General features: G+C 47.3%; 1 pseudogene; it reads left to right on the top strand.

Annotated features, from left to right (window-relative positions):
• The first annotated feature begins 34,015 nt into the window (after positions 1-34,015).
• LOC119470809 lies at positions 34,016-64,869 on the top strand (annotated as a pseudogene).
• The last annotated feature ends 7,220 nt before the right edge of the window (positions 64,870-72,089 follow it).

The raw sequence follows: 72,089 nt of genomic DNA, 5'->3' as shown, positions 1-72,089 counted from the left end.
GCATTTGCTACATTGAAGTGAATAGAGAAAACAGAGGGGTCACATCGTGCTCTCTGCTGGGGCAACATTACTTTGTCAGATGGTTTCTCACCAACGCAGAGGGCCTCTGAAAAACCAAGAGAATGGAAGAGATCTGTGTGGCAGAGGGGGCCTAGTGGCTCGAAACTGTGGCCACTAGATAGCTAAGCTGAGGGGCAGAGGGGCAGCCAAGTGGCCCACTATGGTGGGAAGCAAGTGACCTGTATCCGATGGTGTCCAGAGGCAGATGGAGGCTGTGGCAGAATCCCAAAGGTTTTCTGCCCTCCCCCAAGTCCAGAGAGGCAGCCACTTGGTCCTAATAGGTCAAGAAAAATTGCCCTTGGTTCTATCAACCATGGACATCAGGTGGCTGCCCATCCACGTGGGGAACAGGCAGCCCCACCCACAGACCTGCATCAGGACCGGGTCTCCTCTCCCTACTCCTGAGCATGGAAACTCTCCTCCCTCCACATGCCGAGACACCACTTAACCGATAGGTCCAGTGACGCCCTTAGAGTCTGTTTAAATCAGTACCACTCAGAGTGAGTCTGAGGACTGGGACACATCCACAAATTTTTGTTGCCGGCGTGGGATGATAAAGGTATAAAAATGGAGAGGTGGTGTTGAGAAGCTCTTATAGCAGAATAATTTCATGCTTATTGAAACCAATCATAGAAAATAGAAGATTACGTTTTGCATGCTTTTAGAACTTTCATTTCCTAGTAATTCATATCTCTTGGATTTGATGAAAGTATCTGCGACTGGTTAGAAATTAAAAACAAACAACAAAAAATTTCTTACCACAGATGGTTTGAGATGCACCATGTTATGGATGGGACTAGGACTTATAGGAAACCTTTTTCTCTTCTACCCAATGGATAGGGACTTAAGGAAGAGCAGATCCATTTTGGAAAAAACAAAGCAGCACCATTTCCTGTACATCTGAATTGTAGAAAAAATGAATATTTTCACATTCTCTATGCCCACTATCAGAGCCTCTTCAGCTAAAAAATTGATCAGAAACAAGGAAGAATTAAAAAGGATCATACACCATGACTAACTGACACCAACGCTATCTATTCACCAAGGATAAGCGAAGTTTATCCTCGGGAAATCCAAGGTGGTTCAACATGCAAAGATTCATTCACGTAAAATCGCACATTAACAGAATAAAAGATGAAAATCACATGATATGCACTATCTTATCCCAGATATTTACACCCCCAATCCACCCTCCTCTCCCGAAAGCTAGAACACTGCCAATTAATCTGGTATATAGGTCCTTTAGAAACACATAATTAACACTTATGGTTGGGTGCTGCTAATTCTTTGGGAAAACTCAAATATTGTTAAGGGACCAGGGAGATGCCACCACCCCTTGATTTTCCATCTAAAAACATACATGTTTATGTAAACAAATCTTTCCCTATTCATAGGAACTTTTCAAGTATTTGAGCCTAAAGATTTTCAGCTCACATTTTTATACCTGTTTAAATTGTTACATACATGTCAATTATTACATACATGTCACCCATTAACTAAAGTTGTACTTTAAAAATTTCCTATGGTATGTACATTTCTAAGTCAAACACTTGTGACTTTTGCTTAATTCCATGAACGTTCCTGTCTCCTTGATATTTGTATTTATTCTTTTTTTCTCTAGAGTGGAGGTATAATTGTGTTATATTTCAGAAATGAAATACAGATAAATGATTCAAAAAGTCACAGTTAAGGAGAATAATGTTTCTTTAATCATGAAGAACTGATTAGTAATTCTTGCCTATATTTTCCTAATAACATATGACAAATGTTTCTAAGGTAACAAGATGAGAAAAGATTAAAGATTGTGTGGTGCTTTGAATTTGGAGACAAATATTTTCATTTTTAAATGCAGTTACAAATTATAATGTATTAACATCTGTACTTTCCATTAAAATGCATGATTGCAGAATTGTTTAGATTTTATGTTCATTCTTGATGAAAAGCTTTGTTTGTTCTTGTTTTTAAGTTTGCACTCAAATCTTAAGAAATAAATTCACCCATGTTATCAAAAAAATCACACGATAATCTCAATAGGTGCAGAAAGAACAGCTGACAAATTTTCATACCTTTTATAATAAAAACTGTCAGCCAGGCACGGTGACTCACACCTGTAATCCCAGCACTTTGGGAGGCTGAGGCAGGCGGATCTCCTGAGGTCAGGAGTTCAAGACCAGCCTGGCCAACATAGTGAAACCACTATCTCTACTAAAAATACAAAAATTATGTGGGCGTAGTGGTAGGCACCTGTAATTCCAGCTACTCCGGAGGCTGAGGCAGGAGAATCTCTGGAACCTGGGAGGTGGAGGTTGCAATGAGCCTAGATCATTGCACTCCAGCCTGGGAGACAGAGTGAAACTCTGTCTCAAAAATCAAACAAACAAAAAACTCTATACTCACCACCTTCTATTCAACACAGTATAGGACGTTCTTTAAGAGAAGTTAGGCAAAGATTTTTAAAGTCATTTAAATTTTTATTAAATATACTCTCTTGGCACAAATCTTTAAAATATATAAACGTTGTCTTTATGTAAATAAAATGTCTTCATGGCATCAAAATATAACTCCGGACAAGAACAAATATCTAAATTGAAAAGGAAGAAGCCAAATGATCTGTTTGCAGATGACATGATCTCATATGTAGAAAACCCTCACAACTCCACCAAAAAAAAACTTGTTAGAACTAATAAATGAATTCAGTAAAGGTGCAGGATACAAAATCAACACCAAAAATGAGCTGTACGTTATACACTAGTAAACTACCTGAAAAGGAAATTTTAAAAGAATTTCGTTTATAATAGCACCAAAAAGAATAAAAAACGGGAATAGGCTGCTCTGCCTGTGGAGTAGTTATTCTTTATTCCTTTGCTGTCTTAATAAACTTGTTTTCACACACACACAAAGGAATAAACTTAAGTAAGGATGTGAAAGTCTTGTATACCGAAAACAACAAAGTATTGATGAAATAAATTGGAGAAGGCACAAATAAATAGAAAAGTATCCCACGTTCATGATTAGAAGACTTAATATTGTTTAAATATATTCATACTATCCAAAGTAACTTACAAATTCACTGCAATTTCTCTGAAAATCCCAATGGCATTTTTCAAAGAAACAGAAAAAAAATCCTAAAATTCATATGAATCCAGAAAGGACGCCAAATAACCAAAACAGTCTGGAGAAAGACAAAACTGGAGGCATCACATGTTCTAATTTAAAAATATATTGCCATCTACAGTAAATAAAACAGTATGGTGCTGGCATAAAGACAGACACGTAGGCCAATGGAACAGAATAAGGAATCCAGAAATAAGCCTAGAGACATACAATCAACTGATTTTTGACAAGAGTACCAGTAATACTGGTACACCAGAAAAAGGACAGTTTCTTCAACTAACGGTGCTGGGAGAAGTATATATCCTCATGCAAAAGAATGAAGGTGGTCCCTTCTCTTGAACCATACACACAAATCAGCTCAAAATAGATTAAAGATTAAACCTAAGACCTGAAACTTCTAGGGGAAAACATGAAGGAAAAACTTCATGACACTGGTCTTGGCAGTGACTTTTTGGATATGATACCCAAAGTATAAGCCACAAAAGCAAAAATAGACAAATGGGATTACATCAAACCAAACAGCTTCTGCAGAGCCAAGGAAAACAACCTACAGAGTAAGAAGAGAACATACAGAATGGGAGGAAATATTTGCAAATAATGTATCTGATAGGGAGTGACATCCCGAATATATAAGGGAACTCTTTCAACTTCAACTCAATAGCAAAAAAAATAAATAACCCAATTCAGAAAATGAGCCAAAGACCTGAGTAGATATTTCTGTAAAGAAGATTTACACGTGGCCAACAGGTATTTGAAAAGATGCTCAACATCACTAATCATCAGGGAAATGCAAATCAAAACCACAATGAGATATTACCTCACATCTGCTAGAATGGTGTTTTTTTAAGATAAGAGTTGGCAAGGATGGGGAGAAACTGGAATGCTTGTTCATTTTGGTGGAAATGTAAAATGGTTTAGCAGCTATGGAAAACAGCATGGAGGTTCCTCAAAAACGTTAAAATAGAACTACCATGCTTTCCAGCAATCCCATATAAGAGTATTATTTATCCAAAAGGATTGAAATCGGCATCTTAAAGGGCTATTATCACTGTCGTGTTATTGCAGGATAATTATTATTATTCACAACAATCAAGATGTGCCAACAACCTAAAATATCCACTGACAGATGAAAGGATAAAGATAATGTTTATACATACAACGGAATATTATTAAGCCCTAAAAAATAAGAAATTCTATAATATGAGACAACGTGGATAAACCTGGAGGCCCTTATGCTAAATGAAGTAAGCCAGTCACAGAAAGGCAAATACTGCTTGAGACCACTTACATAAGTGTGAAAATAGTGAAACTCACAGAAGCAGAGAGTAGACAGTGGTTGTCAGGAGCTAGGGGGAGGGAGACACGGGGAGTTGCTTTTCACCTGGCATGCAGTTATAGTTACGCAAGATGATTAAGTCCTAGAGATTTGCTGTACAATTTTGTGCCTATAATTAACACTGCTTTACTGCACACTCATACAATTTAAGAGGCTGGATCTCATGTTAAATATTCTTACCACCAAAAGATAGAAAGAGAGAGAAGAGAATCCACCAAAATCAGGGCGCACCCGCAATCAACAGGAAATGCAATTCCATCTGTTGAGACTTTTCGAGAAGACAGCTATGAACAAGGAGCGAATTCACCGGAGCTGGGGCCTCTTATTTCCGAGATGCTGTTCTAAGTGCTTTTACATTCGTCATCTGGGCTGATGTTGCCAGCCACCCACTGAGGATGCATCCTTTTCTTCATAGACGATGAAGCAATATAGTCGGGGGATTAGAAAGTTTGCCAAAAGTCATACATGGCAGGGGCAGTGCCAGACCTCCAACCCTAAACCTATTGGGCTCCAAAGCTGTGGTCTTCCTACCACACCCATAGTTTTGGGGCCTGAGATCCCATAAAAGGGCCTTGATGGAGGGGACTATAGGGACCAAGCACAGAAAGGTCCAGGGCCACCATGGGCAGCACTCCTACTCAATTCCATGTCCGTCGCTGTGTAGACGTCTGACTTAGGTCACCTCTGGCCCTGGGTGAATCTGCTACAATTAGAAGAGCTCCCCACCTCTAATGTAGCTTAACTAGAAAGTGCTGGAGGACACACTTATCAGTTGAGAACCCAAGAGAAGCAAATGACAAGTCCCTAAGTCCCTTTGCTCCGAGAACTGCACACTGGGTGATGAAAGGGTCCCCGAGGTGAGCGGCAGGGCAGCTCTCAGCGCCAGGCAGTAAAGTGCTGAAACCAGCCGCCGGCCACCACCAACAGTTCGGGCGCCCTGGCGAAGCACTGTGGCTGGGAGCTGACGTTTGCAGGAGTGATATCTTTGGGGATAACACTGATACGTGGGATGGAAAATGATCAAAGTGAGAATTCTTAAAATTCCTTATTCGAGAAAAGTGCCACCAAAATCAGATTCACTGTGCAAAAAGTGTCCCTGTGCTGTGCTGTGTACACACACACTCACACACACACACATTCACACACACACTCACACACACGCTCTCTCACACACACACACACACACACTCACACACACACACACACACACACACTGACCTATAGAAAATCGGGGGATGACTGGCTGTGTTCACATTTGCAGTCTCGGAGCTTCCGGTAAAGCTAAAAATGGAGGGTGGGACCTGGGCATCTTTGGGAAATGTCCCACCTACCATCTGACCAGCCTCCTCTCAGGAACCAGAAAACGTCTGGCGCCCCTGGGGTCATAACGAGCTGGCTTTCAAGGCAGCCTGGAAACATTCCTCACAAACTCACATGCATCCATCACCCCGGCAAAGCCCAGTGGGCTCCTGCGCTCTTTGGTTTTACAAAACATTGGAAACATTTGAACGTTGAGAAAACTTACGACCTTGGAACACGCTGCCTGTTTTCTTACAACTTAATGAGACTAAATCGTTGCTAAGCCCTGTCTGGAAGCACAACAGCGCACCCCGAGCAGGGCGCGGGGGCCAAACCACCTTCCCCACTGGACAATTCCCGCGCTGAGCGCGGGTCACTGGGACCCAAGACCTCCTCTTCTGGCTTGTGTTTCCCAGTGATTTCTGGCAAAGCCACAGCAGTTTTAGCCTGCTAGCTCTTGGCAATGCGTCTGAAACCCCTCCTCATGCATTCCGAATACCAGAAAAGCAGCGCTCTCCGAGTTAGGCATGGTTATAGGCGTCCCAGAACAGCCAGCCTCTTCACATCCTCCCAGTTGGAGTTATCGGTGTTCATCCACTCATTCATTTGACAAATCCCGGTGGATGGCTCACCGTGTGCCAGGCCCCTGCTTAGCCCAGGGGCATTCCGGGAATGTCAGGGAGGCCGGGGCTGGCTTTTGCTCTCAGGGGGCTCTGCAGTGTGTTGGGGATACACAGCGATTGAGGAGCAACTCTGTAAACATCGAAGAGTTTGGCGAATGGCATTTGTTGGGGGAGCTTTTAGAATTGGAGAGCTCATGGGGAGAGCGTCAGATTTTGCAGACCCTCCCAGGCCTCTCAGTGCTGCAGAGGCAGGGGCAGAAGGTACTCGGTCCTCACCAAGTGCCTCCTCCATGAGAATGCATCCCATGGCATCCTCTGCGCTCAGGGAACTTTATTGTTGAGGAGGTAGGACAGCTATAGGCCTGTACTGCTGCCAACATCTTATACTGAGTGTAATGGTTCAAAAATCAGAATGCCGACTGTGACCTCAGAATCCCAGCTGTGTGACTCTGGGCAAACTTCTTAACCTCTCTGTGCCTTGCTTTCCCCCCATGTAAAGTGGCAGTAATTATAGTAGCCATCTTGCACGAATGTTGTGAGAAATAAGTGAATGAAACACTCAGAGCAAGGCAGGCCTGACCCCACTAAGCCTTTCTGGTGTGGTGGCCGTCCTGTGCTGGCCATTATGCACCTGCCTCTGCTTTCCTCACAGGGCACCTGTGATCCTGTGTTGTGGTTGTACCTGGATGAGCCCTTCTTTTGACACCGGGTGTGTGTTCCTGGAGTGCCAGGGACCAGACCTGCAGCAGGAAGCAATCAAAGTTCCTTGACGGAATGCATGTGCAGGAGCTGCCTCCTTGTGGGAATTGCTGCAGGCAGCGCTGCTGAGCCCAGGGCTTGGGATGCTGTCCCGCAGAAGGGCCGTTTACACAAAGAGCAGAGAAACCAGAGGACAAGGCAGGCACGTCCTGTTTGTCAGTAAAGGTGGCTTCGTGGGGAACATACAGACAGAAAAATAGTCTTGGGCAGCTGCAAGGCAAGTAGGTGTCCCACTGTTACCCCCAGAACCGGGCTTATATACCATAGGGAAAGGGGGTACGTGCTCTGTAGAGCCACAGCCAGTGACATGAGTGATGACACCAACATTCCCAGGGCGGTGGCTAAACAGAGTCAATGTGGAGGCTAGCATCCAAGATGGAGTCACTTTTGTCTCCACAGATGGAGTGATGTGGGCCGTGGTGCCTCGTCCCCCATCTCACACACAGGTGTCTTCGCCCTAAAGGGGAGGGAGACTATCTCCTTGGCAGGTGCTCTGACTACAGCAGGTCTTGCCAGGGGCCAGCAATGAGACCGCCAGTGTCAGAAGTGTAGCTGTCCTCTGCTTGGCTGTGGTGGGGGAGGGCTGGCTGACCATGAAGTGAGGGGCATCCCATCCAACCACCTCCCTTCCTAAGGAGTTGCCAAGGTGGCCCAAGAGGGGCTACAGGGAAAGGAGTGGAGGAAATGGCGGGGCGGGTCCTCGGATGCTGGTATTGGCCCAGGAGGCGGCAGCAAAGGGACAGTCACCGGAAGGCGCATACTGCAAGAGCCTGTGAGCAAAAGCTGGCCCAGAGACCACCAGGGGCCTGATCCTCAGATGAGCATCACTGCCTTGCTGAGCGCTGGGCCCCACCTGTGTTGAAACCTACCACCTCCCCAAATCCTCCTCCCCCTTCCTCTCACCTTTTGCATCTCTTGCTTCAGGAAAACCAGAGGTCCATCAAAGGTAGAAGTAAGGCGACAGCAGCTGCCATCAGTGCCCTTGGTCAGCTCAGGGGGAGTCCTTCCACCAGACAGGGGCCTCAAGCTGCAGCTGCCTTCTTGTATCATGCCCTGGTCCCAGCTCAACAGCCTCAGAAGAGCCAGTGACGTCCAGCCAAGGCGTTCGCTCCCGTCTGTTGAGCACTGTCCTGTTGAGGCCTAGGGCCAAGGGATTTGCTGTGTGTCAGCTGGCCCCTAGGTAGCAGGAAAGCTGGGTTATCCCAGTTAGAGGTGAGGTTGAGGAGGGGCCTCTGCACCCCCAAGTCTCAGGTAGGTTAAACCACATGTCCAAGGAAGTAGCCAGAAAGTGCCAGAAACAGCCGGGCGCGGTGGCTCACACCTGTAACCCCAGCACTTTGGGAGGCCCAGCTGAGCGGATCACGAGGTCAGGAGTTCGAGATCAGCCTGGCCAACATGGTGAAACCCCGTCTCTACTGAAAAAACAAAAATTAGCTGGGTGCGGTGGCGCGTGCCTGTAATCCCGGCCACTCGGAAGGCTGAGGCAGGAGAATTGCTGGAACCTGGGAGGTGGAGGTTGCAATGAGCCAAGATCACGCCACTGTACTCCAGCCTGGGTGACAGAGCACGATTCTGTCTCAAAAACAAAATGCCAGAAACAGAAATCCCAAAGCAAGAGACATTCAAGCTCAGAGCAAGAAAAGGGGCAGTAATCAAAGCTTCCTCCCAGCAGCGAGGCCAAGGTTTCAAAGCAGAGACTTGTGCTGTTCTGAGAATGGCCTGACATTCCTAAACATTCATCCTAGAAAATAGAATTTTTTTCCAACTCAGAAAGGTTTTTTTGTTTTGTTTTTGTCTTGTTTTATCATAGGAATTCAAATTTCATTTACTTCACCGGTTGGTAAAAAACAGTTTGGCCATAAATCAGGTTTATTTTTCTGGCTCAGTTATGAGCCTTAATCCAACCCAACCATGGCCATCTCTAGAGGGTCACACTGAAAGCATTCCGGGGAAAATTTCCAGCAAATGTCATTAGTGACCCTTTTAGGATAATGAGTCCTGTAACAGATTAACTTAACTTGGCCATAAATATAACATAAACTCCAAGTGTCCCTAAGCGTGCCCACGCAACATAGCCATCAGCTGCCTTTCACGCGGGACATCTTATACTGAGCACAGGACTCAGAAAGCCCACTTGTCTGTTAAGATGGGCAGGAAAAGTGCATGCATCTCTGCAGTTGCTAGAACCATTCTCGTTTTATTTCCTTTTATTTTTTAAAGGCAGCACTGGATGTTTTGCCCTGAGAAAAGCAACTACTGGTCTCCATATCTTTTTTATTACTTGGGAGAATGTTTCTTCTGAACATGTTTCAGAGGTACCTTCTAGTTTTCCTGCCTTTGGCTCATGCCAGCAAACTGCTTATAAGAAAACCTCATGACTCAGTGCCAATTCTGAAGAACATAATCAGTTGCAAATGTTTCGGGGTGGATGACTGATGAATGTAGTAACTTTATCACTTCTCCAATTTTTTACTGTTAGCAAACTGTAGAAATCTCACATGAAACCACCTCCTTTCCTACTTCCTCCCACCCTCAACAGTCCTTTAAAAAATGATTAAAACAGCAGCCAAGAAGGATGGCTTGTCTGCGGCCGGGGCAGCAGGGCTGGCGGGTCACGCTGCGCTCTCCCCTCAGCCGACAGGACATGGCCGCCGTGAGTTGCTGTCTGCTTCATTGATCTCCGACAGCCAGTGAGCATTTTGCTCCATATGATTCTTCTTTTCACATGAAAATTCGTCCCTTTGCTGTGGTCCTACAGCACAGCTGACCTAGGGATGGTACCTGGAGCATCTGGGGTCTTCAGGAGGGGCTATTGTGACAGAGCTGGCTCAGGGTCACCCCTCCACCCACTACCCAAGGTGGTATCTCAAACCCAGATCATGAGACCAGCATCCCCAGATGTTAGACCCACCTCTTCTCTAAACAAGGGGCTGGCTTCACTCCAACAGTTATGTGTGGTACCCCTACCCTGTGCCAGCCACCCTGCCCAAAGCCACAGACAAAATGATGCTCAGACCTCAAGGAGTTTGTGGGCTGAAGAAGGAAGAGAGGAAAGTAAAGGAGGCGGTGGGAGGTAGTGCCAGGCGTCAACCAGGTCTGCTCGCCAGCGTGCGGGAGGCAGAGGCTCCAGGGATAAAGCCTGTCTGCGGGGAACAGCGCATCTGCTTGGAGATCTCACTGGGGTCCTCCTTCCTCCCAGTGCAGAGGCCAAGGGGAGGGGCCGAGCCATCGTGGTCTCTCTGGATTTGTTTGCTAAGGGCAGTTGTAACAAAGTACAAGAGAGATTTACTGTTTGGGGCCTGGGGACAGGAAGTCTGAAATTGCAGGGTAGGCAGGGCTGCTTCCTTCTGGAGGCTCCCTAGGGAGTCAGTTCTATGCCCCTCTCCCCACTCTGGGGGCTGCCGGCCAGCCATGCCATTCCTTGGGCTTGGCTGGCAGCTGTGTCACTGTAGTCTCTGCCTCCCTCTTCACCTGGCCTTCTCCTGGTGCCTGCTTCTAAGGATGCCAGTCATTTTGGAGTAAGACCCACCCTGCTCCAGGGTAACCTCGTCCTCACCATCTGCTGAAATCCTATTTCCAAATAAAGCCACACTCTGAGGGTCTGGGTGGGCACGAATTTGGGAGGGGCTCTCCTCAACCTGCTCCAGTCTCTGTCAGGACCGTGGCTGGTGGTCCCAGAGCCTCTTGCTGCTCACAGTGGCTTTGCAAGCATTAGGCGGTGAGCAGATAGTTTGGGGGTTATGAGCAGAGCTGAATGGAGGAGGGACCTCTTGACAGTCAGCAAGAACTGGAGAAGGCCAGAGAAGGACCCGGACTGAGAAGGGAACTGGGGAGGGACTAGGAGCAAGTGATCCAGGCCGGTGGTGGAGACCAGGTTAGAAACGGGGACTATGCCACGGGCCCAACTTTCCAGACAGCCCCTGAGAAACCCTGAGACAGTGGGGTTTGGCATCGTCCTCTGACCTCTCTTGGAAGGGTGGCTCTCAGCAAACCAACTTACTTTAGGGCCCTCCAATTCTCCCTCCACATATAGCTATTGAAACTCAGCCCTGAGCTCCATTCCCATACCAATCAAGGTAAAGAACTTATTCTGGGGTCCAGGGGAGAGGAGCTAAGCTGGTTTTGTGGTGACAGTGGCCAACCCCCCGAGACCCGCTGCATGTCTGGGCTGAAAGTTCAGCGAATTTAATTTAATTCAGTGAATTTCAAGCAACCTTCTTTTGAAAATGCATTAGGTGTTTTGAAATTTGAATATAGGTTGGGCCCACCTAGTACTCTGGGGCGTTTCGAAAGACAGTATCTTGAAAAGAATCTGAATACAGGATAGTCACCATTCTAAAAGGCAGCGGTCAATGACTCCCATTCATTCATTCTTTCAGCCATGCCATAAATACCAGTTTCACGCTAAGCATCAGGCAGTGTTCTAGCTGCTGGAGTCAGGGCGGGGGCAGTGCAGGTGGGGTGTCTGTCCTCATTACAGCTGCAATCACAGGAGAGAGACTTCTGCTGAGAATCAGTAACATAAATAGGCTTTTGAGCATCATCTGTGCTCAGGAGAAAAATCAGGCATGACGGGGTAGGAAAGTGTACAGGCCACCAGGCCAGAGGACGATTGCAAGTAGGAATGTGGCCAGAGGAGGGTCCCCAGGGAGTCTTGCATGGTGGCTGTTGCTGGCATTAGTCAGTGAGCAGATCGAGAGTTTGGAGAATTCAAGCAGTGCAGCGTTGAACGAAGTGGGGACCTCCTCTTCACTCCTCCTCCAGAGGAGGCTGAGTGAAGACCTGAAGGAGGAGAGGAAGTTCACTGACCCGAGTCCCCCCCTCGTCTCACTGTCTCTACCTGGGGCATGCGACTTCCTCCAGGGCCCTTGTGTGCTGATAAGTGGCCATGCTGGCCAACCCTGGGCTTTCTGCTCTCTGGCTGGGCCTGTGGCTGGTCAACCCCCAGAAGCAATTCCCGCCCCACCAGGCCTTCTTCTGGGGAATATTTTAGAGGCAGCTTGTTCTCCACAGAAAGCAAGTGAAGGAATGATGTCCCCCGGGCCTCTGTGGGGTGCCCTGAGAAAGCCGCACACCTGCCAGTGAGGACGGCAGCTTGCCTTGCCCAGGAGTCACACGCCCCTTCTCCTCATCAATTTCCTTTTCAACACCAAATACATCTTTCTCATCTTGCAGCATTTTCTTACACGTCCACCACTTTTGGCTTCAGCAGGGACTCTCAGTAGCCGATGAGTGTGTGTGTGTGTGTGTGTGTGTGTGTGTGTGTGTGTGCATGTGTGTGTAATGAACACATGAAGGAATATAAAAGTCTTGCTTAAAGCCAACAGCCCTGTTTTCGATCTCCATTTCCACTCATGCTGACAGAAATTGCAGCAAGATGGACAAGTTAAAAAAAAAAACAACCCACCAGCTATGAACCCTCTGTGCGATGTCCCATAGTGATGATAAGCTCACTCTGTAGAAGGTTGTTGAGCACCTTAATAATTGGGCCATTGTGCATGGTTTGAGTATTAAGAAAAAGTATCCCACAGTCCTTGCCCTCAGGGAGCTCCCAGCCTAGCTGGGCACCAAACATCTAGAAAGAGCATTATCGTAAATGACGCAGCAACTGGAATGTGCTCGGGGTGTGGTGGGCGCCTGGAGAAGGGGCAGCCACTGCAGGGGGGTCACTGCAGCCAGGGAGGGCCTTGCTGTGCAGAGAGAACACCTCCCCCTTCTCATGGGTCAGTGTGGAAGGGGCTTCCTCGTTCTCCAGATCACCCTGGAGGATCTCTTAGCTCTTCCACCCCTGGCCTCCCCACATCAACTGACCGATCCCTGGGGGTCATCGATGCCTTTGGCACCAGGGAAGTCTGCCTTACTGCATTGGGGACCTACTGCAGTGCAGTCTGGGTAACCATCCATGCGTGCCCTCTGATCTGCCACAGACTTGGTCTCCACCCTAGAGAAGCCACAGAAGCTTCAAGCTGCCCAGAACCCATTCTTTCACATCCTGAAAAGCCCTCTGCTCCCCTAAGCGAGGCTGCTTTTCCGGGATTCCCTCAGTGAGCTGCGTGTTGGCACCTGCCTCTGGGGCAGGGCTGTTTTTGTTCTTCATTAGGTCTCTTAGTCGATGGACACTTAATGAGTCCCAATAAACATGGGCCTGATGCACCTCCAGGACGGGCAAACCAATCAGACTTAGACGCTGCTGCCGCGAGCTCATGGCCCAGCCTGGGGGAGACGGGCCTTTATCACATGATTGCACAGAGGATGAAGATGCATCTCTCCGAGAGCTGGGAGGGAGAGGACCCAGGGTTGGGACGGCCTGTCACGGCGGGGGTTGACTTAACGGGGAGTGGAGAAAAGGGGGCTTCCTGGAGGAGGTAACCAAGCAAAGTGTAGAAGGAAGGGTGTGCCTGGTGGAAGGAACAGCATCTGCAGCAGCCCTGTGGTGGAGGGGCGTGTCGTGGATCCGAGGGACTGACAAACGGCCCTGGGAGCTGGAGAGGCAGAGGATGCGAGGAGAGCGAGGAGGACCGCGGGGTAGAGCAAGCCAGCCCTGCAGAGCCCGTGAGCTCACCCAGGGCAGCTGCATCTCCACTCCTCCCAAGGGCAGCCAGAAGCCACTGGGGTGTACGAGTGGAAGTGACACCACCAGGTAATATTTCAAAAGATGTATTGGCTGAGGCTTTCTTTTCAAAAGAAGCAAGGGGGTTGCCTCACTTCTGTCACCATCTACAGCTCAATGTAGTTGTGTCCTTTGGGGGATCAGAGGGTGAGTGACCCCCGGCGCACATGGCCACCAGCTGACCGAGGCAGGACTGGACCTTCATTCTGTGGCCAGCTCCGGCCAGGCTGCAGGCGGCTCCCAGCCCTCCCGTCTGCTGTGCAGCAGCCACATCCCTGCCTGGCCCTGGGAGACCCACTTCCTGGAGTTGAGAGCTCATTAGTGTCAGAGGCTTGGCACAGGGACCTCGCATTTAACTTCGTTCTCACACAATTGATCCATCATGCCGGGAGCAGTGGCTGACCCGCCACGTGTTTCTGATTCCCTTAATGGCCTGGGCGCTGCTGAGCCACACTAGGTGTCTGACAGGCTCACCGTGCTCTGGAAAGCCCCGTCGGAAGGTTCCTTTCAGTCTCTTTACACAACTGTTTAAAAGCTTTCTTTAAAATAAAAATGTTGTTTTCCGATCCTTTGAAACATTCATGTACTCCATGTTATTCAAATGTGTTTCAAGTAGGTAAGACTTGCATGCATTATAAAATATGAAAGACACAAATGGGGATAGAGGAAAAGGTAAGTCTCCATCCTTCCCTGCCACCCAGTTCTCCCCAGAGACAACCACTGTCAACCAGTTTCTTACTGATATTCCAGCATGTCTACCATAAATCCCCTATAAACCACCAAACCTATGATATTTAGAACATTTCTCAGCTTGAAAACACAAGTTGTGCTTGTGTTTGACTAGTATTTTTCAAGTTAAACTATTCCTCGGAAATTGACTAGAAAAGTCAATTCCATTTTTTTTTTTTTAAATCTCTGATCCACCCTCTGATCCTACAAAGGACACAACTACGTTGAGCTGTAAATGGTGACAGAAGTGAGGCAAACCCCTTGCTTCTTTTGAAAAGAAAGGCCCAGCGAACCCATCTTTTGAAATATCACCTGGTGGTGTCATTTCCATTGTACAACCCCAGTGGCTTCTGGCTGCCCTTGGGAGGAGTGGAGATGCTGCTGCCCTGGGTGAGCTCACCGGCTCTGCAGGGCTGGCTTGCTCCACCTCTCGGTGAAGCACAACCTAACGAGGAGGAGCGGTTCTCGCTCTCTGCACCATGTGAAAGGAGGACTTCCACATGACCACCGTCAGTCTCCTGACAGCGCCGGGCAAACGCGAGGGGAGTGCGTGTTACAGAGTCTTTAGGAGGACAGCTAGATTGTGCTTGAGGCTCCCCCTACCCCACTGACTAGCAAAGTCAATTTCCTAGGAATAGTCTAACTTGAAAAATACTCATTTTCATTGAGTGCGCAACCTGAGCACTGTGGCCATTTGAGGCGGATTTTTTGTTCTTTGGGGGCCTGTCCTGTGCATTGTAGGGCGTTGAACAGCGTCACTGAGTCTACTCCCTAGATCCCAAGAGCATCACGGTTCCCTGCCCAGTTGTGACAACCAAAAACGTCTCCAGACATTGCCAAATGTCCTCTTAGGGGTGAGGAGGTGAAATCACTTTTACGTATAAGAGCCGCTGATGTGTTGTGGTTATTTATAATGTACTCTCTATCTCATTAGAAAAAGAATTTGAGAGACTTGCAAAGATTCGAATAATCTTGGTACGATTAAAAATAAATGTTTAAAGGTGGGCTGTAAGTTGAAAATTATTGAAGTTTGGTGATGGATACATAGGAACTCATTATGTTTACTATTCTTGCCTATGTTTGAAATTTTTTGTAATAAAAAGGTAAGCGTTTACATTGCGTCTGATATTTTCCAAAATAAAAAAGATGAGTGCTTGAGGCAAGTTCAACAGAGGGGAAAGAAAGTAAAGGCAGTCACTAGAAAATGAACAAAAAGGGCTGGGTGCAGTGGCTCATGCCTGTAATCCCAGCACTTTGGGAGGTCAAGGTGGGTGGATCACAAAGTCAAGGGTTCAAGACCGGCCTGGCCAACATGGTGAAACCCCATCTCTATCAAGGATACAAAAATCAGCCGGGCATGGTGGAACCTGCCTGTAATCCCAGCTACTCGGGTGGCTGAGGCAGGAGACTCACTTGAACCCAGGAGGTGGAGGTTACAGTGAGCCGAGATCATGCCACTGCACTCCAGCCTGGGCGACAGAGCAAGACTCTGCCTCAAAAAGAAGGAAAAGAAAGTGAACAAAAAATCCCTGTGCTAAGGCCATGCACATTTTTGCTAGGGGTGGGTTTGAATCTGAGGTTTCTACAGTCAACCCAAAGAAATGACAAGATTAGTTAGAAGCATCACAGTGTCTAGTGATAAAAAAAATAAGCCTGTTGCACAGAACAAGCACAGCTATTTCTAGCCATGAACTCTCAAAGATATGTCACAGGGCATCAACCTGACCACAGAGATGCTTTGACAGTGACGGCTTTCCAGCGTGTTCCTGGAAATGCTGAATCAGACTCTGGGATGAGGCCTGAGAATTTGTTTTCTTAACCAAGTATTCTTTAGAAGTAGGTCACTAAAATAAGACTAACATACAATTTAGTGAAAGTAATTCTGCAAAAAGTGAAAACGATGAAAATAATGCATGCCCATATGCAGGTCTCTGAAGATCAAGATTAATCCAAGAATAAACCTCAAAGTAGCCAGAGGTTGAACGACCTCAGAACTATTATTTCTCTCCAAACTTTTGATAAGTCCCAGGTTATAGTCTGTTTCCCAAAAGGCGGCTGTTGGGCGGGATGACCCATCAAGGCCACCCCGCTGGCTCTCACTTTTGCGGGAGGGAGGGTTGAAGGGCTCTTGCGGGAGCTGACTGTCCTTGGTGAGGTCCTGGGTCCAAGAAGAAGTTGAATTGCCTCCTCTGCTTGGGCAGACATCTCCTGGGGATGCTCCGGGGAAAGCAAACTTGGCCTTGAAGACTCTAAAATTTTGGGCCAGGATCATTTTAATTGGCGGGAAAAAAAAGCTACACTGTTAGTTGCAATTACAAAAACATCACAATAAAGTACACACAGAACCGCCAGCTTTAATAAATGCAACTTCTCATTGAGATATAAATGGTCAAATATGGAGCGGGGGCAGATACAAACATTTTTCAAAAAAACAATAATTCAGCCTATTTTTTAAAAATATTTCAAGGGAAAAAAATGAGGTTTGAATGATCCAAATTTTTGCAGACACAGGCAACTTAAGAGAAATATAGGCACAAAGAGCCCCTCTAGTTAGGGGAATTATGGTCCTTCGTATCCCATGACTTATTGAAGGTGACACATTTGATGGTTGTCTTTGATCTCCTGGAGGGCTAAGGGACTCCCTTGTCTCCAAAAAATCTTGCATTTACTCCCGATGTCTAGGCACTGATACCTAATTTCTGTGAAGAATTATGTGTAGCAAGCAGCCCTTGAAAGACTTGGGAACTCAGAGTACTTTAGAAGGTTCCTCGCTCAAGCCAAGAATGGAGTCCCTTGCCACCTCATTTCTACCCACTCCACCTTAAAACGCTTTAAAAAATACTGCCTTTGAATTTGTGTTTGTTAAAAATCAATTCTTAAGCCTCCAAGATCTGAGTAATGACTTTTGCTATGGTTTAAACGAGTCACAGGAAGGCAAGAGAACCCCACTTCTCTCTCTCTCCATGGGTTTCAGAAATGCCTACTCCCCCAAGGCCACCTGCATTGGTAGGAGGCTGGAGAATGGTTTATTTTTCAACTACCAGCAGAGATGCAAGTTCTTTCCACTTAGTATCCACAAATGTTAGGGCGCTGGCCTGATACTTACAATCCCTCCCTCAGCAAACTGCAATTGGCACCCGCCGCAGTAGCCCGGATTAATAACAAGAGAGCACTGTGGTTTTCTTATTAAGTTACTTTCAGCAATTAGTAAATTTGTCGTGCTAATTGTTTTCACATGGTTGCTCTGTGCATGTGTCTTCCTTCGCGATGTCCTTGCAGTCTTGCCCCTGTCATCATATTTCAGCGTGACTGTTGCCCATCTCTCCAAGCTGTCCAATCCCATCAAAGCTGATTTGCAGCCGGGTCAGCAGGAAGGAGGAGTAAAGAGTTCATTCTAAAGTCCATGGCCTATTTGGATAAAACATGGAGAAATTTTGCTTGGCTCCCTGAGCATCTGAGGGCGAGTGTGCTCCGGAGGAGGGGACAGCTGCCTGCGGTTACTGCAGGAAAATCCAGATTCTCCCCAGCCTCAGACTTGTCACTGCTTCCCAAATCCCAGCTCCAGCCCCTCCTGTGCAAACAGTCAATAGCTGCAGGCAGGGATGACTGTCTGAGGCCTGGGAGAACTTTGTTCTGGTCTTGAAGGATGAGCACGATTTGTAAGGCACCCACAATCCAGCAGGCCTCCTCTGTGATGGGGTCTGGATGCTGGAAAGCCTCAGCTGTTCCCTCCTTCTGTACTGAGGGGCTTGGTTCCCTGGCATTCCTCATCAGCCAAGAAAAGGCCACTGTCCTTTCCACCACCTTCCTCAGGGAGAGGGACGGATGGCAGCAGAGGGGCCCCAGGGCAAGGACCTGCCCAAGATGTAGTGTGATCCTGCCAAGCAGGCAGGTGGCACCCTGGTAATGGAAACCTGGGTTGCAGGGAGCCAGAGGCTGGTGTGGCTTCTGGGTTCCTGACTGTCACCCACTGGTCCCATACATTGAAATCCATCCGCTAGCATTTCAGCCAGAGCAGGTGCGGCTTGGCGCAAACAGCTGAATCCATGACACAGACTTCCCGGGCTGCTTGGGGACGTTGGGCTGACTCAGTTTCTTTGCCAAGTAAATAGCCCCTATCGTCATGTGCTCTCTCTCTCTCACTTTAGGAATCAACTAGAAACGTGGGCAAGAACAGGAGAAATACCATGGTATGGGGGTGGCTTTTTACTTTTCAGATGCTCATGATGCGAATTTGTTTATTTTTGGCCATGCCCCATATTTGAAAAGGAGGGGAAATGAATAGACATAAATTATAGTGAATAATTTCAGACTGGGGTCCTGGAAATAGATGCCTGGGTTCAAGTCCCAGCTCTGCCATTCTTCAACTACTGGCCTCAGGACCCACTGCCTCAATTGCACTTTTTTGTGAAATGGGCACAATTAGAAGATCCGTGCCATTAGGTTGTTACAATGATTATGTAAAAGCAAAGTGCTAAAGCGCTTCTCATAGTGCCTAGAACGTGAGAAGTGTTTGGTCAGTATTGTTATCAAATCATAACATGCTTACTAAGTGCAGGTGGAATCTAGGAACATCAGGACAGAAAGGCCCTCCTGATCATCCTGAACAACTCCCCTGTCCCTTCTCTTTGCCTCTCCCTGGTCATTGCTATTATTTTCACCCAGGAGCTAAGTTATTTCTTTGAGTCTTTTTTTAATTGTCAGTCACCCTGAACCCAAAGAGCAGGGACTTTTTTGTTCACTGCTGTAGTCCCTACTGTCCCCTTTCATAGTGCTGGCACATAGTAGGTGTAATAAATATCTGTTGGAGGAAAAATGATTGAAAAAAGGAGGGAACAGAGAAGAAGCTGGTGCTCTCTGAGCCCTCAGTTTGGAAATTGGGGATCCCTTTACCCCAGAGGGGAGCCCCTGCCCCAGTAGTTGGGTCTCTCCACACCCCCACCCTACTTGGGGTGCAGGGTGGGAGGGGAGTTGTTGAAATCTGCTGGAGTTTTCACCCACCTCCGGCCAGGAGGGAGGAGGACACCCCCCCACCCCAGGTTGTGCTATTTAATCTTGTTTTGTGCGCACACATTTGAACCCGAAACTGAATATGCAAATGTGTTCCCGGCAAGGCGGTAAGGCATTTTGCACGTGCTGGTATTGGCCTGATTTCTGAAATGAGCAGTAGTCCCCGGGCAGAGGCAGGGGCAGAGGCAGGGGCAGCGGCCGGGACAGGTGCCGGCTGCGGGAGGGACCCGGAGCCCACAGCGGTAATTCCACTCCGCACGTCAATTATTCATCGTGCCAGGGCTGGCTCTGCGTGGTCAGCTGCGCGCCGCAGAGTCCCCCAGGGCGCCGGGGGCTGCTCTGGTGGGCTGCTGGGGGTTTGCTGGGGGGCCTGTCGCTCGAGGTGAAGCCGGATCAAGGAGAGTCACTCGGCTCCCAAGGGAGAAGGTGCGCCGGACCCGCACAGACCAGAGAGCGGCCATGAGCTGGTGTCCAGCGGCCCAGGACGGGTGAGTTTCCAGGTCTGGGGGTTTCTTTCACTGCCAGCCTCGGGACTTTTAGCTCAGGCTGGAGCCTACAGACTGGTGCCCCAGGAGCTCCCCCGCCATCAGTCACTGGGGATCAGCTGATCAGAAACAAAGGAGTTTGCATCTTCCTTTATCTTCAGTGTGACCTAAACAAGGTCTGCAACAGACGTTATGGGAGCCTTGCCCTCCCAAGGTGAGGGAACGCAGAATTTTCCGGGTAGCCGTGAGGTGTGCGAAGTTTATTCAAATGTTTTAGAAAGTCTATAGCTGGCTGAGCGCAGTGGGTCACGTCTGTAATTTCAGCACTCTGGGAGGCCGAGGTGGGTGAATCACAAGGTAAGGAGCTGACCAGCCTGGCCAACTAAGTTCTACCAAAAATGCAAAAATTAGCTGGGTGTGGTGGTGTGTGCTGGAGCTCTGCCCTCCAGCTCTCTCCCTCCCCGCCCTCACTTCAGTTTTTCTCTCTGGAATCGGCACCACCATTGGCTTCAACCAGAAATCTGGAGGTTAGCCTTGGTTTCTCCACTTTTCTCAACTCTAACATCCAACCCATCAGCAAGACCTGTCAATTCTACCTGCAGCCACTTCCTCAAAGAAATACTCCTCAAACCCCCCTGCTCCTGGCAGGAACGAGTGGGATTTCCGAGGACCGTGCTGCCCAGTGTTCAATATCAGTAGGAGAGGTCAAGGCCACCATTCAACTGCACCCCACTGATTTCCTTTCTGGAACCAATCAGTGATCATTAGATCTGTTTCTCTGTGATGTACAGTTGGCTTTTCACATCCGCAGGTTCCACATTCATAGATCAAAAACATTTGGAAAAAATTGAAATAATAATACAACGATACAAACCAATATGAATAACACAGTATAACAACTGTTTCTATAGCACTGCATCGTGTTAGGTGTTGTAAGTCATCTAGGGATGACTTGCAGTGCATGAGAGATACGCAAACACCACGCTGTTTAATATCAGTGACTTGAGCAGCCGAGGATTTGGGAATCCTCAGGTGTCCTGGAGCCAGTCTCCTGTGGACACTGAGGAATGACTGTGTAAACACACACACCACACACTACACACACACACTCCACACACCACACACACACACCCCACACACACACCACACACACTCCACACACCACACACACTCCACATACACTCTGCACCCATGCTGCACACACTCCCACTCTGCACACACACCACACACGTACTTTTTGCTCATTTCATTGCCATGTCTCCCAGGAGACCTTAGACACCATGAGTGCATGGACCTTGTCTGATTTGCTCACAAATGTCTATCCTATCTGACACAGAACCTGGCACAGAGAAGTTTCTCCATAACATTTTAAAATGAACGAATATGTGACTGAAAGCTTGTTCTTGGCATCCCTTAAATTGGCGTGGGTTACAACAGAGACTTGCCCAGCCATCATTCTGGAGGGGGGTCAGCGGATGCTGTCCAGCTCTCAATCCACATTAGGGCCCCGCCCAGAGGAAGCTGCGCTGGCCAGGCATAGTTGAGATACAAGCTCTGTGTGTGGGTGCGCCGGGCAGGGGCGCAACTGGGACTCCTCAGCCTTGACCTGGCGCTGAGGGTCAGGTGACTCATACAGGGCTCTCTATGCCCTTATTTCTGCCCATTGCATTGAGGTGATCTCCACAGAGTTAGGAAGACTTGGCACTGGACAGATGGCATACCGGCAGCAATTGGCCACCCCTACTGTGGAAAAAAATAGGTTTCAATGAAGGTGACTTCAGGGTGCACTACAGTGTCCTGATTCTCATACACGGGCTACTCTTACTGCCTGCTGGTGGATGCTGGGCAGAGACTCCTAAAATGCTGTGTCTTCTGGACACACAGTTCTGCAACCCGTCCTACAGAGGGTGACAGTGGCAAAATTTTTGTAGTGGCGGTGTCTGTTTTCCTCTTTCTCGCTAAGTTTTATGACTGTTTCTTGAAAGCCACTAACACTGATCCCAAACATTTGAGTTGTTTGGGGGTACACTTGGGGTTCCAGAAAATGAGTTGCCACCAGATTTCATCTACTTCTGGTTGACCTGAAGTGTTGGACTTTCATAGACCTCCACCCAGCTGACTGAAAATTTCAAGCAGGCAGCAAAGATCAAGGAATAGTGAAAGGAACAGCTATAGACTGTCCACCTGGCCCTAATCATTGTCTCTATTTTGCTGTGTATATTTTTCTCTCTTTCTCTGCACATACGCAGAGACGCACACACATTTTGTTCCGTTTTTTTCTTAAACATTTGAAAGTAAATTGTAAACAATGATGATACCTGACTATAAATATCTCATTAGATATCTACCAAGGACATTCTCCTGCATCTCTGCAATACCTTTATCGTACCTAATAGCATTAATTTTTTAAAAAATTAAGTTTAGTGTTATCTACTATCCAGTCCATATTCACCTTTTCCAATTGCATCCAAAACATCTTTTATAGATTTTTAAAGGGATCTAATCAAAGATCAATATGTTCATTGTTATGTCTTCGTATTGATTTTCATCTCGAACAGTCTCCTAGGCATTTTGTTATGACTTTGGCCTTCTGAAGGCAGTCCCGCAGCCTGGATTTTCTTTTCTTTTTTTTTTTTCTTCTCGCTGCAGATTTGTTTTCAGTTGAGCAATGTTACAACCTTGTTTAAGGTAAGAAAGTGTCTCTGCCAATGGCCAATTTTCTCAAGATATATTGCTATGCAGGTTTACCGACATCTACTCCTAAAAAGAATTTGAGGCAGTTTATAATAAAAGAGAAAGTCTGTTGAAAAAAGACAAATTTTTTTTAACATGTAGAAGGATGGTGGGTGGGAGGAAGGAGGGGAACAGAGGTGCTATAAACACATTAATGTCATTTGTATAACTAAACACAAATTTCACTCTCAGCTTTCTACTGTCAAAGAAAAAATGAAAAAAGTTTTAAAACCATCTTTAGGAAATATGAGCTGTACTCGCACTAGAATTATGAAAATAATTTGTCCCACAGAGCCTTAGACAAATGATACCAATAAACTAATCAGCCTCCTCTTTCACAGCTCACAGGTAATGTTGGAACATTTTCACTGAGCTGCTTCTTTAAAAAGTTAAAACCAAGAATGCAGGAAAGCCTTTTTTTTTTGAGACGGAGTTTCGCTCTTGTTGCCCAGAGTGCAGTGGCACAATCTTGGCTCACCGCAGCTTCCGCCTCCCAAGTTCAAGTGATTCTCCTGCTTCAGCCTCCCAAGTAGCTGGGATTATAGGCATGTACCACCATGCCCGACTAACTTTGTATTTTTAGTAGAGATGGGGTTGCTCCATGTTGGTCAGTCTGGTCTCGAACTCCTGACCTCCAGTGATCCGCCGGCCTCAGCCTCCCAAAGTGCTGGGATTACAGATGTGAGCCACCACACTCGGCCAAGAAAGTTATTTTTAAAATGAGTTCAGTCTAGGTAACCTGATTTCTGCATCTAACACAGGGGAGAACTGAGCGTGCTCTGAGGATGGGTGGGCTGCCTGCCCTCACTCTTGTCCTCAGTCCCCCACTGTCTCCATTGGCCTTTCCTGGCCAGGTCCTCAGGTACAGGCAGATGCCAGCTGGATCCCAGATGAGGAAACAGAGCAGGTACAAGGCTGGACATCGGGGATGAAGCTAAGCCTGGGTCAAGGGGCCCCCCAGACAGACAGCCCCTCGTCCTGTGCACAGAGTTGGGCTGCAGCTGAACTTGCATTTTAAGATGATTGTTTTCAGTCTGCTTAAGTGCTGAGCAGCTTTCTCCTCCCCTGGAGAATGTTCAGAGACGGTGTTGCAGGGAGGGTGGATTCCTGTACTCTCTGAGGTGGGGGAGCTCCGCCTTGCTCCTTTCATGCCCGTTTGCCTCCTGCCAGGCCCGTGGGGTGTGGTTGCTGTAGGGTGTGCCCCTAGCTAACTCAAAGGGTGTAATATGGCCATTTGAACTGCAGAAAATGCTGCCAAAAAATACAAACTTTGTGTGCTTTCAGATAATAATTTTTCAGTTACATATGCATGATGTTATAGAAATTGTTGGCCATAGAGAAAAAATTCCCCATGATCTCACCGCTCCTGAAATCAACTAAGTCACCTGTTCAGACCACTCTCTGTGGACTCCCTTACGCATGAAAGGAAATGCACCTGTTCATCTCCTTTCTAGAATAAAACATGACTACACATGTCATTTAGATGTGATGTGTATGCATACAGATATATTTGTATTCCTTTGAGGCCTTTAAATGCATTTCCATAGTTAAAATCATAATTCACACACCATTTCGTACAGTGCTTTTTCTCACCTAATTTTATATATAATGCTTTTTTCCATTACCATGTGGTCTTTACAAAGCAGTTTTATTTATTTATTTATTTTTACAAAGTATTTTTATTTGTATTTTATTTTTTAATTTTTATTTATTTATTTATATGTTTATTTTTGAGACAGAGTCTTGCTCTGTCTCCCAGGCTGGAGTGCAGTGGTGCAATTTCAGCTCACCACAACCTCTACCTCCCAGGTTCACACAATTCTCGTGCCTCAGCCTCCCAAGTAGGTGGGAATGGGTGCGTGCCACCTAAAAATTTTTGTAGTTTTAGTAGAGACAGGGTTTTGCCATGTTGGCCAGGCTGATCTCAAACTCCTGACCTCAGGTGATCTGCCTGCCTCAGCATCCCAAAGTGCTGGGATTACAGGCATGAGCCACCGCGCCTGGCCTACAAAGCATTTTTAGAAATAGGTAAGCGATTTTCCATTGAATCAATACGCTGTAACTTAGCTCATCCCATTTTTGGAGAAAATCCGTTGTTTCCACCTTTCCTTTTCATCCTATATCACTCACACTTCCATAGCCGTCATTATACAATAAGATCAATGGCTTGCCACAACCCTTCCTGGCTTGTGATGGTTAGATTATGCTGGCATTAGGGAGGGAGGTGATTGCATTTCCTCTTGGTATGGCTGGGAAAGATGCAACCCACTCAATATTTAAATATAATGGGCTGGGATCCAGCCTCTTTACATAGCCTGAGATCGACACCTTGCCCAAGGGAATGAGCAAGAGCAGGATTGAACCCAGAGCTGGGTGGCATCGTGAAAATGGGACACTCAGGGTAGCGGTGACAAATAATTTAGAGGCTGCTTGCTCCTAGGGTAGAATGTCAGGGACGTAAGTCCAGGTCTGCGCTTTGTTGCAGAGTGTGTGCGTTGTCTTGATGGAACAGTGCCATGGTGACCGTCAGGCAGCCTCTTTCTAATGCACGCTCACCTAACACACAAGCCATGTTGATCTGGAAGAGTGACTTGAAGGATTGCCAGGCATCGGCCACACGGAAGATGTGACCAGGAGTTGTCCCAAAGCCATATGTTTTTATCATCCTGTACTTGTCAAAGAGCTTTGAAGTTCACGACCTTGCTCAGGCTCCCATGGGGGGTCATCCTGGGCTTCCATCATCCCTCTTTCCTGTCAACCGTGTGTTGCATGCAGATGCCACCCCCAGGCCTTGCCCAAGACTCCCCTAAAAAGCAGGGGTGTCTTTGAAATGATTAACTTTTATTAATACCATGAAAACAATTTTTTTGAATCATTTCACTCCAATGAACTAAGCTATTGCAATTTTTCTGTGTTCAGTTTTAGTCCTTGGACTCACGGGCAGGTCAGATCTTAGCAATTCATTTATTTATGCTAAATTTTATTAAGTTCAGTGGTACATGTGCTGGTCTGTTTTATAGGTAAACATGCCCCGGAGGTTTACTGTACAGATTATTTCGTCACCCAGGTATTCAGCCTAGTGCCCACTGGTTATTTTGCCTGATCCTCTCCCTCCTCCCACCCTTCACCCCCAGGTAAGCCTGGTGTGTGTTGTTCCCCTCTATGTGTCCATGTGTTCTCATCATGTAGCTCCCACTTATAAGTGAGAACATGCGGTATTTGGCTTTCTGTTCTGCATAGTTTGCTGAAGATAATGGGCTCCAGGCGCAGTGGCTCACGCCTGTAATCCTAGAACTTTGGGAGGCTGAGGCGGGTGGATCATGAGGTCAAGAGATCAAGACCATCCTAGTCAACGTGATGAAACCCCATATCCACTAAAAATATAAAAATTAGCTGGGCATGGTGGTGTGCGCCTGTAGTCCCAGTTACTCAAGAGGCCGAGGCAGGAGAATCACTTGAACTAGGGAGGCAGAGGTTGCAGTGAGCCAAGATCGTGCCACTGCACTCCAGCCTGGCAACAGCGAGACTCCGTCTCAAAAAAAAAACAAAAGGAAAGAAAGATAATGGCCTCCAGCTCCATTTACGTTCCTGCAAAGGACATAATCTGGCCCTTTTTTATGGCTGCATAGTGCTCCATGAGGTCGTACCAATTTATTACCATGGTGATGTTGCCACCTGTGTTCTGTTTGTTCATTTCCCTCAGTGTGATCTCATCATCCATATTTTCCCACACGGTACAACCTCTACATAATCATCATTTTAATGGCTCTGTGCACAGACTTCTCAATGCTGGACCTAGAGGCTGAGTTCACAGTTGTAAGCTGAAAGCATCTCCAGGCACATGGAGTATTTGACCTACCGAGGGCCTCAGCAGATGGCGTTAAGTGGTTAACAGTCGGTCACACTCAATGTCACTCACCTGGCACCTAAGGGTGCACAGCAGGGAGTACCCTCTGGACCACACGGCCAGGACAGCCTTTGTCCCTGCAGACCATCCAGCCTCTCTCTGTCTGGCTGGGCCCTGGCATTCCCAGGTCCTCTTCCCACACTTGCGGAGGGAAGCCATAGCCAGATGTGCAGTCCCGCCTGTGCTAAGCCCTGCTCCATTACCAACTGGCCCTGCTGAATGTGTTTTCTGTGTAGTTCGTGGCTACGCTCTGGAATTTCAGACCACGCTGAATTTACTTGTTTTATGGCTAGGAATTCCAGGAGCAGCACCACAGATGTTAAACGCGGGAGTGTCTTGGTGCTAGTAAAATAAAGTACTCAAACAGGGGTGTCGTGACTCAAAGGGTTAGATGGCCCGTGATACAGGATGTTGGTCACCAATACAGATGTTGTAATTGACTCATCTGACAGCATAGTAACTTTATATGGCCAGAGAGCCAGCTGTGAATATTTAAAGGGCAGGGTGGTGGGAACGCCTTTTTATTTCTAGACAAATATATTTCTGATCATAACTTAATTTTTTTTTTTTAGTCAAAATACTGATTTTCCTTTCTCCCTGCATTCTTGAAAGAAGCCGTTCCTATCCTTCTGGTGTTCAACCCCACCAAGCTAGGTTTCCCATTAGAGACCCTGCAAGACGTAAGTTCGAATCTCGCTTTGGAAACCCGTCGGAAGGACGTTGTTTAAGGCTAGCATTCTGACCTCACAGTCTTTCTCCATTGTGAAGTAGCAGTATTTCCTGCGGGCTTGGAAAATCCCGGGGCTGCCTCGAAGAGGCTGAAGTGCCTGGCGATTGGCTGATTGGATCGGTCACCTGGTGGCTCCTGGGCGGGATTTAAGTCTCCTGACTCCCAACCTCGTGCTCTTGCTAGTGTGTCTCACTAGGATGTTGTCTGTTAGAGCGTACCGTCTTCGGAGAAAATACGTTTCGAGGTTGGTAAAACAGATTTTGTTGAAAATAGAATTTTGATGTAGTTTTTCTGGAAAACTTCAAGGCCACTATTGACTGTTCCATGAATTATTTTGTGTACGTCTTCCTGCACCTGTCAACAAAAAGACCACAAGAATCCCACATTTCCCCATTTGTAAAATAAGGGAATTAAACTCGGCGAACCTAGATTTTCTGGGTCAGTATTTCTGTTTCTCCAGAATCCACTTGACTTTGAGCTATCAAACCTAGATGTATTGGACATAACGTAATAACCTTAAATGCCATGTGTTATAATGAAAAGTAAATAGATGATTTATTTGATTTTAAAATATATTTTAGTTACATAGGTAATGCAGAATATATTTTCCTTAATTGAATAAAAAAACAGAAAAAGATTAAAGTCCACTCTGACCCCCCCTGCCCCATTCCAATTTCCTCCTGTCCTACCCCAGAGGCTATTATTGATTGAGGATATATAGAGGCCTTTAAAAAATACATTTATAGACCAGGAATGCTGCTCATGCCTGTTATCCCAGCACTTTGGGAGGCCGAGGTGGTCAGATCACCTGAGGGCAGGAGTTCAAGACCAGCCTGGCCAACCTGGTGAAACCTCATCTCTACTAAAAACACAAAAATTAGCCAGTGGTGATGGCACATGACTGTAATCCAGCCACCTGGGAGGCTGAGGCAGGAGAATCGCTGGAACCTGGGAGGCGGAGCCTTCAGTGAGCCGAGATGGTGCACTGCCCTCCAGCCTGGGTGACAGAGCGAGACTCTGTCTCAAAAAGCAAACAAAAAAAAAATTATAGCAAAAATATATATATATTTCCCTAAAGTCTCTATAAGATAATTATTATTATTATCTCACTCTGTTGTCCAGGCTGGAGTGCAGTTTTTTGATCTTAGCTCACTGAAACCTCCACCTCCCAGGTTCAAACTATTCTCCTGCCTCAGCCTCCTGAGTAGCTGGGATTACAGGCATGCGCCACCACCCCTAGCTAATTTTTGTATTTTTAGTAGAGACAGGGTTTCACCATCTTGGCCAGGCTGGTCTCGAACTCCTGACCTCAGGTGATCTGCCTGCCTTGGCCTCGCAAAGTGCTAGGATTACAGGCATGTGCCACTGTGCCCGGGTTAACATTATTTTAAATGTTGCTTTATTGAACATAATTTGTTTCCCAAACTTATTTTTAACACAATCTCTTTCCATCTTGTATTTTCAGTCAACAGGCTGACTTAGAGGCCACTTTCTTTTATTTGGGCTGTTGGAAGATTTGCTCTTCGTCTCCCGTCTCCCTCCTGAACTCCTCCCCCCATCTCCCTCCTGAACTCCCCCAGGTGCATCTGAAACAACCTCCTCCCAGTTTTGAAATATCTCCCTTTTGCACCCTGTTTATCCTCCAAAGCCCTCCCCGCCCCTCTCCTTTGGTGGGGACCGGTCATTCCCTCCAGGATCCCCTCAACCTTTGCTTGTATCTCTTGTGGCTTGGGTTTCGCTTACTGTTTTTATTATCACATGGCCTGCCCTTTGTTAGATTTATTAGTTTCTACATCTGTCTCATCTTTATCTCTATAAAGACAGAGACTTCCTTTATACCTATTGGTCACATAGTAAGTGCTCAATAAAGGTTGGTTGACCTGCCTGAGATGGGGCATGTGAGCTTGACTTCTGAGGCAAGTGCGGTATAAAGGTGAGGCCAGAGAGAAGTCAGAGTCACTGCAGACCTGCGTGTGACCTGGATCTCTGTGCAGGGGGAGCTGCTCCCTCAGAGCCCACCATCCCCACTCCGAACTGTCCCTACCCCAGACACACTCATTTCATTAGGGAGAATCTAGGCTGTGTCTTCGTTTGCAGAGCACAGCCTGAGGCTGAAATGGAATCTGAAAACCAGCTTCCCACAATGCTTCTACTCTTGTTAAAAATAAACCAACCCTATCTACAAGGGTTTGTTTTTTTAAAAAAATAAAGGAAATAGCCACATCCCTCCTCAACCTGGCTTGGAACTGAAATCCAATGCAAAGACTTAATATTTAACCGAAAGGCAGGGTGAAGCATAAGCAAATCATGGAAACGCTCACCTTTTTAATTGTCCTGTCAAAGCCCATGCCCCCAGCAGGTGCCCGCTCAGGTGTCTGTTATTCGGGGTTGATGAGCAGGATCTGAGCCTGGAGGCGGGAGTGCTAGCTCTGACGTTAGCATCACATGCAAACTATACAGCACGATGTTGTTAAAACAGTTGCTCTCATGGCATTTATTTCATATGTCAGGTAGCAATGATTTTTTAAACTAACAGATAAATATAAATAGGGAATAAGAAAAAGATTATAAGACAATGTCCATAGGTCATACTTCAAATGTCAGAGGATGGTAATTTTTTAGACTTACAAATCCAAATAAGGGTTAAGGGAAATTATTACAGAAAAATTTCCATAGTGGTTCATTCCTTGAAACCTCGCACATGTTACTAAGGAAGAGACTGATTCAAATGACACATATTAATCTATGGGTTAAAGATTTGGCTTTTTTGGCAAGGTGTGGGTGGCTCATGCCTGAAATCCCAGCACTTTGGGAGGCCAAGGAGGGCGGATCACTTGAGCTCAGGAGTTCGAGACCAGCCTGGCCAACACGGTGAAACCCTGTCTGTATTAAAATACAAAAATTAGCTGGGCATGGTGGTATGTGTCTGTAATCCCAGCTCCTCAGGAGGCTGAGGTGGGAGAATCACCTGAACCTGGGAGGTGGAGGTTGCAGTGAGCCAAGATCGCGCCACTGCACTCCAGCCTGGGTGACAGAGCGAGGCTCCCTCTCAAAAAATAAAAGTAAAAAATAAAATAAAAATGTGGGTTTTTTTACCTGCATGGGAGGTGGGTATGAGAGGACAAAACAAAACAAGCTACGTACTCTGTGTGTGCAAGAAACTGCCACTAGACGTAAGTGTCAGTTGGGAAATGCATTTTTAGATTAAGACAATATCCTTTGTACCAAAAGATATATCCTTTCAAACAATTAATATGTCTTGCCTGTATTTTTCTGCTCAAATTATTTGTAATTCTAGTGAGGAGGAAGTGTTTCTTTCTAGCCAAAACAGCTGTCTGGATGAATACCAATGAGTGCATAAAAGCTTGAGTGACTAACGGGGTAAACTCCTGGGCAGGTGACCTCCTTGCTTGGAGTTCTGAGGCCGCAGCTGAGTTCACATTCTCCGCAGGCTTGGTGGAGGGCCAGGCAGGGTTACAGCTCACGCTACAGCAGAGGCTTCCTGTGGTGGAGAAGTGGGAGGGGAGGAGGAGGAAGCTGTTTCTAGAACCTTTCACCACTTCCAGAATCTTCTGCAGCTTCCAGAACCTTCTGGTGCCTCCAACATGCAGTTTCTTTCACTGAGGAAAAGTAACTTGCCAGCAGCCAGCCTAGGGCCCAGGGTGCATCACCGTCTGCAGGAGAGGGACATGTCCCTTGCACAGACGGAAGCTTAGGGACCCACATTCCCCAACATCTGCCCAGAAGGGACCCTTGCCCCGTTCCTTGTTGCTGCCTCCAACGAGGACAGGATGGACAGAGACCGTCAGCCTGGTGGGAAGAGCAGAATCTGGGAAATAACAGGGCTGACTTCCCTCTGAGAAAGGAAAAGTTGGGACATTCCAGAAAGAAGAGTTTCCTAACACTTGGCTTCCCCAGTGGAAAGCTTGGAATCAGATCTGTGGGTTTGAAGCCTGCTCAGGCTGTAGGATGTGGACTGTCTCACTTTGCATGTCTGGAAGATGGTGATAACAGTCCTGGCCTCTCAGGATGGCGGTAACAATAAATGACTTAAAGCATGGAATACCCTTACCGCACTGCCTGGCACGTGTTCAGGATGGCGGTGACAATAAATGACTTAAAGCATGGAATACGCTTACCGCACTGCCTGGCACGTGTTCAGGATGGCGGTGACAATAAATGGCTTAAAGCGTGGAATACCCTTACCGCACTGCCTGGCACGTGTTCAGGGCTGAATAAATGTTAGTGATAATTATTCATATCTTATTAATAATATTGTCATCTTTAACAGTAATTAAAGAGTGATCAGCTAAAAGAATTTGCTGGAATCAGAGAAGTTGAAAAACAAGGATGATCTGAGAGTAACTGACAGCCTTGTACGAAAGTAATTACTAAGATTTTTAAAGGTAAACATTTGATAATGACTTAAATGAGAATGAATCATTTGAGTCTGCTCAGGAGATATAAAATCGAGCTTTTTAAAAACTAATACTTGCGTCCTCACCTCAGCATCAAAACGGGTGCTTTTGGGAAGGACATCTAGAGATTTGACCAAAACCAGGATTCTTCCTAAAAACCAGAGCTTAAACGTTTTAAACAACCAAAATGAATTTCTTTCCCCCCTGAGATACAGAAGAACAAGCAATAAGAAAAAAAGAAAGAAATTAGGACATTAAATTTCAATGTCTAGTGAACATCTTACCAGTAACGATTCCCTTTTCCTGCCAGACACTGGTGACCTGTTATTTCTCCTATTTTCTCCCAGGAGAGTTGAGAAATTATTACATGATTTATCTTTAGTGCAGGTACAACAAGATTATGGCTGCATATTACCCCAAATGAGGGATTCACGTCACGTTGTTTTCCATTGGTGAGTAATCGACGGGAAATGGGAAATGTCACTTCAAGGCGGGCTGGCCATCTGGTGGAAGCCGCTCCATGAACACAGCAGCTGATCTACGTGGAAATATTAAAGCAACAAAGTCTGAAGCTGTTTTGCTTCTCCAGGGAGCTTCAGTTCATGCATGGAAGGAAGGCAATAAAGTCCAATTATTCTGGATGCAGCTACACAAGGCATATGAAAATTATCTCATGGAGGGTGACTCTAAGCTAAGTATTTTTTAAAATAGCCATCAGTCACTCCCGGTAACAAACTCAAACAAACCAATCAATCTCTAAGGAACTCTCCATTAATCAAAAGATGGTGGTGAGATGTTGGCAATTTTTCAGTATTCCACGTGTAATATTTTAAATCTGACATGCTGACAGGGTGGTCTGAACATGTGAAATTATCACGTCCAGGAGGAGGAACAGCGGAGCTTCATCGCGTCGGACCATTCATGTATTACCTACTTACTGTGAATCCTCAAGTTTGTCCGTTTAAGGTGTTTGCTTTTTTCTTCTCCTCTGGAGGGCAGGATATCTGTGGTTGAAAATGACAATAATAAAAGGCTCTTACTACTGGGCGTGGCCAAAACGTTGGGGAACCCAGGGCTTCGATGGTCCTCAGACCTGAGATTTTGCCATTCCACATCCATCAGACCCGCCATACAGAAGTACATTTGCGCTGATGAGATTTCTCACAGCCACACCTAGCGGCCGCCTTCAGTGATGAGATGGATTGCGCTATTTAGCAGGTATGGGAAAGCCTGGAGGGAAGATTAATGATAATTAAATAGGAGTGAGATTTGTCTCAGGTATTGCTGGGCCAACCTCAGGAGTGTGAAGTGCCCGTGGGTGCCTGGTGGGATTTAAAATTTATTTGAATGGAAACTCCATTTTAAAAAATGCTCAAGTCCTTCATCTGTTTTTATTTTCTCTACCCCATTGAAAGCACTAACATCCCAGCAGTTGCTCCTAGACTTTCCAGTTTCTCGAGTCAATAAGATTCATGGTCTTTTCCGGGACCCCACCTTGCCAGGAGGAAGGAGCTGGTGGGATCGTTTTTAAAAGAGATTTGAAGATTGAGGGGCAGACGTTGTGAGCTCTGGTCTGGTCCTGGTAGCTGTGCAGCCTTGGTCAAGTCAGTTCCATCTTCCTGAGGCTCCACTTCGGCATCTGTAGGACGGAAGTGTCGAGCGCTAGATCTATGACTGGTGGACCAAGCCTGGCCCGCTGCCTGTTTTTACAAATAAAGTTTTGTTGAAACACAGCCACGCACATTTCACTTTAATATTGTCCGTGGCTGCTTTGGGACTACAACAGCCGAGTTGAGCAGGTGCAACAGAGACCCTGTGGCTGGCAAAGCCGAAAATATTTACTGTCTGACCCTTTCCAGGAAAAGTTTGCCACCCCCGGACTAAATCATCTTCAGCTAGGCTCTTTCTGGATTCCAACCCGTGGTTCTGAGACTAAGGAAAGAGCATGGGGCTGTGTAGGTACCTGGGTGAAGGGACATCCCTGAGTTGGAGAATGTCAGAGTGCAGAGGCTGGACCCGCCAACAGAGACACTCTCATACCCTCATCCTGCTGCTTCCTTCTGGCCCAGGGGCTGGGCTTTTTGTGGGCAGGGAGCCCACTTTCCAAGCAATGCTCCCACTCAGCCTCTCAAGTCTTTAAAACCCAGCCCCAGTGTTAAAGACGCCTTGTAACCCTTTGGCAGCGGACGATTGATGACAACGATGGCTCTTGGTGCCATTCCTGCTCGGAAGGCAGCTGTATCGCTGGAGGAGTCACAGTGGGGTCTGTGGTGCCTCGTGGTCAATGGCAGAGCCTTGGCTTCACCGTGAGGGTGTCTGCCCAGCACTCCACACATGCGCTGCCACACACATCACCAGCCCTTTCCGTCCTGGTGCTCACCAGCTTGGAAGTCACCGTTTACACTTCTGCCAGGTTTCCCGAAGTTCCTCTCTCTGGCCTCCTTCTGGCCTCATGCCGCCTCCTCTGCCATCTTCAGAATCCCCTGTTGTGGCCGAGGGACTCCTTGCCATCCTCCAACGCCCATCGTCATCCCCTCTCTGTCCTGTCCTGTCCCCTGGCCCTGGAACCTTTTCTTTCTCCTCACTGCCAGCTTCAATTCTTTATTTCTTTTCTGTTTTCATTTAGCTTTGACTTGAAATTCGCCTTCAATCCTATTCATCCTTTAAGACTCAGAATAGTGTTCACCTTCCCCTGGAAGCCTGCTGATCCCTCCTGCCCCAGAGTCCCCAGCGCATGTCGCCAGCCTGACACCGCCTATTCTGTGCCCTTGCGTTGGGCTGCACACGAGACCACACATTCTTGATATCAGGGTGTCCGTCTTATCCTTCTCCCGAGGTCACAGGGCTGGGCTGGGTAGGACGTCGGCGTCTGGTGGCTTGTTGAGTGGTTCGGCCATGCCTGCTGAGGTGGGCCTTGTGTTCATTCTCCATGAGGGAGCCCTGATTGGCACATTCCACAGAGAGTCTGGGGTGGGTGTCGGAGCAGCGTCCATGGGAAGCAGGTGATGGAGAAGGCTCTTGAGGGCTCGGAACTCCAAGGGGAGTCAAGGTGGCCCAGCAGCTGGGGGTAGTTGGAAGGGAAAGTACCTGGCACCCATGCCTTGCATCCACAACATGGGCTAGGAAGGAGCTGAGAAAAGGTGGCACCCTGGGCTCTGATGTCACCTGGGTGCTGAGCCCCATTCCCTCCATGAGTCACAGCCTGGCACAGTATACCGGCTGGGACATCCTACATGGGTCCAGTTTCCCATCCTCACCAGTGCCCACCAGCCCTGCTGGCCAGTGGCCAGTGGCTCTCTCTGAATGTGACATTAGACTATCAGGTGGCAGCACTTGCCCTACCAGGCCCAGGTCCAGCAGGCTCTGGGTATACGATCCTGCCTGCCACGTGGCAGCCACTCCCCCCATCCCCCTCATTTCTGGGCTCACAGCAGGGTCACGTGGAACTGAGGGTCTGTATCTCCCTCACTTGAAGGGAGGGGTCTCATTTCTCACCATAACTGAGTTCCCCATTCCCTCCGGCAGGTTAGAATCTGAGGCAGGCCAGGCATGGTGGTTCATGCCTATAATCTCATTTTGAGAGGCCAAGACAGGAGGATCCCTTGAGCCCCAGAGTTTGAGAACAGCCTGGGTAACATAGGGAGACCCTGTCTCTATAAAAAATAAAAATAAATGAGCCAAGCAAGGTGGCACACACCTGTGGTCCCAGCTTCCTGGGAGGCTGAGCAGGAGGATTGCTGCATCCCAGGGGGTCAGGGCTCTGCAGTGAGTTGTGATCATGCCACTGCACTTCAGCCTGGGCGACAGAGCAAGTGAGACCCCATATCAGAGAAAAAAAACCTTAGGCAGATGGATGTTGCCTGCAGCTCATACTGCTCATGGGGATGCATCTGAAAGAAGGCTCTTTGTGCTCAGGGAGAGCAGTCAGGTCCTGGTGTTGAGGTCGTCTGTGTCCCATTCTGTGTTTGGAACTGGCATTCAGGGTGATGACAGTACTGCTCTGTGTCCCTCAGGTCACACTCCAGGGGACGGCAGGCCTGGGGCATCTCAGAGCAGGCAGTCAAGGGCAGTCCCTTCCCACCTGTCAATGGGGATCATGCCTAATCCACTTTGTTTTTTTTCTTCTTCTTCTTTTTTTGGAGATGGAGTCTTGCCCTGTCACCCGGGCTGGAGTGCAGTGACGTGATCTCGGTTCACTACAACCTCCATCTCCCAGGCCCAAGCGATTCCTCTGTCTCAGCCTCCCAAGTAGCTGGGATTACAGGCGTGCACCACCACGCATGCCTAATTTTTTTATAGTTTTAGTAGAGATGGGGTTTTGCCATGTTGCCCAGGCTGGTCTCAAACTCCTGGCTTCAAGTGATCTACCCACCTCTGCCTTCCAAAGTGCTGGGATTACAGGCATGAGCCACCGCACCTGGCCTAATCCACCTACTACCTACACTGGGAAACTTCCTAGATTGCTTTTATTGAAAAGAAAATTTAAGACCAGAGTGCAGTCTCTTGTTTGCAAAAGTTTGGGTGAACACAGATCATCTAACCACGTAGTTTGAGTGTTTCTTTCATCTTACATACACACCCCATTTACGTGTACTCAGATGGAAGCTTCAAGAGGAGATGGAACTGTCCTTTCTAAACCCCGGGACAGCCAGAGCACAGGTGCATGAAACCGACCTGTTACTTGAAGGCATCTGTGTGCTCTGCACAAAGGCAATCGGAAGACAGGTAACCCTCAAGTCCCTGGGCGCGGGCGATCAAGCTTGCTCCCTGACACTGGGAGGGTCAGGAAGGGCCCAGCCAGGATAGTGAGTGTCCCTGGGGAGGTGGGAAGGGATGGTCACTGCCAAGTGCCTGGTTGGCCTTGGGTTCAGCCTCCACGGGGACGTGAATGTCTGCCTGCCTCCATGTGGGCCATCTCTTCTCCCCTTCTCCCTGAGCAAATCCCTCTGCCCCCAGAAAAGACCACGGCCACATCACTGGATCTTGGCTGGCCAATGGCAGGACATTGAAGACAAGGGTCCTCCCTGCTCATGACTTTGTCACCGAGACACAGTGGATGATTAAAATGGAATGGGAAGAAGTCATCTTGGGGTGAAAGCTACACTCTTCTCAAATGTACCTTGAGCACAAAAAGGCCAAAGTTTGGGAAAGAGAGGAATGGCAATACTTGGAAATCGAAATTGTGCTTTGTAATTTATGTGCTGGGCTCCGGGGACAGCCGCGTCTCCTCGTGCTATTCTCCGGTTACCTCCCTGCGCATCTGCATCCTGTTCTCTGGAAGTCGCCGTATATCACAGGGTCCTCCAAACGCAGTGGGTTGTGTGGGGTTTGTGAAAACGAGGGCAGCTGAACAGGCCGCAGAGGGGGATGAAGGGGAGGGAATTCCTGGCTGCTTGGGCACTCAGGCAGGAATGTGTGCAAACCCCCAACTCATCCTGGGGAACTCATCCTGACTCTCCCAAAGTTAACAAGCAAGGACAAGGAAGAACATTTGCTCCAAGTCAGGACACACAATTTGGGCTTCAGTCACTCCCTGTGGTTCTTATTTGCTTCATTTCAAAACAGGCTCTGAGCCCACCAGGGGTAATCACATGCATTTTCACATGAAATGGGGCCTGGATTTGGGGAAAGTAAGGCTGGAGTGCTGCGGGGGGTGTGGCTGCCTTGATTATATTGGACGTGAAAAGAAGATGGGTTTTATAATCAGCACAGCGGCCAGGGAGCCGGCTATGATCTCAGGTTGGGAATCAATTTGATTCATAAAGAGGAGTCCAAGATTTTTGCTTTGAGTTGCAGGCCTTTATTTTCAAAGTTAAGGCATAAACTTCATGTCATAACTTGATAGGGATTTTTTAGCTGACATGTTGTCACTGATAGAAGATTCTAAAGCTTGAGGTCATCATATCAGCCTCTGACCTTCTTGTATAAAGCACGAGACATTTTCCAATGTGATTTCATTTGGGGAATCATGCCAATGCTGCCATTTTCCTAGAGGGTGGAGGGAAAGGGAACAGGAATGACAGACACATTCCTGAGTCCTCTTCCTATCGCACCCTCCCCTGCCCCCATCAGCTGGCGCGGGGACTCCAGGCCAATGTTATCTCTGCATCGGGTGACACCCTTTGCCCTCCTCCAGTCTGTGTCCCTGTCCCCACCCCTAGCAATGACCATCAGCTTTTGGCCTTACTCTGTCATTCCCATGACAGACATCTGCCCACACAGATGGACCTCCAACGTGTGGAATATTATTTCCTTGGCAAAACAATTCCAAGCCCTCTACAGGACTCAATTTCAGGATTTTCTTGGAATGTTGTAAAAATCTGTGCTTTTGCCATGGGAACATTCAGAAGAAGAGGTTTAGATGGCTCCAGTTACAAAATGATATGTCTGAAGCTGTGTTTCTGAACACTATGGCTATTCAGCAAGTCGTCAACCCTCATCTGTGTACCAGTGAGCCTGGGAGAGGAGGGAAGCCACCTTTGTAAAATGTCCCCATTCCTGCCCTAGCTTCACACTCTGTCCCATCGCCACTCCTCTGCAAGTTACCAGAAGGGGCCACGTGCTTCCCTCATGCTTCCCTGGGGCAGTCCTCTGGCCACTTCAACGGGTCCCTCAGAAGCTGCCAAGAGGTGGTTGGACAGACTGGTGGTTTAGGAAGAGGCTGATCTTTATGGAACAGCCTCTACTTTCAGATATTCTGTGGTCAGAGCCAAGTTTTTAAATCTCCAATACTCAACACCTATCCAAAAAATAAGCGAATTTTTTTCTTTCTTTCTGAAATGACAGCTTTTCAAGAAAGCCTGGCTTTTCCCCAAGCCACTGCCGTTTGAGCTGTCTGCTCTGCACAGCTCGCAAACTGAAGCACACAGCTGCTGGGGCTGCAGCACGTGACCTTGGACCAGGTCCCCACAGGGGTCATTATGCAGAGCAGTGAGACCAGTCCATGGGGAGCGGGGAAGGAGGGGTGTTTTCATCCCCTGCCCACGTGCCGTGGTGGAGCTGGACTGGCCTCGGAGAGAGATGATCTTTTGCTTGGGGCCATCGTGGCTTCTGGATTGTTTAGAAGTGTGAAGTCTCCATCTGTTGTGGGTTGAATTGTGTCCCCTCAAAGGATTTGTTCAAGTCATAACTCCCTTTTGTATGAATGTGACCTTCTGTATTAGTCCATTTTCATGCTGCTGATAAAGGCATACCCAAGACTGGTCATTTATAAAGAAAAAGAGGTTTAATGGACTCACAGTTCCACGTGGCTGGGGAGGCCTCACAATTATGGCAGAAGGTAAAAGTCATGTCTTACATGGCAGCAGGCAAGAGAGAATGAGAACCAAGCAAAAAGGTTTTCCCCTTTCAAACCGTAAGACCTTTTGAGACCTGCTACCACAAGAACAGTGTGAGGAAACCCACCCCCATGATTCAATTCTCTGCCACTGGGTCCCTCCCACAACACATGGAATTATGGGAGCTACAATTCAAGAAGGGATTTGAGTGGGGACACAGTCAAACCATATCACCTTCCTTGGGCCTTTGCAGATGTAATCGAGTTAGTGTGAGGTCACACTGGAGGCGTGGAGGCCCCAATCCACTGGTTGGTGTCCTTAGAAGAGGGAAATTTGGACACATGGACACACAGTAGGAAAATGGCCACGTGAAGGCAGAGACAGAGATTGGAGGGCTGCAGCGACAGGCCAAAGAGGACCAGAAAGCTTTAGAAGCCAGGGAGAGGCAAGGAAGGCTCCTCCCTGGAGGCCTCAGAGGGAGCGCAGCCCTGCCAACATCTTGATTGTGGACTTCCAGGCTCCGGAGCTGCGAAAGCATACATTCCTGTTGTTATAAACCACATAACTTGTGATCATTTGTTACAGAGCCCTAAGAAACAAAAACACCATCTCTGATGGCTGTGGTTCTGGCGTCTGGACTCTATGCCCTGGCACCATGACTCTGCACTGGGTGGGCTCTGGGCTGAGTGTGGGGCTGAGTGCTTGGAAGCAGCAGAGAAGACCCTCTCATGAGTGGCATGTCTCCTGCTCTGGTGGCAAGAAAGACTTGACTGGACAATAGGTTATGGGTTTTGGGGGGTGTTTTTGTTTTTTGTGAGACAGGATCTTGCTCTGTTGCCCAGGCTGGAGTGCAGTGGTGCAATGTCAGCTCACTGCAACCTCCACCTCCTGGGTTCAAGTGATTCTCCTGCCTCAGCCTCCCAAGTAGATAGTACTATAGGCATGTGCCACGACGCCCAGCTAATTTTTGTATTTTTAGTAGAGATGAAGTTTCTTCTGTTGGCCAGGCTGGTCTCGAACTCCTGACCTCAGGTGATCCACCTGCCTCAGCCTCCCAAGTGCTGGGATTATAGGCATGAGCCACCACGTCTAGCTAATTTTTTGTATTTTTAGTAGAGACAGGGTTTCACCATGTTGGCCAGTCTGGTCTTGAATGCCTAACCTCAAGTGATCCACCCACCTCAGCCTCCCAAAGTGAGGACAATTGGCTTCTGTTGCAGTAATGAATTAGATGAGATGAGAACAGATATAACAGATTTTCACATTTTATTTTCTGCACTGCCCTATGGTTCACATCCTTACAGTGAGAGCGTAATAATGCAGTTACTTTGTGTGATGAAAAAGACAAGAAAGAGTCAGCCGGACGTGGTGGCTCACGCCTGTAATCCCAGCACTTTGGGAGGCTGAGGCAGGGGGATCACCTGAGGTCGGGAGTTCAAGACCAGCATGACCAACATGGAGAAACCCCATCTCTACTAAAAATACAAAATTAGCCGGACATGGTGGTGCATGGCTGTAATCCCAGCCACTCAGGAGACTGAGGCAGGAGAATCGCTTGAAGCCAGGAGGCAGAGGTTGCAGTGAGCCGAGATCACACCATTGTACTCCAGCCTGGACAACAAGAGTAAAACTCTTTCTTAAAAATAAAAATAAAAAAGACAAGAAAGAGTCTTGAACAGAAAATAATTAGTCACATCCAGCTAAAAATGGGGTGTGTAACCAACATAGATGACACCTTCTCGTTGTGCACCTGTAATGGCTGAGGTCTTTGTGGTATGATGTGGTGGGTGTGAAAGACCAGCATCTAAACCCAGGGTTTATATCTCTCTGGACATGGGTGAGAAACCAGAGAAGCTTATGGCTTTTCACTGATAATAATTGGGAGAGAAATAGTTCAGAAGGGAAAAGAAAAATAGCTTTTACTAGTGGGGAGGCTCCATTGGTTGGAGTTATGACCTTCTCCTGTGAGACAGACTCCCACAGGTCCTGATCTGTACCTCTGTAATAGGGTCTCTCAGAATGGCCTGGTAGTCCCATTAATTGTGTGCCTGATAGTCGCCCTCTCTCCATTCCAGGTAAATTGAGACAGAGACTGTATGCTAACTCCGTACCACTCCCCGACAGCATCTACCAAATTAAACATTTGTTTAATTACACACCACATCTATTGAATTCGAGTCCTAGATGCAGGAGTGTGAACTTTTTTTTTTTTTTTTTTAGCATTTGATGAGATGAAATTTGCAATGTCACCTTATTTTTGAAATTTTCTGAATTCTGAAATTTGAAAAAGAGGTAGAATTTGCAAAGCACAGGAAAATCACTTTCAGACAAGAAACTGATACTCTGGGGTAATTATATTAGTCAGGGTTCTGTCAAGTAACAGAACCAACCAGGGGTGTGTGTGTGTGTGTGTGTGTGTGTGTGTGTAAATGGAGAGAGATTTATTTTAAGGAATTGACATGTAATTGTGGAGCCTTGGTGAATCCCAAATCTGATGGGGTAGGCAGCAGTCTAGAGACTCAGGAAACATTGCAAGTGATGCTCAAAGGGCATCTGCTGGTAGAATTCGTTCTTTCTCCAAGAGGTCAGAAGTTGTTCTATTCCTGCCTTCAACTGATTGGGCGAGGCCCACCCATGTTAGAGAGGGCCATCCTCTTCACTTCAACTTGGCTGATTTAAATATTAACCTCCTGCCAAAAACCCTCACAAACACATCCAAAATAACGGCTTACCAAGTATCTGAGCACCACGGCCTAGCCAAGTTGCCTTGTAAAATTAATCACGGCAATTCTCGGGATGCCTGTTTGTCACCGTACTCCCTGCGCTCTCTTGTGCAAGGCTGTGCCCAACGCTGCCTGACATTTAACGTTTTTAGTCCCTGCCTACTAAATATGCATGGCGAGTCTTGTCATCAAAACCAAAGCTGTGCCCACACATTTCTCTACAGCTTCCTGGGAGCTGGTTTTGCCCAGCCTGGAGACCCACTGATCTAGGCTAACTCTGCAGTAACGCTGCCTAAACACTGCCAACATCAAGATGGTGAACTCCTCAGGTTTTGATGATCAGGCTCCACATGGATATGGTCATTGTCTAATCCAAGATTGGCAAACTGTTTCTGTAAATGTTTTGGGCTTTGGGACTCTATGGCCTTTGTTAGAACTACTCAGCAGCACAGTGGTAGGATGAAAACAGCTAGAGAGAGGACACAAACAAACGTGACTGCGTTCCAATGAAACTTTATTTTATGGACATTGAAATTCGAATTTCATACAATTTTCACATCATGAGAAATTCTTCTTTTAAATTTTTTTTTAACTATTTATAATGTAAAGACCAGGCCAGGCATGGTGGCTCATGCCTGTAACCCCAGCATTTTGGGAGATCGAGGTGGGTAGATCACTTGAGGTCAGGAGTTCAAGACCAGCCTGGCCAACTTGGCAAAACCTCGTCTCTACTAAAAATACTAAAATTAGCCAGGCATTGTGGGGCACGCCTGTAATTCCAGCTACTTTGGAGGTGAGGCAAGAGAATCGCTTGAACCCAGGAGGCGGAGTTTGCAGTGAGCTGAGATTGTACCTCTGCACTCCAGCCTGGGCAACACAATGAGACTCCATCTTAAAAAACTAAACTAAAATAAGGTAAAATAAAATGTAAAACCATTTTTAGCTCAAGGACAATCAGAATTTAACTGTCCTATGTCGTCTCTCACCAGTGTACGGTGTGTGCCCAGCTAAGGATCGAACAAAGTCTTCAATGAGCATTCATTCAACGGAACTAAATGGGAATTGAACGAATGCAGTGCTTTTCAAACTTTTTCGTTATTAGCAGAAATTTTTCGAAATTCAAATCTGATTGAAACCACAATGTCTGAAACAAATGTAGTACTTTATTGGTAAAATTTAATTTTACAAGTTCAAATTTATAATACTTGTACATTTTGATGAATACGGAAATTGAGAGGAAGTTCCAGATGGTTGTGTCAAGATGCTCTTTGCTTAAACTGATCCAGATGCTGGAGAGAGGAGAACGAGAGGGAAGTTTCTGTTTTAAAGCAGAACCGTGGGCAATATCTAACGGTCACTTGTATTCTTATTCACAGCTATAAAAGTCAGGCAAGAAGCATCAAAACGTTACAATGAATGACAAACATAATATCATAATTCAGCAAGTCTCAAGCTATTTATACACAACTGGCTCTTTTGGCTGTGATAGGGCATGTTATAGCGGTGTTCCCGCGACTTTATGTGAGTAGAGAAAAGTCTGAATTTTTAATGGATCCATACAAGAGATACAAACTTCCTAGCCACTGGTATATCTGCAATAAATGCAAACTCCCTGGTGGAAATGCTGGGAGAACTTTGATTCCCAGGTGAGCACAAAGAGAAGGTAAAAGGGTCAGGTGCAGTGGCTGACACCTGGAATCCCAGCACTTTAGGAGGCCGAGTGGGGTGGATCACCTGAGGTCAGGAGTTCGAGACCAGCCTGGCCAACACGGTGAAACCCCATCTCTACTAAAAAATACAAAAATCAGCCAGACGGGGTGGTTCACGCCTGTAATCCCAGCTCCTCAGGAGGCTGAGACAGGAGAATCATTTGAATCCAGGAGGTGGAGGTTGCAGTGAGCCGAGATAGCACCAATGCACTCCAGCCTGGGTGACAGTGCGAGACTCTGTCTCAAAAAAAAAAAAAAAAAAGAGAGAGAGAGAGAGAAGGTAAAAGGGAAGCCCAGCTTGGCACACAGGCGGACCCTGTGTGTATTTTTCAGTAACTGAGTGTCCTTATTACAGTTCTGTAAATATAAATTTTTTTTTTCATTTTAAAAATTGTGTTAAAACATACATACCGGGCCAGGTGCAGTGACTTGCACCTGTAATCCTAGCACTTTGGGAGTCTGAGGCAGGTGGATCACCAGAGGTCAGCAGTTCAAGACCTGCCTGGGCAACATGGTGAGACCCCATCTCTACAAAAATACAGAAATTAGCCAGGCATGATGGCAGGTGCCTGTAATCCCCGCCACTCAGGAGGCTGAGGCAGCAGAATCCACTGAACCCAGGAGGCAGAGGTTGCAGTGAGCCGAGATCATGCCATTACACTCCGGCCTGGGCAACAGTTAGACTCCATCTCAAAAAAAAAAAAAAATACCCACCATAAAATCTACAATTTTAAACAGTTTTAAGTGTGCAATTTAATGGCATTAACCCATTTATGCCTGGGTTGCAATTTTTTGAGTTGCAGACAATTGTGAAAAATCAGACTTTGGCAATGACCTTGAGCAGTAGGATATAAATCACTCCCACATGCCCAGTGTTCCAATAATGGAACACTAGGCATATAAGGGCTAAGTACACTCACATTATTGTGCAACTATTACCACTATCCATTTCTAGAATGTTCTCATCATACCAAACAGAAACTCTGTATCCTTTAAACAATAACTCCCCTTTCCCCCCTTCACATGGCCCCTGATAACCACCATCTCCTTTCTGTCTGTGAATTTACCTATGCCACGTGCCTCAGATGAGTGGAATCAAGTAGTATTTATCCTTCCGTGTCTGGCTTATTTCACTTAGCACAGTGTTGTCAGGGTTGAGCCACGTTGTAGCACGTGCCAAAACTTCATTACTTTCTTTAGGCTGAAGCATGTCCCATTATATGGATACACCACATTTGATTTCTCCATCCATCCATCCATCCATCGATATTGAGCTGTTTCAACCTTTGGCTACTGTGAAGAATGCTGCTATGAACACTGGGGTGCAAAGAGCTGCTTGAGTCTCTTGTTCAGCCTTTCGGGCGTGTATCCAGCAGTGCAGTGGCTGCGCCGTGGAGCGGTTCTGTGCCACGTTTTTGGAAGAACCTCCCTACTGTTCCCACAGCTGGTGCGCCATTTTAGTCCCAATAGCGCAAACGCGTTTCAGCTTCTCCACAGTCACCAACGATTGCTGTTTTCAAAGGCTTTGGTTTTTGATACGGGCTATCCTAACAGGCATGAAATGGGAACAGTTTTACATGAGATTTGAGTTGAGCATTTATGGCCCCTGAAGCACTTTCAAGTCGCTCTGAGTGACCTCACGGTTCAGTAGCTCACAGTGGGAGGACCCCCGGCTGGGTTTTTCACTTTACTTCTCTGGAGGTTTCCACCGTAAGAACAAGCTTTCCTGGACTTCGTTCCAAGAAATGAGGGCGGTGGTTGATTTCAAGCTGGAGGCGAGACAAGAGAAGAAAACAGCTATTTCAGTGCAGAAACCAGCCACGCCCTCCTCATGACCAGCTTAAACAAGGACTCATCCCTCCCCCTCCCCCTTCTCCTCTGCTCTCCTCCCATGGCCTTCCCTTCTCCTGTCTCTCTACACACACACGCAATCACAATAAGGCTTTATTTTCCTGTTCTCTCTTCAGGGGCACAGCTCCAACATACTGCAAGAGATTATCCCAGTTTAAGATGTTTTAAATCAATACTAGTTTGGGATGAGTGGAGTTTCATTCAAGCAGATCAATCTACAAACCAGTAGAAAACATCATTGCTTCTGGCGCACCCTGGAAACACCTGCAGTGGGCTTTCCCCCTGCCTGCCTCTTCCCCACCACAGCAGGGCCTGGGGCTCTGCCTGCCCAGCCCTTGCAACCTACCTATGGCTCTGCAAGGCTGGCCAGTGTCCCAACTCCAGCCTTACTCCAGCTCCCATGAGGTTGCTAATATTGTTTCCCCAGGAGAGCAGTGATGCTTTCTTCTCTGAAGGAAGAAAACTTCCCTTCAACTATCATGAAGCTGTGATGGTTTCCAACTACACCTTCTGATTCTGTTACAAACTCATAGGCTGGGCGCGGTGGCTCACGCCTGTAATCACAGCACTTTGGGAGGCTGAGGCAAGAGGATCACCTGAGTCCAGGATTTCGAGACCAGCCTGAGCAACATGGGAAACCGTGTTTCAACAACAACAACAAAAATACCAAAAATTAGCTGGGCATGGTGGTGCACACCTGTAGTCCCAGCTACATGGGAGGCTGAGGTGGGAGGATCACTTGACCCCAGGAGGTCAAGGCTGCAGCAGGTGGAGGTCATGCCACTGCACTCCAGCCTGGGCAAAAGAGTTGGAACCTGTATCAATTAAAAAAAAAAAAAAAAACAAAACTCGTATCAAATATCCCAGGGGCCAGACTGAGGGGCTACTTATATTAACTATATCTCCCTACCTCACCCTAGCAGTCCCTCTCACCCACTAAGGTGCCAGGGCAAACAGTGCCCCTAGCTCAGGATGGCTTCTCTGCCTCCCCAGCCACAGAGGGTTTAGGACCCTTTCTCGTTCTTGTTCCCAGAGGCCGTGTCCCTGAGGACTCGAACTTCCCCTCAGACGCACCCAGAAACGGGGCTCCCTGTGACTGGTATGTGATTTGGAAAGTAACAAATATTCCCACCTCCGCTGGCTTAAACAAAAATAAACGTGTTCTCTCACTGGAGCCAAAGTCCTGAGCTAGGGCGGCTCCGGGGCAGGTTGATTCAGTGGCTCAACAAAATCTTCAAGGATTCAGGCTTTTCCATCTTCCTACCAACCTCCTCCGAGTTTGGCTCGGTCCCTGGGATAGCTCCCTAAGGCTCACACGGCTGCCGCATCGCCAGTCATCGCTCACATCCAGAAACGGTGCTTTCCTGTTGAGGGAAAAGTGGTCCTTCTGCTTCTCTGTTTCTCTTTTTAAGAGCAAGGCAGCTGCAGCCAGCAGCCACCCCCCCCACAGTCCCTCCAATCTCATTGGCCCTGAGGGCATCACATGACCAGTCCCTCCAATCTCATTGGCCCTGAGGGCATCACATGACCAGTCCCTCCAATCTCATTGGCCCTGAGGGCATCACATGACCAGTCCTGCCAATCTCATTGGCTCTGAGGGCATCACATGACCAAGCCCAACAAATCACTGCAGAGGGGTGGGCTGGGACCCCCATGATTGGATGTTTTTCTAGATATCGCCTGAGACACAGGCAGGTCAATTCCTGAGCAAAAACGGGATTCTGAAAGCAAGGAGGAGGAGAGGCAGCAGAGCGTGGGGCTATGGGCAGGCGAGGCCACCACTTCTACCTTCAGGGTCACCCCCTGGCATCCATCCCGAACTTGCTCTGTGGCTTTGCTTTTCATTCTTTTCCCTTTTTACATAAGAAATAGAGAAAGACTTTCTTGATCTAAATAATGTATTCAATACAAAAGTATGTGTGGTAAAAATGTGAAAGGCGCCCTTGTCTGTCCTCACCAATCTTGCTTCCCTCCCCAAAAGGAACCTCTGGCTCTTTTTCCATGGGCTGTCCTCCAGTTCCCCTTCAGGTGTGTGCATACACACACAGGTTCACATGCATACACATATATGTCCATACACATCTGTGTGTTTTGCTTTAATTTTCACATAGATAGTGTCTTGTTCTGCTACTGGTGTTAGCCCACTCAACTCTGAGTACATATGGATCAGATTCATCCACTTTAATGGCTCAATATTATTACGGAGAGTGGCTATTTTATTTCCTTGTATTTTAACTAGCTTTTCAATCATGTGTCTTTTCTCCCCAAGTAAATTACAAACATCCTGAGGGCATGGCGTACTTTTCTGTCTCCAAACACTTAATACAATATTCTTTTACAAAATGAAAGTCAATTAATAGTTATTGTTGGGAAGATTCCCTCTCCTTTACCACATAAGCCTTCTCTTAGCACTTCTGACTGCTTCAGGTGAAGCCCTCCCCAGCTAGTAGGAGGGACACAGCACCAGAGTCTATCAGTTGGTCACACTTCCATCAGTTTGGAAAGTCAACCTCAGAGCATGGGAGAGTTGTTAACTTCCCACTGTTCCTTTGGCAATGTCTTCCAGACTCCGGATGGCAAAGCATCTGCCTCTCCCTTAGCTAGTCATCAGTTTAGAGCACTTAGCTACTTGCAAAGTTAGACATTATCTCTTTGTTCTGCTCACCTAGGAGCATCAAGGCAGAGTCATTAACAGCCAGCACTTCCTGCAGATCCATTTCAAGGACTGCTAATGGTGTTCACAGGCTGCTGAGCTGGAACAGTTCTCCACACGCCCAGACACACACTCTTAATAACGCTTTGCAGGTGTCTTGAGGTAGTCACAGCTACATAAAATAGATCACAAATATACCTCTTCTAGACCCATTTCTGGGGAGAAATTACTTCAATATGAGGCTACCACCTCAAAACTGACCAACCAAACAGAATTGGGATAAGCTTCTCAGGGTAAGCACTCTCCAGGCAGATGCTGGCGTCAGACCCGCTGATAACATCAGTGAATATCATCTTGGATCTTGGTGTGGTTTCTTGTACATCTGAATCTGCTGGGTTTCCTGTAGTAGCCAAGAAAAAAATTACCATTGTACAGGAGCAAAGACGGGAAGCACATGGCTCACAGATGTGCTCCCTGCAGCAGGAGGACTCTCGACGTGGGGGCCAGACAGGAAACCTGGAATGATGGAAGAAAAATCAAGCACTAGAAATGAGACTGAAATTAGTTTATGTTCCTCAGCTGATTGCACACAAGGGGAAACTTGTTGTTCAATTATTTAAACTACTATTGATTATGGAAAAAGTCTGGTCCCTGTTACGAAAACGTCTACCATTGAATTGGTAAAATCCACATAAGAAAATTGGACAACGACACAAAGCAACATGGGGTATGGTCTAAGCAAACACCTATTATGGGTTCAGAAGGAGAAACCATTGAGATGGCAACGTTGTGCTTCCAAACAGGGCTGGCAATCTGCTTCCACACATTGTGAAAAGAGTGTGCTTCTGTTCACAATAACAAAGATGTGGAACCAACCCAAATGGCCATCAGTGATAGACTGAATAAAGCAAATGTGGCACATATACACTATGGAATATTACGCAGCCATAAAAAAGGATGAGCTCAGCTCCTTTGTGAGGACATGGATGAAGCTGGAAACCATCATTCTCAGCAAACTATCACAGGAACGAAAAACCAGACACCGCATGTTCTCACTCATAAGTGGGAGTTGAAATATGAGAACACACAGACATGGAGGGAAACATCACACACCAGGGCCTGTCAGGGGTTGGGGAGCGGGGCTGGGGAGGGCTAGCATTAGGAGAAATACAAGCAAACCATCATGGCACATGTATACCTATGTAACAAACCTGAACATTCTGCACGCGTATCCCAGAACTTAAAGTATAATAATAAAAAAAAGAAAGCAATATGAAGATGGTGGCACTGAGGATGTTTTAGCTTTGAAGTTATGTAAGAGGAATGCTAACAACAACAGAAAAACGAATGTGCTTAATCACACCTGCTCACTTAGAAAAAACACAGGCTTTTCCCTCTGGGAACCCAGCCTGAATTTGTTTGCTGACTTGCATGCCTCTATGTGTGTCTTCACCTGTTGGGGTTGGAGGCTCCCTTGCCGGCCTCCCTCTGTGTTTCTACCACGTCCCTTGTCTTGAAATAGCCATAGCCATTGGAGAGCTTGGTTTCCCTTCTCCCCTCTTCTACATCCACCACCAACTCACATTAATTTGTTGAGAAAAACACTGCTGGCAATAGAGAAGACAGAATCAGAAGAAAACATATCTACCTTGTATTAAAAGGTTTAGGAGTGTTCTTAATAAGCAGGCCAGGGATTGACAGAGGGATTTTGCTAAAGACTACCGTACAGGACCGGCCCTCCTGCCGTCTACAGCCATCCCCAACACCCCATGAGGGTTTGCCTGTAGACAAATATTTTTCCAGACCAACACTGGATTACATGGCTGCAGACCTTGGGATTCCGAGGGGAAAGATGAAACCTTCCCAGCAACTTGGAGTTTTCTTCCAAGGGGAATTTTCATTACAGAATGTTTTGTTTTAAGTGGTAATTAAAGGTGGGTGAAACACTCCTGTAGGAATGGGTTTTCCTCCTCTCCAACCTGTCCCTCCAAGAGAAACAGGCACAGGCAGGGCCACGAGGCCTGCCCTCCTCTCTAGAGGCAACTGCTCCTGAGAGTTTATGGTCTGGTCCACTTCAGTTTCTCATGTGTCACCTTTCTAGGGGGTGCAAGGCCCAGGGATCTGGACACAGGCCAAGAAGTCAAGAACTGTTGAAGCCGCAGCCTCCACTCTCCTACTGACACCAGAGACCACCCAGCCCAGCCAAACCATATGGCCTCTTGTTTTCCTGATGTATGAGGTGGGTAGAATGCTTTTCCCCCAAAAGAGGACTCCAAGGGATCAATTAGTTAAAATCGGTAAATATGTAGCATTGTAATTATTATTCCAGTTTCTAGTCAAAACAGAGCTGGCCAAAAGGAAAAAAAAAAATACTGACACTGCCTCTGAGGGCAGCTGCCACTGCTTTCCGGTATTTCCAGTCTGACTGGTGGAAGAACGTCTTGGATAAGCTCGGCACTTGACTGGCCCAGAGCTGTGGCTGTGCCTGCCACATTTGAGGAAAAGGAGGCTAAAAACCCAGCTGAGCCCTGGACATAGCTGGGCTGTGGGAGTTTACAACATCTGCTGTAGCAAAGGCTGGACCTCTCAGTGCGCTGGGGCCCTAAACCTTCAGGTTGTTGAGGGATCCACAGGTTGTGTAGGTGGTCAGTAAATGCACTTTGGGTTTCTAAGGTGTCAGTCTAAAAACAACGCTGCTAAGACGTCTGAAGTTGTCAGGGAGAAGGAATTTCTGTGTGGGATGGGCACCTCCCTCTCAACAGGGATTCTGCCCCCCACCTTATGTGTCTTCTCCATGGGAGCCCTTCAATTGACGCCTCAGCCAACAACCACTGCTCCCTTTCTCTGGGCTAAAAATTTCATTCTATCCCAACTCCTCCTTCCCTGCAACCAACACCACCTCCAAACGTCGATCCTTCTCCTAATTTAGCCCAAAGTAATACAAAGAGCCACTCCTGCTTTCCATTCCCAGCCACGTTCTCCTGCCTGTGGTTTCCTGTCTGAGCTCCTCCCAAGATGGTGGACACCGGAAGTGTTTTCACGGCAGGTGGGCGGCCATCTCCACCTGTAGCGATAGGGTCATCTCCGGCTCAACTAAAGAGAGTCAGGACGGAGCACAACACACACCACAGCCATGCCCAGGGCCAGGTGGAGGCAGGATAACAATTTGACACTGTTTAAACAGTGGTCTTAAAAATATTTGTTCAATATTTACCTAGAGGAAAGGCTGACTGCTCTAAATAAATAAAGGAAAGGACCAGCAGGAAGAAAGGGCCAGGGGGAGCAGCCTTAGCTGCTTCTTTACTTCCAGATAGTTCATTTTCTGACTTAAACTTGCAGCCTCCTCTCAGCAAAACAAAAGCCCCACAATTAAGGACACCTACCGACCCACAGGACAATGTCCTGAAGCCGGACCCTCGAGATATAACCACGCATTCCAGAACCTTCCATCTCCCACAGTGCTTCCCCCAGGAGAGTTCCGGAAAAGCCTGTTGTCTCTCCAACTTGCGACTGTTTTCAGTGATGTTGCAGACATTCAACTAGCCCACCCTGGCTAACAGAAACCTTGGTGGTTTCTTCCTACATGTACTGGCCTCGGTGCTCCAGTGTCCCTGAAGAGGGTGGCTCTGTGCTTGCTTACCCTCTGCCCACTACTCCTGGCTCCCCGGGGCCCCCCCCACCGCATCATCTGTCAGGCCAGGACACAGAAGGCCTGTGTGCTCTATGGGTCTTTATGAGCTTAATTCCGGCTTCCTACCCTAATGCTCTTCAAATCCCCTTGGTCATTTCTCCCAGCCTTATGGTACTGTTAGTGATGCCCGTTAGGATTGTGAAGGATTTCCACCTGTCCCTGAACTTCACCCTCTGCTTCCTCCACCATTTCTATGAAGGCAACTCGAGCTGCCTGGAAAGCAGCTTTTGGACACTTGGCTCGTACGATGTTCTTCCTTGGTATCTTCAGGGCAAGTCCAGTACACCTTTTACCCATAACTGTGAGTCGAAACTGTTCCCTGGGACATGAAATGAGTGGCAGAAAGGAAACAGTGCATTTTGCAGAACATACTCAACTCAGGACAGCACTGAAAATCCTCTTTGGCCAAGAATGTTTGTAATACAGTGTAATACACTAAGAGCTCCAAAGCAGACAAGACAGTCTCCTTCCCCAGCTCTCCCCGGCTGAGAGCACAGAATGTGATGGGGATGTGTGTGTGCGTGTATACACATACATGTGTGTATATTTTTATTTATTTATATGTATATATGTGGTAATTATATACAACTTTTAAGAAAAGTATTTCAGAGACCAACGATAGCATAATGAATCAGCACTGCTTAAGTCAAACCACATACAAGGGTGTGAAGTTAAAAATGAAAGTCCTCTCCGGCCTTGACCCTCGGCTCCACCTTCCACAGATGACCACAGATGACCACTGTGACCAGCTTCTTGTGCAGCCCTCAGAGGGACTCTCTGCATGACAGAAATGTATTTGTTCTTTTTTTTTTTTTCCTTTTTTTGAGACAGAGTCTTGCTCTTTCACCCAGGCTGGCGTGAAGTGGCGTGATCTCAGCTCACTGCAACTTCCACCCCCTAGGTTCAAACAATTCTCCTTCCTCAGCCTCCTGAGTGCCTGGAATTACTACTGTGGTGGCATCTGCCACCATGCCTGGCTAATTTTTGTGTTTTTAGTACAGGCTGGGTTTTGCCATGCTGGCCAGGCTGGTCTGGAACTCCTGACCTCATGTGATCCACCCACCTCGGCCTCCCAAAGTGCTGGGATGACAGGTATGAGCCACCACGCCTGGCCACATTTGTTCTTTTTTACACACATGGGATCGTGCTGTCCCCACTGCACTTCAGCTTGCTTCCTTCACTTCACAGTGTGTCCTGGAACTCTGCGTATTAGTAATGCAGGAGCATTTAATCTTTTAATGGTGCGCGTTAATCTACCATATGAGTGTACCGTAGTTATTTAACTAATCTCTTGTAAAGAACATTTACATTTTATCCAGTTTTATTCTCTCAGAAAGAGCCAGGGAGTATTGGATCCTGTATTATTTGTGCCCTTGCTTTACTTTAGGAGTGTAAATAATTAGGGGATGAATTTCTAGCAGAGAAACAGCTGAGTTGAAGAGAATTCACAGTTTACATTTTGGTAGGTATTATCAAATGGCTTTCTAAAAAAGGCACTGACGGTATGCCAGTGTAACAGGGCATTTTTCAGTGAAGCAAAAAGGCCTGCTCACAGTTATCCATAAATGGAAATCCACAGTGCCTTACGCCTCCCTCCATCCAAGCTGGCTGGCTTTGGGAGGATCAAACCAGGAAAGGGTTAACAATGGACCTGTGTTGTTTCTCTTTTGAAGCTAACTATGTAAGACGTGGGCAATTCTGAGTGTTTTTGCATTTTCCTTTCACTGTAACCACCCAAGTTCCTATTATCCCAAGGCCAGTTCTAGGCTGTTCGTCTATGCACTGGGCCGCGGAGGTGCTGGGAGCAGCAATGGTGGAATCTCTGAGCCTTTGCAGAACTGTTGGGTTCTGGTGAGCTGCTGACTGTGGGTTCAGATGCTGGGCTCCCCAGGGTGTTCCGTTCTTAGGACCTCTTTCTACCTCTCCAGTCATCCTGTCCTTTACCGTCAAGGCGCTCCTGTTCTTCCGCCCTTTCTTACCTGTTTTGTCTACTAGAGCATTATTCAGGAGTGCGATGGGGTCATTGTCCTGGCCTTGCCTCTGCCAGCAGCTTGGGGTGGGGTCTCTGCAGTGCTTCAAAAGCTATCTGGGCTGAAGGGCTATTTTTTTTTTAAATTCCAATCTGTTATGGACCAGTACCTCTGCAAAATACTAAAAGAACTGAATTACTAGAAAAATGAAATATGAAACGAAGACACAGGAAATATAATCCCGGCTTCTTTTTATTAGATTTAGCAGACGTAAAACTTTTGAAATTTGTTATACAGGTTTTGAGATGCTTATTCTCCATTTTGGTTCTCATACCGTGGAGATCAGTGAGAGTCTGAGAAGCATTGCTCCAAGCACGTCTCTGGAAGCTTCATGGGCTTCCTTTTGGCCCTAAAGCTTGCATCGTTTTGCTGAAAAAGTGCTTCTCACCCAGCAGGGAAAGTCTTCCAGGTTTTCAGCCAGGGAGGACCTGGGTCGATGCTCAGGGTGAGCATTGGGCTTGGCTTCAAGCTCAGGGCCCGGTCCTATCAGCCCAGATTTCCTTTCCACCCAGCTTTTCCTGTCTCTGGGAGAGTGACTCATGCATACAGGGTACCATGATCTGCCGTCTTCAAATCAGAAGATGTCGCCCTCTTTCCTTCAGGTTTTACTTATTACTTCATGTAAGTCAACATCAGCCTTCCTATCAGTGTTACTATCTCTTCTCTATGACCCACTGCAGACTGGTCATGAGTTACATGCAAAATGTGAAATTTGTGGACGTTGGATAAAAGGGAAGCAATTGTTTTCTCTCAAGCCATTAACACTTTTCAATTTCCTTTTCAAATAATTTTACACTTCATTAGATACTTTGGATAGACCTTAACACAGAGAAAGAATGAGCCACAACTCCCTAAAATATGAGATGGTTAAAATATCTTTTGTGTCTAAAGGGTATGAATTATTTCAATTTTAAATCCTTGGAGAAAATTGGCGTTCAGATTGTCTTCTGAACCTGAAGTAGCAGATCACAGCGGCATCTAGTGGAAATTAATGGTATAACAGTTGGTGTAGACTAAAAAATACAGTAATTTTAAAATGTATTTTTTCTTAACTTTTTTTTGAGACAGGGTGCCCCTCTGTCACTCAGGCTTGAGTGCAGTGGCATGATCATAACTCACTGCATCCTCAAACTACTACATTCCAGTGATCCTCTTGCCTCAGTCTCCCAAGTAGCTGGGACTACAGGCGTGTACCACCATGCCCAGGTAATTTTTTATTTTTACCTAGAGATGGGATTTTGCTATATTGCCCTCTCTGGTCTTGAACTCCTGGGTCCAAGTGATGCTCCCACTTTGGCCTGCTAAAGTGCTGGTATTACAAGCATGAGCTCCCATGTCTGGCCTTTTTAGTACTTTTGAAGTTAGGCTGTGACATATACTAGATAGCACGTGATCAATTAATTTTTTTTCTTTATCAGTGATGCTTCATCCTAAAATTGATAGCATCTTAATTTCATCAAAATATATTTTTCATTTAAAACTTTGTAGGACCAACAGACCTACAAAGTGTTGGCTACAAACCAACACTCCATCTCAAATGAATTGCCATTCATTCAGCAATTCAGTAATATTTATTGAGCATCTACTTGTACCTGGACATTAATGACTTATTGTATGTATCGTATTCATTGCATACATTTCTGTTGCATTATATACAAAACTCTTGATTGTAATGCATAGTGTAGACCTTTATATATTAATGTGTTTATATTAATCAGACCTAATTCCGTGAATTTAAAAATCCATTCTTGGTTTGGGTATTAGTTTGTTTTCATGCTGCTAATAAAGACATACCTGAGACTGGGCAATTTACAAAGGAAAGAGGTTTAATGGAGAGCTCACAGTTCCATGTGGCTGGGGAAGCTTCACAATCATGGCGGAAGGCAAAGAGAAGCAAATCACATCTTACATGGAAGGCAGCAGGCAAAGAGAGAGCCTGTGCAGGGAAACTCCCATTTTTAAAACCATCAGATCTCCTGAGACTTATTCACTATCACGAGAGCAGAATGAAAAAGACCCACCCTCATGATTCAATTACCTCCCACAAGGTCCCTCCTGCAACACATGGGAATTCAAGATGAGATTTGGGTGGGGACACAGCCAAACCATATTAGCCAGGCATGGTGGCTTACACCTATAATCCTAACACTTTGGGAGGTTGAAGCAGGCAGATCACTTGAGGTCAGGAGCTCAAGACCATACTGGCCAACATGGTGAAACCCTATCTCTACTAAAAATACAAAAATTAGCCTGGCACGGTGGTGCGCACCTGTCATCTCAGCTACTTGGGAGGCTGAGGCAGGAGGTTCGCTTGAACCTAGGAGGCAGAGGTTGCAGTGAGCTGAAATCATGCCACTGCACTGCAGCCTGGGCTACAGACCAAGACTCCATCTCAAAAGAAAAAAAAAAATCCATTCTTGCCTAAACCCAGTAGTTCTCAACGCTGGCTGCATGTTCAAACCATCTGTACAGTTTTCTGAACTATCAGTTCCCAGATCACACTTCTCAGAGACTGAATTAATTGGTCTAAGAGTGGGGCCCAGGCATTAAGAATTTTTCAAAGCTTCCCAAGTGATCTAATGTGTAACCTGGGTTGAGAACATTTTCCTTCCTTTAGGCAGAGTGGATTCAAGACTACATAGATGTTTTAGTCATTGGGAAATATGGTGTTTTGTTTTATAGTAATCAACTTATATTTTTACTACTATTATATTTATGAATGCAAAGAAACTCTATCTATTAAAGTGTTAGTGGATAACACTGAAACCAGGATATTTAAGGAATATTGGCTCCTAAAGACATCCATGTCAAATACTGTACAATTTGCATTTGATTCTTACACACTCAATATTGTTTGAAGTGAACACCATAATAAGATCGGAACATTGATGAAGTGTAAAACAGTAGCTATAAAGTTTACAAGATGTCTCAGTAACATGAAGCCTCTCGAGTGATGTCTGTGCACTGAAAGAAAGCAATCTAAGATATCATTTCCTCAGAATACCCTCTTCATGACTGAAAGCGAACTCTGCTAATTTCAGGACTGACCCCTAAGCATACAACAGAGATGGAATAATGCTCTTGACCCCCTACTGCTGGTGCAGTAGTATAATATGATACCACATCAGACCTCAACAGGCATAAGAATGGTATTTCGTGGGAGCCAGCTTGCAGAAGAAAGGACTCTGTTCATTTCTGGGCCCTGCCTCTTGCTAACTTCGTAATCTTGGACAGGTTACTAAACCCATTAAAGCTCTTGCTTCCTGGTGTGCACAGTTCAGATAATTCTAAGGTTCAGCTATTGTGGATATTGGAGTTAACACAGGTAAACACATACTACTCCTCATGATGGTTCCCTATGACTGCTTTTGGCTCACTGTGGTGTGTTCCAGAACATTCAAGAAAGAATAGCACCATTAGCCCCTTCCAACCTCTTCCAGCCTCTACAAACGAGTATGTAGGGTTCAGGCACTGGGTCTATGTTTTAAACAATAGTTTAACCCCTTTTGGGTTCCTTGGATTTTTTTTTTAAAGGGCTTTTTAAATTCATAAGACTTTCCATCCAGTGTTTTTTTGTGGCCTAGTAACAAGATCCTAAAATACATTCACTTTGATCTCCCTCCTGCCATCAAAAACAACCCCTCTCGAGGGCCAAGGGCTAGCCGGGAGCTTGGGGTGTGTTCAACCAGAAAGAACCATGGGCCCTTTAATTTAGGGCCAGGCTACCAAAAAAGAGAGACTCACAGAGCCTCCCAGTCGCCACCCATGCTGAGTCTGGAGTCAGCGGGTGGCGTCCGTGTCAAAGCAGCAGAATATCTAGAAGGAAAACAGGAAGGAAGGAGATCCTCAAGGAGGAAATTCGGGAGTTCTGGGCCTGTTCCCTAAAGCCCGTCAGTTCCAGTTCAGTTTCACAGTCTCAGGCCCAAATGTCCCACTGACTTCTGGGGAACCTTGTCTGTGCTCTTTGAATGTGACCCTCCCTGGGTCAGATGACGGTCGCCATGTCCCCAAGGTCAGATTGTAACTGGTTTCTCCCACCCACCCTAGAGTATCCCAATCATGGTTTCACTTTTCTAAAAAAAAAAAAAAAAAGTGAGATATTGACAGAAAACTTCCGTTAATAATGTATTTTAATGCCCTACAGATGCGGCAATATAAACAGGTAGCTTTCTTTACTCTTCATGTTGCTGATATAAACTGGGCAGATATATTTCATACAAATGGGACTTGACCTGGGTGAAATCTTTCAGGCTTCAGAAAAGCCATCATCCTGTCCTCCTCCAAGGCAGAGAAGGAGAGATGAAGGTGCCATTGAAGGGTGCAGCATGCGGCAGGCCATTAGCCGGGCAGACAGCAGGCGCATGCTGAGGAGACCAGCTGCTGAGCCATGCTCCCCAGCTATTAATTAGCTGGGCCACTTTGGGCCGCTGATGTAAGCTCTCTGAGGTTGCTTTCTCATCATCAAATGGGATCAAGTCATACTCCCTGCGGAGAGCTCTGTGCAGATGAGATGAAACGATGGCCGGCACCGTGATCATGAGTCTTACTAAAATACAAGGTGGTGGCTATTTGAAACTTAGGAGTAAACATGAAAAGGAATCAGCAACTTCCTACTGACAGTGAGTTGACTTCAATAAAAAGGAAAGAAAATATGTAAGCAAAGAGGGAGCTAAGGAACTGAATGTGTCAGCCGGGCACGGTGGCACGCACCTGGAACCCCAGCACTTTGGGAGCCGGAGGCGGGTGGATCACTTGAGGCAGGAAGTTCGAGATCAGCCTGGCCAACAAGATGAAACCTTGTCTCTACTAAAAGTACAAAAATTAGTCAGACGTGGTCGTGCGTGCCTATAATCCCAGCTACTCAGGAGGCCAAGGCAGGAGAATTGCTTGAACCCGGGAGGTAGAGTTTGCAGTGAGCCAAGATTGCGGCACTGCACTCCAGCCTGGGTGACAGAATGAAACTCTGTCTAAAAAAGAATGGAATGTATCTCCTTCCTGGGAACTTATCCTCCAGACCCTGTGGTTGGTCAGCAGGACATATCACTGTCTGAGATGTCACTGTCACTTGAGCTGCAGTAACAGGTCCGAGGCTGCAAAGTCTGAGGTGGCCTCGTGCCCAGCCTGACTTCAGGCGAGCTCCCGGCTGAGAGGGCGGGTCCGGGGAAGCCCAACCCAGCCCCGCCAACATTTCATTTCATTGCCCACTCCCTGCTTTCTGCTGGGTTTGGTGTTAGGCTCCTGGATATGGGGCCGTGTGCTAACTTGCCATAAACAGACTAGCAAGGAGGACCTTTGCAGCTAAGCCAAGTCAAACACCACAGTGAAAACCTAGCCTGAGCTGCCCCAGGCTGCTTGCAGAAGCAAAGCAAACATTATACATGAACAACATGCTCCAATTCTCCACCTCGCGAGAGTCGCATGGGAGGACAGGTAGACTCTGTGTGTGCTTCTGGGCCCAGAGCTGCCCACGGGGTTGCTTGGAGACCCCCTGATTTTCTCCACCAGCCCCCTGATTCTGTGAGAATGCTGTACTGTCATCAGGAGATGACAGCAGCCTTGTAGAAACGCTGATCATCTGAGAAGCAATAAACCCCTGCTAGCTTTGCCCAGCTGGCTCCATGAGCTGTAATAAGTCCCTCACTTTGTCTTTGGCTCTGTAGTCCAAGAATCAGTATTTATTGTCTACGTGTCTAAATCAGTGACTCTCAACTTCACAATGCATGAGAGTCACCTGGATTGGAACAGGGGCTGACATAAAAGCACAGATTCCCAATCTCCCCTCCTGAAATTCTGATTCAATGGGTCTGGATAGGGGCCCTGGGACAGACATTGCAACATGCCCCCTGCAGCAATCCTAGAGACTAACACAGAGGAAGCAGCGCTATTCTAATTTTGATCACTTTTTACTAATAGCCGAAATGCGTTCAATCCCTCACGAATAATTCTCTGTAGGAACCCAGCCCATAAAACAAAAAGGCTGTGTATGCAGGTTTCAAGTGAAAACTTGGGAGACTGAGGCAGGAGAATTGCTTGAACCCAGGAGGCGGAGGTTGCAGTGAGCTGAGATCACGCCACTGCCCTCTATCCTGGACAACAGAGCAAGACTCTGTCTCAAAAAAGAAAAGGAAAATGTAGGTACAGTAGCTTAGAGATAATTAAATAGTTAAAAGACAAGTGGGTTTCTTAATAGGAACATAACATTAAGAGGAGGGCTTCTGGAGCAGAAGAGGAAGCCACCAGGGTAGGCACAGTAAGCGATCTGATGGGCCAGCCGCTAGGCTGGGAGCGTCTGTGGGTGATTGCAATGCCAGTGGAGACTGGAGGGGGGGGTTATGGAGTTAAATAGTGTCCCTCCAAATTCACATCCTTCCCAGAACCTCGGAATGTGAGCCTATTTGTAAATAGGGTCATTGCTGACGTCGTTAGTGGAGTCACAATGAGGTCATCCTGCAAGAAGGTAGACCTTAATCCAGTATGACTTGGAAACCAATATAGGGGCTTGCGGAAGAAAAGATTGAGGACAGGACTCTGGGGAGGGAAGGATGGCAGGGCAGTGGCAAAGAGCCCCTGAGGCTGGGCTGGAGACCGGGGAGCCGGCAGGTGTCCGGATGTCCCTCCTACAGCGCCCACCGGATGATGGGGGACCAAGGGCTGGAGGAGCAGGCTCTGTGCAGTGCTCCCTGCTCGTCTTCTCCTTCCCTCCGTCCTGTATTTCCAAACAGATCTCACAGAATTTAGCAAAGCCACCTTCTAAGCCTCCTCTAAAATTAAAGTGCTTTTGACCAGCCTGGCCAACATGGTGAAACCTCATCTCTACACTGTCTCTATTACAAAAAAGCTGGGCATGGTGGCAGGCGCCTGTAATCCAAGCTACTTGGGAGACTGAGGCAGGAGAATCGCTTGAACCCAGGAGGCAGAGGTTTCATCGAGTCAAGATCACACCACTGCACTCCAGACTGGTAGACAGAGTGAGACCAAAATAGAAAGAAGAAAAAAAAACCTTGGAGAAAGCTGAAGGCAATGGCCCCATTCACGCGAAAGCTCTGAAGGTCAGTTTCCCAGCAGTGGCGGGGTTCATTGCCCCCACCAAACCGATGTGTGCTCTGGGCTTATTTCTTGAGTCCTATGGTCAATGACATCATCTCTATACCCCTCCTTCAGTGAAATTTCCTAAGATGCAACCCCAGAAAGGTTACTCTTCTGTCGTATCAGTGATTCTCACGTGGCCTGAAACTGGCCAAATTAGAAAATAAAGGTGCTTCATCCAGCTGGACGGAGTGCAAGAAGGCACCCCCATCTGGGTGCTGAATTACAAAAAGTACCCTTGCTGAGCGAACCACCTAGAAGAAAAGAACAGTCTCCTGGCACCTCGGACAGGGACCAAGCCCTGATTGAATTTCCTCTCCCACGAGGGCCCCTCAGTGGCCACCTTTGTGCAGGGCTGATGGCATCCAGGCACATGCAGCCAGTGGGGCCCAAACCAGAGCCTAGACTGGTTTTTCCGTGTCTGTATGGAAGCTGAAGGCCAGCTGAGAGGTGCCCCCACCTTTCTGTAGGTTGCTGTCCGCCACAGCCAGTTCTCACGTGCGTTTTTTCCCGGGTGGAGGGGAAGAGCGCTTTGCCGTCAGTCCACCCATTTCCACATCCCCATCTCACCTACAACGGTGCTCACTTTACAGAGGTTTATACTCACAACAGGTCTGCTGGTCTTTTTTTTTTTGAGATGGAGTCTCGCTCTGTCATCAAGGCTGTAGTGCAGTGTGCAATCTTGGTTCACTGCAACCTCCGCCTCCCAGGTTCAAGAAATTCCCTGCCTCATCCTCCCCAGTAGCTGGGATTACAGGCACCTGCCACCATACCCAGCTAATTTTTGCATTTTTTTTTTTTTTTTAGTAGAGGCGAGGTTTTAGCGTCTTGGCCAGGCTGGTCTTGAACTCCTGACCTTGTGATCCACCTCGCCTGGCCATGTCTGCTGATTTTAAGTGCACATATCCAGTCTGAAATTGGAAATCTCTTATTTTATTCAACCATCCTGCTGCTGTACAAGTATTTTTCCCACCAGTTATTCTACTGGTCTTTTATCTTGCTTGTCAACTAAATCCAGACAAGAGATGTAAAATACAAGTTCGTGTAGATTTCCCAGGACCAGAGAAAAGGCATTAGTAGTATTATTATTTTACTTTTTTTCTTCTGTTTTCACTCACAATTGTCCCAGCTCACAAAAGCATCTTCCTAGCTGGGCACAGTGGCTCATACCTATAATCCCGGCACTTTGGGAGGCCAAGGCAGGTGGATCCCCTGAGGTCAGGAGTTCGACACCAGCCTGGCCAATATGGGAAAACTCCATCTCTACTAAAAATACAAAAATTAGCTGGACATGATGGTGGGTGCCTGTAATCCCAGCTACTCGGGAGGCTGAGACAGGAGAATCGCTTGAACCCGGGAAGGTGGAGGTTTCGGTGAGCCAGAATTGCATCACTGCACTCCAGCCTGAGGGACAGAGCAAGACTCCATATCAAAAAAAAAAAAAGCATCTTCCTCTCCCTGACAACAGTGTTACCCTGTGATGTCACCACCAATGGCAGAGACACAGTTCAGTGGCTGAGACTGAGACTGAAGAGCTAAGTAAAGTAGCAAAGGAAATTAAACCATAGCTCTTACAGGGCAGCCCCCTAAGGTGCCCCACTCCGTCCCCGAGAATAACACTAAAGCCACCGGCCAAGGATCAGGAGCACGGCTCCTAACTCACTGCTTTGAGGATGGATCGTGCAGGTGTCTCAGGTGGTTGGGACCTGGGGGGGTGGGCAGTGAGGGGCAGTGACAGATGTGACCTGCGGAGGGGAACGGTGTCTTGGTTAAATGACAACGAAGTAAGAAGTGATTTCTGGGCTTCGTTCCGGCTTTCCCAGGTTTAGGTCAGGCCTTTAAGATGATTTGTGCAAAACCTTTGAAGTTGGATATTTTCTCAGCTTGTTTGGGGCCTGCTGGAGTTTGCTGAAAGATAAGAGTTATTGGAGATATGAATGATCCATCTGAAAGGAAGGGAAAAGAAAACAGGCCCTGAGCCCCTTCCTGTTGGAAAGCAGAGCCTGTGTGCCCGCCGTCTCTCTTCCTTCCTTCCTCGGCTTGCTTCTCCACTGGCTGGGAGGGCATCCTGAGTGACTTGTGGACATTTGTTCTCAGGGGTCCACGTCAACTGTTAGACTAGGAAGGGGGAGCAGGGGATGCTCCGTGGAGACACCCTGGGACCCTCTTGTGCCCGAAATATCCTGCCTGGTTCTAAATTTGGAGGAATTTATCCCTAGAAGAAAGGCTTCTAAATCATTTCAGATAGAACAGAGGCTCCAGAAACCCTGATTTTTATTTTTATTTTTGAAACAAGGTCTCGCTCTGTCGCCCTAATTGGAGTGCAGTGGTGTGATCATGGCTTCCTCCAGCCTCAAAACCTCCTGGGGTCAAGAGATCCTCCCACCTCAGCTTCCCAAGTAGCTGGGACCACAGCTGTGCACCATCATGCCTGGCTAATTTTTGTACTTTTTGTTGAGATGGAGCTTCACTGTGTTGCCCAGGCCGGTCTCAAACTCCTGGACTCAGGCGATCCTCCTTGGCCTCCCAAAGTGCTGGGATTACAGGCGTTTGGGAGCCACCACACCCAGCAGAAACCTGGATTTTTACAACACAGTGTATTAGCATCCTAGGGCAGCTGTAACAAAGTACTTCAAATTAGGTGGCTTAAAACAACTGAAATTTACTCCTAGCTCTGGAAGCCAGAATTCTGAAATCAAGGTGCCGGGAGAACCATGCTGTCTCTGAAGCTCTGGGAAAGGAGGCTTCCTTGCCCCTTCCAGCTTCCAGTGGGCCCTAGCCATTCCCGGCACACCCCGCCCTACAGCAGCACAGCTGCAATCTCCTCCTCAGCCCTCACATAGCCGTCTTCCCTCTGCATCTCCTCTGCTCTTATAAGGACAGCAGTCGCGTTGGTTTAGGGCCCACCCTAATCCACTGTGACCTCATCTTCACTCATTACAACCACAGCCCTACTTCCAAACGGGGTCACGTTCTAAGGTTCTGAGTGGACAAGAACTTTGGAGGGTGGGAGCACTCTCAACCCAGTGCACTGGTTGTAAAATCACCCCCCTTTGCTTCTTAGCCTGTGGGCTGTGGGTTCTAGGCCCACGCTCCAAGCTGTCAGGAGGGAAGTGGCTTCAACTGCTCACTGTAAACATCCACTTCCGCGTCGATCAACTGTGCATGCAGCACCTGCTTTCTCGATGAAGTCAGTACAGTTTCCTGAGACCAGAACTCAAGTGGGCAGCGAAACATTTCAGATTCCCTTTTCCATCACTAAATATGATTTCTGTCTCAAGCCTTCATCCCACCCCATAATGGAGTTCTTAAACTTGACAATGAAACAAAATTCAGTCAATTCACAGTCAATTCAGGATAAACTTGACCCAATCAGACTTTCTGATTCTGGCTCCCGTTTTTTTGAGATGGAGTTTTGTGCATCCAGCTGATGTCCCTGCAGAAGATCAGGGACTAAGGTCCTTGCCCTTGGGGGCTCTCAGGTGTGACCAGTGTGACCAAGCCCACCATGGTGATTGCCCCAAGATCTGGCGGGATTCCCACCCCACCTGGCCAGGATTCCTACAACTGGGACTGAAGACTCAGCCAATGCCCTGCTGAAGATGACCGCCAGCCAGCAAGAGTTTGGCCATACTGGGCTTCCTGACCTAAGCAGTATGACTGAGGAAGAGCAGATTGCTCATGCCACGCAGATGTCCCTGCAGGGAGCAGTTTGGCCAGGCGGAATCAGCAGACATTGATGCCAGCTCAGCCATGGACGCATGTGAGCCAGCCAAGGAGGAGGATGATTACGACGTGATGAAGGACCTAGAGAATCTCCCAGGTGTGGATCCCAACAATGAAGCCATTCGAAGTGCTCTGGGCTCCCTGGCCTCCCAGGCCACCAAGGAAGGCAAGAAGGACAAGAAGGGGAAAGACAAGAAGTGACACTGAGGGAAAGGGTAGCTGAGCCTGCTCAGGGGACCGCGTGGGAGACACGGAATATAGGGTTACGTGTGTGTTATCTGTAACCATTACAGCCTAAATAAAGCTTGGCAACTTTAAAACAACAATAACAACAAAAATAAATGGAACTCTCGTTCCCCAGCAGATTCATATCTGATTTTTCATTTATATCTGACGGGAAATGAGAGCTTCTCCAAGGTAGGCGGTGAAATTTTTGGACAGTGGCTTGGTTTGCCCTTACTGTCACTTCATTGTCAGCTGTCTGAGGATGAGAGGGTGTTCCTAGACAAAAAACAGAACAGGGCAGAGGACTGGGAAGGCATGGTGCTTTTATTCTCTATGTGGAAATGAACCTGACTGCTGCAGTCACTAGTGCAGCATCTTGCTCTATTGATTAACCTGTTTTCAGGTAGCACCAGTGACAGGCAGGGTCCCTCTGTTCCTAATGAAAATCAGAGTCTTGGCCAGGCACGGTGGCTCACGCCTGTAATACCAGAACTTTGGGAGGCCGAGGTGGGCAGATTACTGAGGTCAGGAGTTCAAGACCAGCCTGGCCAACATGGTGAAAGCCTCTCTCTACTGAAAATACAAAAATTAGCCAGACATGGTGACGCGTGTCTCTAATCCCAGCTACTTGGGAGGCTGAGGCCTTGAAACTGGGAGACAAAGATTGCAGTAAGCAGAGATCGCACCACTGCACTCCAGGCTAGGTGATGGAACAAGCCTCCCTCAATAAAGAAAGTAAATCACAGTCTCACTCCATGTCATAGAAATAGTGGCAACTGTAACGTACACATATGGCTAACTGTCAGGGGGTAAAGTCTGTCCCTCAAAATGCATTAGTGCAGCCCTACTGACATCTGGGGAGTCTCTATTTCCAAAGTCTCTATTATTTCGAAAGAGAGACTTTGCAGATGTCATCAAGTTAAGACAAGGCCATTAAAGTGGGCCCTAACCTAATCTGGCAGCTATCCTATGAGAAGAGAACAGCACGTGAGGAGAGACGTGCAGGGAGAACACCGTGTGATGAAAGAGACAGAGATCAGAGCGGCCATGCCGAAAATCAAGGAATGCCAAGGATGCTGGCCACCAGCAGAAGCCGGAGGAGGCCAGAAAGGCATCTACCCAGTCTCAGAGGAGCACAGCACTGCTGGCATCTTGGTTTTGGATCCTGGCCTCCAGAACTGCGAGCCAACAGACAGATGGCTGCTGTCTCAAGCCTCCTAGCGTGCGGCACTGTGGTTACAGCAGCACCGGGACACCAGTGCTCTGGCCAGGTTTCAGGGCTGTTCTCTTGCTGGAAAAGTAACCATCTCTGAAGTCTGAATTTGCGATTAGCTCATGTCAGAAAGTACAATCTCAAACCCAAGAACACCGGGCTTTTGAATCCAGAATCTAACAGACATTCATGCGTAAACAGAATCCAAGCCTCATCCTCTGCCTACCTCACTCATCTTTGAGGGAGTTTCATGGAATTTACCTAATGAAAGGGTCTATTTTTCTAAAACAGCCTCACGGCCTGCAGTTCTAAACCCAGACCGCATCTGAGCACGGACAGTCTGGTTCCTGCATTGCTCCCCTCCAGTGGGGCCGTAAGTCCTGCATCCATCAGTGAAGGCTGGAGACTCCCCGTCTCCGCAGTGGGCCCGTATCTGGCCCCGCCTGCCTTGCCTCATTACAGGGCAAGGGTGGCTCTGAGGCTACTTATTTCTTTCTTTATTGCAATTGGCCTGGTTCCTGGTTTCTTTTCCTGCCCTTGTCACCAGCAGGCAGGGAAGGAGACTCTTCCAACAAGAAGGTCCCCGCCCCACACAGTGCCACTGTCAATGCCAGGAACCCAAAAGGTCCCAACCCACAAACCACAACACTCTCTCCAGGAAGGGAGGACAAAACCTCTCCTTCTGCCATGCTTACGGTGGAAAAGGCACCAAGCCAGGCACTTGGCATCCATCAACTCACACAACTACATCCTTACCAAACCTGGGACTCACTGTTCTTCTAACCAAAGACGGAGGATCCTTTTCCGAGGTTGACTTGCACTCCTAGTTGCCATGGAGAAGGAAGGAAGCCTGGTTCCGTCACTGCGTGGTTCCTATGAGGCCTCAGAGGCAGCAGCTGCCTTGTGCTTCTCTCTCTGGACCTCACGTGGCCTCTAGGCCTTTCTGGACACAGACCCTATGACTCCACACGAAGGGTCAGGAAGTTTCTGAGGTCCAACCCAGCAGTTCCTACTCAGACAAACTCACAGTTTGAAAGAAAATGATGCATTTGTGCAGCCCTCCAGTTATAACTTTGTCTAAGGGCTGTGGATGCAAAGCTAGCACTGGGCTGGGCTCCCTCCTCAGCGCCTCCGAACCCAGCGATGCAGAGAGAGATCCAGACCCCAAGTCAGAAACACCACCACCTGGCCGGGCAAGGAGCTGACGCCAACATGCAAGGGCTGCGAAGAGGCCTCAGGGAGAACTTGCAGCTGTCAGCTCATTCTGGAGATGGAAACAGGATAGTAACATGAGACAGGGTAGAGGTAGGAGCCCTCAAGGCGAGGCCAGTGTGCCGGGTTCAGACCCTGCCTCCACCACTTACAGCTCCATGACCTTGGGTGGGTGATTTAACTTCTCACAGTCCCTTTTCCCATCCATAAAATGAGGTTAATAGGAGTACCTAAAGCAAAGATTGTTTTAAGGATTAAATTAGTAAATAGTTGTAATGTGCTTAAAGCCACAGCTAGCACACAATGAATGCTGCCTCTGTGTTGAGGACCATTGTGATTGTTGTCACTATTAACACAAGGAATCTGCTTAGGTCAGACCTCTGCAAAGATCTCACAGAGTCTAGCACCAAGGTTTTTGTGCAAGTGTAGTCGCTTTCACAGGATATACTGTTGATGAATAGAGCAAGGTCAAGTTTTACCACAACCTTCACTCTAGCAAGTTAGCTAAAGATCCACTAACTGCAGACTCAAGTTGTCAGCATGTGTGTCACTCAAATCAAAGGGGATCCCAAATGGTAACCCAAACCGCAGGCATCTCTGCATACATAATTTTCCCTTCATTAATTTGTTTAGTCAACAAATTTTGTCAACTTCCTAATGTGTCAGACCCTAGCCTGGCTCCATGAGAAGTCAAAAAATAAATCAAGCTTCAAAGACCAGTTGATAACAGAATGAAGGTGATCTACCCATCTAACCATCCATCCATCTATCTGTCCGTCCATCCATCCATCTATCCATCCATCATCTATCCATCTATCCATCCATCTATTCATCCATCCATCTGTTCATCTGTCCACTCATCCATCCATCTATCCATCTGTCCATCCATCTGTCCATCCATCCATCCGTCCATCCATCTGTCCATTCATCCATCCAGCTATCCATCATCCATCTATTCATCCATCCATCTGTTCATCCATCCATCTATCCACTCATCCATCCATCCATCCATTCATCCATCCATCCATCCATCCAACCATCCATCCATCCACCTGTCCATCCATGCATCCATCCATCCACCTATCCATCCATGCATCCATCCATCCATGCATCTATCCATCCATCCATCCATCCATCCATCGAAATATTGACTTCTATCATACCCAATCCATCAGGATAGTTCTTGCCCTAACTCAATGTGATGATTTTAGGAGTGTAAGGAAAATGCTCAAGACCTTCCTCCTCCAAATCCTCATTTGCCCCTGATTAGCATTTGGAGTTTTACTGTTAAATCTTTATTCCTTAGACTTAAAAGTACCTCCTGGGAGGGACAAAATGTTGAGCCATTATGAGTCATTTACACCTTAGAGTTTAAGACTAGATCCAAGGGCAGACACTGATGGCAGATTGGAAGAGGCAGGATGAGAGTCTGCTGCCCATTCAGGGAGAGGATTGGGAGAGAAGGGCTGGAGCCTCGAAGACCAGCCTCCCTACCCACTCATTTTCCCTGGCTTTATGTGTGCAGGGGAAGCTATAGTGCTAGCCAGGCTCCCTGCTACTCACTCTTGCTGGAGTCCAATAACTATTTGAGGAACGAAGAACAAATCAATACCTTTCTATTTAAATTTCCTCACATCATGTTCCTGTGACTTTGCCCTCTGGTCCAGGAAAGGCCATTTGATCCAAGAGGAACCTTGGGCCAGGGTCACAGGGCAAGGAGTGTTTATACTTCGGCCCAGAACAGGAATAAATTGTTCCAAAGAAAATCAAGTCTAATAACGGTTTCACGCAATGTCTACAAAATGGAGCGTTATGTCCATTCCATTCACTGTTATAGTATAATATTCCTAAACAATATCGTAATATTTTAAAGCAATTTGGAGTTTACATTTTCTCTCTGCAGGGTTTCCTAATAATACACAATGAAAGCCAAGAAGTCAAAACCAGTTGTAAACTTAATGTAGTGAACTTGTAGCCAAGTCATGTCAAAGGCAAAGCTATAAAAATAATTTCTAAAGAAGTCCAGTATAAAATTATAGATAATACGGGCACACTTTACTATGATACCCCTATATATTCCAGTATCCTTAAAATGTTGTTCAGCAAAGGCAATGATTCTATCCCCAAGTCAGTTCATTCCTTTAACAATTTCATTTCAGCTTACGTAACTTCTTGAGGTGGGGCGGAGGATCTAACAAAAAGGTTTATTTCATTGTCAGGTAAAATTCTGCGTAGTGTTGTGTAAGTTTCCTGGCATAGATAGTGAAATAGTATATCTGGTGGGAAACCTCTAAGGATAGAGGATCTGGGCCTATAAATGACCTGAACCAAAGTTGTTTTTGTTTGTGACTCTTCTCTTCCAAAGAAAAGACCAAAAAAGCGATACAGATGTGAGTTATGTGTCTATCAGTCCTCCATCAGTAACATTTAACAGATGCTTCCAAATGCCTGCTCCAAGCTCCTGACACCGTCAGTGTGCTGCCTTTCTGTCCTTCACTGTCCCATTGCCAGGGACCCAGGGGCCAGGCTTCCGGTCCACGACCAAGGCATTCGTCCACACCAGGTTCCTTTGCTTCATCTTTTTATGAAGCACCAACCACAGCCAGACGGATTGGGACATGCTGTGGAAGACATGCAGAAGCCCAAGTAGGTCCCTGGGCCCAGAGCATCCGTGGTGGGCTCAATGAGGAAGGGGCGGAAATGCTTGTCATGTGAAATCCATGATTCCCAGCACACTTCTGAATTCCAGAATCGCCCACAGCAATTTTCAAATTAGAAAAGGAAATGGGATTCGTGCCCTGAGAGAGTCCCCAAACCTTGAAGCTCCTCAGGGTGCTGGCTTTTGGCTACACATTCCCACCAAGAAATTTAATCTTGCAATTTTCAAGGCCAAACATCTCATAATCACTGAATCGCTCCTGAAAGGGCTGGAGGCATTCCCAGCCCAGCCCAGTTCCCTCAGCCACCCCTGGGTGCTGCCCTCCCTTCCAGCAGAACTCTCCCCAGCCCTGCTGGACATCGCTCTCAAGCAAATGTCTTGACCTTCCAGGAAAGCCACCTTCTTCCATCAGCAGTGGCTTCACTGTCTCTTATCTACAAGTCGTAGCAAATTGTCCCTCGTTCCACGCTGTGCTCCTTGACTCATCCAGCTCCACAGTCCACTGACTGACCACCTGAATCACCCACAGCTTCAGTTGTAGGAAAAAGCAAACAAACGAAAGCAGTTGCTTGTTGCTCAGAATCGACCAGCGTGCATCTAGGACCCATAGCAGCCTGAAGGCCGAGAAGCTGAGTTGCTCAATATCAGAAAAGCCCAAAGCAGTGTGAGGACAACTGCCAGGTAGTGGCTCAGAGGAGGACACAGTCGCTGTGAGCAGGTGATCAGAGCACAGGAGGGAAGGAGCTGTAGATTTTTAGTAATCTACAAGAATCAGGCAGTTCCAGGACACAGGGACGTGAGTGTGAACAGCCAATGGACCTGGAACAGAGAGCAGGCAAGGCTTGGGGCTGGACTATGGATGCCCCGCAACCCTGCCAGACTGGGTAGGGGAGGCTTGATCCTGAGGGCGTGTTAGGAAGGAGATGCCCAGGTTCTGATGTATCGCACATTCTTCTTCCACCATGCAGAAATGACATTTCTGGTTGGTCTTGAATGTCTGCTCTGGCCAAGCCACCCCCTCTCATGCTGGTTAATCAAGTGGCACGTGTGCCCACGCAGGCCGTTCTAAGGAACAGTGTAATTGTCTAGACAATTTTCTCTCAAATACTCTGTCCTGGAAGCGACTGGTCGGCAGAAGAGGGAAGGCAGGAGGGCAACAGCATCCCTGCTAAGTCCTGTTGCGCATGGCAGCTGGAGTCCAGCCAGGCTCCAGAGCGGCTCCAGCTGGCAAGGGACCTGAGCGGACTGATGGGACTCTAGGTTCTCTGCATGTGAGTTTGGGGTGAAGCTGTGGGTGTGGGTGGGCAGGGTTGTGGTTGACAGTCATCTGTTTTGGAAGCCCTGAGGCCCGACCTGTTAGATTTGCATGCGTCCAGGGATTGCAGCGTTCTCCAGGGGAAGGGATCGTGCGGGCCACTGAAGGAAAGGCAGCTGCAGGCTGGGCTGGGTGGCCCCCAGGGCCCCAAGCAGCTGGCATGAGGGCAGCCAGGCTCCTAATGAGCCAGGAAGGACAATAATCCAGTTCTTGAGTGTCTGGCAGAACTCCTTCATTGCTTACCGGGCCTGTTTGGGAGCGAGGACTGAATCTGTTGAGAGTTTTGAGGCCACAAGTCAGCTCGGGGAGCTCAGTGTCACTGCCCGCTTCTGTCTGCTGGGACTCCCTTGTTTTTCTGCAAAGAGGGTCAGGCAGAGTGTTCCGAGTTCCCAGACTTGAGGACATTCTCCTCCTCCCTAAATACACTCCCCCCCCCCAACACACACACATACTGGCATGGCAGAAGGGCTGGGAAAGTAATCTCTCTCAATAAGAGTAAAAAATGGTGCTGGAGGGGAGAAAGGCCATGGAATTTGAGACATGAGTGAATCTTTCAATCCCCTCTAGTAATTCCCTGCATCCCAACAGCTACCATGGCTTCCCAGGGTGGGCAGGCAGGACCCAGGCGAAACAGAAAAGGAACCAGGATTAGTGCCCCGAGAGGGTCCCCAAACCGTGGAGTGCTGTCCTCACTGACCTTCACTGGGTGCTGGCTTTAATTCCTGCAATGTTCAAGGCCAATCAGCTCTTGATCACTGGGTTTCGGTTTTGAAGTCTTGGGAAACCAGAGGACAGCTCATCATCACGTGCTCCCAGGGTCTGGCCCAGGGTCTGCCGTGAAAAGATGCTGCAATCTGAGCTCAGCACTCACGGCTGTCTCTGTCAGCTCACTGGGGCTGGAGACAG

The sequence above is a fragment of the Cebus imitator genome, unplaced genomic scaffold, assembly GCF_001604975.1.
Source record: "Cebus imitator isolate Cc_AM_T3 unplaced genomic scaffold, Cebus_imitator-1.0 Scaffold41, whole genome shotgun sequence".
NCBI lineage: Eukaryota > Metazoa > Chordata > Mammalia > Primates > Cebidae > Cebus > Cebus imitator.
Note: the sequence above shows the minus strand (reverse complement) of the source record. Positions and strands in the feature narration are given on the sequence as shown.